The sequence below is a fragment of the Conger conger genome, chromosome 13 (assembly GCF_963514075.1).
Source record: "Conger conger chromosome 13, fConCon1.1, whole genome shotgun sequence".
Taxonomy (NCBI): domain Eukaryota; kingdom Metazoa; phylum Chordata; class Actinopteri; order Anguilliformes; family Congridae; genus Conger; species Conger conger.
In genome coordinates, this window is record NC_083772.1 from 246921 (window position 1) to 301920 (window position 55000).

General features: G+C 47.0%; 4 protein-coding genes across 5 annotated transcripts in view; 2 read left to right on the forward strand and 2 right to left on the reverse strand.

Moving 5' to 3' along the window:
• Positions 1 to 6934: 6934 nt before the first annotated feature.
• Positions 6935 to 9766, reverse strand: LOC133108079 (E3 ubiquitin-protein ligase RNF152). Its single transcript, XM_061217501.1, has one exon. It carries the CDS (start codon positions 9233 to 9235, stop codon positions 8489 to 8491), a length of 747 nt encoding a protein of 248 aa, XP_061073485.1. The 5' UTR covers positions 9236 to 9766; the 3' UTR covers positions 6935 to 8488.
• A 339-nt stretch (positions 9767 to 10105) lies between these two features.
• Positions 10106 to 27069, forward strand: sgpp2 (sphingosine-1-phosphate phosphatase 2). Of its 2 annotated transcripts, XM_061217499.1 has the most exons (6): positions 10106 to 10144; positions 13705 to 13866; positions 16040 to 16201; positions 19793 to 19972; positions 25128 to 25217; positions 26077 to 27069. In XM_061217499.1, exons 3-6 carry the CDS (start codon positions 16193 to 16195, stop codon positions 26620 to 26622), a joined length of 825 nt encoding a protein of 274 aa, XP_061073483.1. In that variant the 5' UTR covers positions 10106 to 10144; positions 13705 to 13866; positions 16040 to 16192; the 3' UTR covers positions 26623 to 27069. The 2 variants fall into 2 exon arrangements, with proteins under 2 accessions (XP_061073483.1, XP_061073482.1); XM_061217498.1 differs by lacking the exon at positions 10106 to 10144 and having other exon boundaries at positions 13404 to 13866.
• A 3479-nt stretch (positions 27070 to 30548) lies between these two features.
• On the reverse strand, positions 30549 to 47258 carry farsb (phenylalanyl-tRNA synthetase subunit beta). Its single transcript, XM_061217335.1, has 17 exons — positions 47125 to 47258; positions 45885 to 45940; positions 45188 to 45342; positions 44441 to 44513; positions 42251 to 42366; positions 41952 to 42102; positions 41506 to 41614; positions 40062 to 40132; positions 36888 to 36949; positions 36687 to 36738; positions 36058 to 36119; positions 35577 to 35781; positions 34826 to 34906; positions 33964 to 34056; positions 33344 to 33461; positions 31805 to 31957; positions 30549 to 31046 (listed from the first exon to the last, which is right to left on the reverse strand). Exons 1-17 carry the CDS (start codon positions 47180 to 47182, stop codon positions 30895 to 30897), a joined length of 1767 nt encoding a protein of 588 aa, XP_061073319.1. The 5' UTR covers positions 47183 to 47258; the 3' UTR covers positions 30549 to 30894.
• A 7112-nt stretch (positions 47259 to 54370) lies between these two features.
• acsl3a (acyl-CoA synthetase long chain family member 3a) overlaps positions 54371 to 55000 on the forward strand; it is a 16023-nt gene continuing 15393 nt past the window's right edge. Inside the window, exon 1 of the mRNA XM_061217518.1 lies at positions 54371 to 54718. Coding sequence (XP_061073502.1) covers positions 54371 to 54718 — 348 coding nt within the window. The remainder of the gene's footprint in view (positions 54719 to 55000) is intronic.

A 55000-nucleotide genomic window follows, 5' to 3' on the forward strand; every position in this document is an offset into this window, starting at 1 on the left:
AGGAATGTCCTGCTTGAGCTGCGCAGCTATTGGCTCGGAACGGAAACTTTATTTTCCTGTGTCTGGGTTTGAGCTCGAGAGTATGGAGGTGGGTTACGCGCTGCGAGTTATTGCAGTGCTGCTCGGATTCATCCCGGCCGTTTTCATTGATAACTGGCCTATAGTACAATTGTGTCACAGCCACAGATGTTACAGGTGGAATATTGGATTATTTTCACAACCAATAATTTAGATAGAATAGGCTAGAATTTAAGACTGATGTTTAGGCTCCTCTTAACTTAATATTCATAACCTATATGGCTTGATTGTGTGATATACTCACCAAGCACTTTATTAGCAACGTTTTACTTTATTACACCCACTTATTCATGTGATTATCTAATCAACCAATTGTGTGGCAGCAGTGCAATGCATACAATCATGTACATACGGGTCAGGAGCTTCAGTTAATGTTCACATCAACCACCAGAATGGGGAAGAAATGTGATCCAAGTCACCTTGACCGTGGAATGATTGTTGGTGGCAGACAGGGTGGTTTGAGTATCTCAGAAACTGCACACTAGTCTCCAGAGTTTGCGAAGAATGGTGAAAAAAACTAAAACAAACCTTTATGAGAGAGGTCAGAGGAGAATGGCCAGACTGGTCAAAGCTGACAGGAAGGTGACAGTAACGCAAATAACCACACAATAGTGGTATATAGAAGAGCATCTCTGCACACACAACGCATCACAACTCAAAGTGGATAGACTACAGCAGTAGAAGTCTAAAAAATATGTCTAATAAATACCTAATGAAGTGCTGAAATAGTATTGTCTTAATTTCATACTGATAACGTTATGACTTTATTTCATGCATTTTGATACCTGCATAAAACATGAGCGCGTTCCAACTATAACACCAAAAGTACGAAAACACCTCCTCCTAACCTGTGACTGTGCTCGGGAATTTATAGGAGCAGGGGTGAGCGAGTCGTAATTACAGTAAAATAAATGGTGTGTCTGATTAGGGGTGGTGGAGCCGCAGTGGGGAGTGACTCCGGGAATGGAGGGATGGAGCGGAGGATGGAATGGAGGGATGGAGCGGAGGGATGGAGTGGAGGAATGGAATGGAGGGATGGAGTGGAGGGATGGAATGGAGGGATGGAGTGGAGGGATGGAGTGGAGGGATGGAATGGAGGGATGGAGTGGAGGGATGGAGTGGAGGAAAGGGTTGTTACGTTACAGTGAGGTCTGCATTCTGCCGCAGTGTCCTGTCCCCATCTCCCTCCCAAGTTTGGTTGCACTTCCAGTGAAAAGTCTTCCTCAACACGACTCTCAGCACTCTCAATCAATCAAAGGAATTGGGATCTTTCTTCGAACGGCCTTTGAATTCAAGCAGAACAATTAGTTTCTTCCCTCCGAATTCTGGCTTGGTCAAATATAGTCCTATAGTCCCTATAGTCCAACTCTGCGATGTCAGTCCTTTTTGGATAGATTGTTTGTTTAAATAGGCTACCCTTTTCTCCAGAAACAGAAAAGACCGCCATCATACGGAAATACAAATACAAACCACTCTGTATTCAAATACTTACACGGTGGAGGATGATTAAACAGACTAGATATGCATCCACTAGGGCCCATGGGAACTCTTGCAGGGTTGATGTAAAACTGAACATTTAGTAGCAATGTAGTACAAAGTAGTGTAATCAAATGACCAAACTTGTTCTTTCTTCTATTTGGCTGATAAATAATTTCCCAAGAGCCCGATCCAAAGGAACTCCACTCTAATATCACGTCAAAAATAAGCTACAGGTCATTATGACAAACGGTTTTATCAATAGCTCAGCCTATCATTGTAAACCAACTCTTCGTCTCGTTCCCGCCGTCTGATACGCAGGTTTCAGCCCGTATCTCTGCTTGCCTGAGGGACATCCAGAGCTGGATGGACAACCACCATCTAAAGCTCAACCCAGGTAAAACTGAAATGATATTCATCCCTGCTAATACCTCTCCCCATCTGGATCTCTCCATTTCCCTCGGGGATACCACACTCACGCCGTCACCCAGTGCAAGGAACCTCGGCGTGGTGATGGACAGCAGACTGTCCCTTTCCGAGAACATTGCGGCGGTGACCCGGTCTTGCAGGTTCTTCCTATACAACATACGGAGAATCCGCCCCTTTCTCACCCCCTACTCGACCCAGCTCCTGGTCCAAGCGATGGTTCTGTCCCGCCTGGACTACTGCAATTCCCTCTTGGCTGGCCTCCCAGCGTCTGCCATCAGACCCCTCCAACTCATCCAGAATGCAGCAGCTCGTCTGGTCTTCAACCTTCCCAAATACTCACACGTCACCCCCCTGCTTACTTCCCTCCACTGGCTGCCTGTCATGGCTCGCATCAAATTCAAAACATTGGTGCTAGCCTTCCAAGCAGTTAAAGGGTCTTCCCCAGCTTATCTGCAAAAAATCATCAGACCCTACACCCCTGCCAGACCTCTTCGTTCAGCCTCCACAGGCCGCTTGGCACCTCCCCCTCTCAGAACCTCCACCTCACGCTCACGACTACTGTCTGTTCTGGCTCCACGGTGGTGGAACGAACTCCCCGTTGAGGTCAGAACTATAGAATCCCTCCCCACCTTCAAGCGCAAGCTGAAGACACACCTCTTCAAACAGCACCTCTCCCCATCCCTCCCTACCTCCCTGTGAACCTTAATTGTTGTCTCTGTGACTTGTGTATCAGTATTTTAGTTGGCTAGGTAAGCAGTGTTTGGATAGTTAACTTTGGTGACTTTTGCTCTGTTTGTTTGTTTGTTCCAAAAAAAAAAAAAAAAAAAAAAAAAAAAAATGGCCCTTGTCCTTATCTTTGTTGTACAGGTAGCAGTTGAAATTGTACTTACCTCTAGGGTCTTTCAGCGAACTTATCCCTGGTTATGGGTATGCACTTTGTTGTACGTCGCTCTGGATAAGAGCGTCTGCCAAATGCCAATAATGTAATGTAATGTAATGTAAACCCCTCCATTGAAAATTATAATCAGATACTTGAAACATAGGCCATACATGCCTTTCATTGGTGGGACCCTTGAAGAGTACAATCAACTTCCAAACTACGATACCACAGTTGGCAGCTAGAATACCCCAAGTACAACAATACAATAGCTAATACAAACAAAAAATGTAGATGTAGATTAAGTTAAATTCTGGATTAAAAGTTTTCTATGGATAATCTCCATTCAAAATTTAATTTAGTTTAGAGAGACTCGTAATCTGCATCTGTGAAACTGACCCAAAGTGTTTGTGGGTGATTGCCATCACACTCCACATGTGTCAGGCACAGTCTAACTGACCCAGGCGCAGTGTGACCCAGGCACAGTCTAACTGTCCCAGGCGCACTCTAACTGACCCAGGCACAGTGTGACCCAGGCACAGTCTAACTGACCCAGACGTAGTGTGACCCAGGCACAGTCTAACTGTCCCAGGCGCAGTCTAACTGACCCAGGTGCAGTGTGACCCAGGCACAGTGTGACTCAGGCACAGTCTAACTGACCCAGGCACAGTGTGACCCAGGCACAGTCTAACTGACCCAGGCGCAGTGTGACCCAGGCACAGTCTAACTGACCCTGGTGCAGTCTAACGGACCCAGGCACAGTGTGACTCAGGCACAGTCTAACTGAACCAGGCACAGTGTGACCCAGGCACAGTCTAACTGACCCTGGTGCAGTCTAACTGACCCAGGCACAGTGTGACTCAGGCACAGTCTAACTGAACCAGGCACAGTGTGACCCAGGCACAGTCTAACTGACCCTGGTGCAGTCTAACTGACCCAGGCACAGTGTGACTCAGGCACAGTCTAACTGACCCAGGCACAGTCTAACTGACCCAGGCATAGTGTGACCCAGGTGCAGTCTAACTGACCCAGGCTCAGAGTAATTTTAGCTAATCTGATGTGACCAAAAAACACATCACATCTGCTGCACTACAGTAAACAAATATTGCCTCCAACGTACCAGACGGCATTAATGTAAGGAAATGCTTTTACAAAAACTCTATCCCTGTGCAGGTCTAATCCCCAATCGTTAAATATTTTAATCTGAATGTAAATTTCACTTCGGCCGAATTGGACGGGCCGTCCACAGTTTGTGTCGGGACGTATGGAAATGAAATGTATCTGAGAATGACGCAATGTTTTAAGAATAAATTACTTGCTATGCCGTTAAAAATATATAGAAAAGTCTATATAACCTATATTTATCTAAGAAAACAAGTGTCCAAAAAAATAAAATTAAAAAAAACATGTGGCCAGAAAGTAGCCCATTGAAATGAACTTCACCGTGTCCATGCACATCCGCGTTATTTCACATTCCGGTTCGTTCCTGTTGCTCAGAGATGGTGTATAGGGTGGAAGCGGAGAGAAATTATCACACACAAATATTTTCTGCCTTAATAAACGAGGCAAATAAAGTGGGGCTAGTTGTTCTGTGGGATGCCTGACTATTTAGGTTTTAGCCTACATCACATTGTCGTATAGATAAGCAAAAATAAGCGGTTGTATTAGGTTGACAAACGTGTTGATCGAAGTAATCACTGAACCATCCGAAATTGTATATTTCCACAAAAAGAAAGATAGAAAATACGAAGTTTGCTTTCTGAAGGGACATTATATACCCGTGTCAAATCCATTAGCCTACTGAAGCTGGAATTCGGTCAGAAAGTTTCCCTGCTGTGGAAAATAATTAATGGCTGATTTTTTTTTAAATGTATAGGCTACGTGGCTCATATTTTGCTTGTGTCAACCTATGACCTATAAAGATATAAGATATCCAATTTGTTGGTATGTACGTACAGCATAACGTTCATTTCAACGTTCATTCGTTCATCGTCATATTATATTCCCTTTCTCTGAAGCAGCGCACGGTGAAAATGCGAAGTTATTTCATTATTGTCCTTGAAGCTACAATTTAGTTCTGAGAATATATATATCCATATTTAAACGTCAATGAAAGATAATTCCGTGCATGTTTTGTTCACGAGATGGAGTGACACTTTATATCACTGTAAAAGCAGTTTTTTAATGTTTTCTTTAAAAGGAGATGGTGGGCAATGCCCCTGTTTAAATGATTAACAGCTTTATAAAACACTGCGACGACGACCAGGCCTGTAAGAGGCCTACTGCAATGTGCGCAACCGAGGTACAAGATGGAGGTACAAGATGGAGGTACAATTTTTTACCCTCAAATTTCAAGTAACTTTTAAGAAAGCGTCGATGCTGTGTAGAATGGAAGTCTTTCAACCAGGTAAGGGGCGGTTTTCTATCTCGAAATGATATATTTTACAGTTGCATTATATATGTTCATATTCATCATACTGTTTATTAATTTCTTAGGAATTATTTACTGATCATACATTGAACATAATATATTACTCTGGTAGTATTACGCAGATGCATGAACATTTCTGACAGGGCGCTCGAGCTCAGATTCAGATTTCTTGTTTAAGTGCAGAACGATTAAAAGTTCACAATTTCCCACGTGTAATTATCACATTAAGTCATTTCACCTCTCTATGGCCAGATTATAATGACTTCGTTTCTAATTAATTTGCCATTCAATCCAATAGTGCAACTAACCAGCAATAGACACGTCTCTCTTTTTCTTTCTTTTTTGTTTTTAAACATGTCAGAGCTTAACATGTTGAATGCCCTTATGCAGTATTTTGAGAGAATATTTATATTATTCTGTGATAATGTCGACAGTAAAATGCTTAGAAGTAATCAATCCATCTCGGACATGACCTAGGCAGGTTACAGATTCAGCTAGTGGACAATGGTAACAACAGTGCCACATTTCTATATGTTATATTATATATATATTATTATTATATTAATATGAGAGAGAGAGAGAGAGAGAGAGAGAGAGAGAGGTGACCCTGGTAGTTCCTTTTCATCCGCATATTCCAGGCAGCTCAGATTATAGACATGGAACAAGAGCATTCATTCATTCATTATCCTAACCCGCTTATCCTGAACAGGATCGCAGGGGGGCTGGAGCCCATCCCAGCATACATTGGGCGAAAGGCAGGAATACACCCTGGACAGGTCGCCAGTCCATCGCAGGGCACACACACCATTCACTCACACACTCACACACTCATACCCATGGGCAATTTAGACTCTCCAATCAGCCTAACCTGCATGTCTTTGGACTGTGGGAGGAAACCGGAGTACCCGGAGGAAACCCACGCAGACACAGGGAGAACATGCATACATCGAGAGGCCCCGGCTGACGGGGATTCGAACCCAGCACCTCCTTGCTGTGAGGCAGCAGTGCTATCCACTGCACCATCCGTGCCGCCGGAACAAGAGCATCAATTGTTTAATAATTCTGGTAATTTTCCATTTTTTATCCAAAGAAACTTACAGTTGAGTTGATTAAACTAAGCAGGGGGCAATCCCCCTGGAGTAATGCAGGGTTCAGGGCGTTGCTCAAGGGCTCAAATCATGGTTACACCCAATAATTACGCTAAATAATTATTTAATGAAGTTTACAGAGGCGAATTCTGTTGCCGGACGTTTAAACGGTAAAATCGAGCTGCGCTGTGGCGTTCAGCGCAACGGAAACAGTGAAAGTAAAAAGCACGTGATCATATTTAACTTCACGTTGACCAACAAAGCATATGCATGTCAGAGCCACTAGAGGGCGATGACAAACGCATTCAATAGAGGGTTTAATGAGCATTCCTGACTATTTGCAGACAGACGCACATTATTGCCTAAAACATCAGAGATGATGTACTATTCATAACCCCATGTATAATGCATACCGCATTGTCCTACATACATCGACTTTCTTCATTTGAATTAACAGAAGAGATTCAATTCTCTACTGCAATACTGTAATATTTACATTAAATAGCATTATCAAATGCCTTGATTATGCACCACAGAAAAGTTGGGAAATTGGAACAATTTTCAGGTTTTCTTTATTACTCAAATGTGTTTATGTAAACATCACATAGAATTATTACAGCTTAGTGTGCATTTTACAGGTGCTACCCTCACAACAACTACATTTTCAAAACAGAAAAAGTAATATTCCCATTTGTAGAAGTGTCCAATCATAATTCCTGCGGGAGAAATGTTAAGCTTTGTGGAGCTTTGTGGAAAGATATAGGAGTTAATGTACGTATGTTATATTACTACAGTACGATATGCACTGTTTCACACGGCCTGACTGTCAGAAGTCATTCATGACTAGGTTTCGTGGCAATATTGTGGTAATACTGGGCACTCAATAGAGGGTATAAGTAGGTCTACTGCATTCATCTGTGAAAGATGAGACAAGCCTTTAGGCGATTAAATATATTGAATAAATTAACAGAAATGTGTTGCAGAACTATTGGCATACGTGTCATGTGAACACACTGTGCATTGGTCTTTCCCTTGACACTATGACAAGTGCCACTTTCTAAATTCTAAAATAAATGGCGTGTGTCTTCTGTGCATTCCTGTTTACATCAGGTCCTTAAATATCAGCCATTTAGATTATTACATCAGGTCCTTAAATATCAGCCGTTTAGATTATTACATCAGGTCCTTAAATATCAGCCGTTTTGATTATTACATCAGGTCCTTAAATATCAGCCGTTTAGATTATTTAAAGATGACCAAACGCAAGTCTGTTACATTTCCTGTGGCCGCACTCTCAGAAAAAAAGGTTCTGTGGCTGGTCTCCATAGAACCCTTTTCGGTTCTTTATGGAACCGCGTGACGTGTGAATCCTCCCAGACACAGTTCTTCTATGGAATCACAGGCTGCTTTTTGGAACCATTTTTTCTGAGTGTACTTTACCTTTCGGAAATATAGACGCAATAACATAACGCATCACCAGGGGGCGCAATAACATAACGCATCACCAGGGGGCGCAATAACCTAACGCATCACCAGGGGGCGCTGATTGCACACCTGCTCCTCCTCCTTCCTCAAGGGAGATGCAGATTGAGCACGTTTTTCACAAACTTATCTGAAGGCTGAATTAGTTGGGTTTGTTGAAACTAGTGAGAGGCATCAGTGGAAAACAAAATTTCACATTTTAGTGCAAATAACGAGACGAAGTGCTTCATAATCACAAATAAACCATCTCCCAACCACCCGAGATCCCGATCGCAGAAGCTCAATACCGCGCAGGCAGCAACATAACACGCAGAACACGGTTAGCCTATAGTCCGATATTGAATATGTGGAATTTTAAGTTTCAATACAATGACAAAGACAAATACTGATTTTATTTGCATGTATCTTGATTATTCAACGTGGGATAATATCCACATTCACGCCGTAAACCACAGTAGTACATACATCTATTGATTATAATTTAAACGTATAAAAGTACCTGTCACGCTTTAAAAGTCTATGTTACAACAAATGGCTTGTTTTGGCTTTCAAAACAATTTCTAATTCGTTCCATTAGACGTCTCGGCACGACTGGAAGATTAAACTGTCGGGGACGCGCTTTGCCCATTATGCGTTCCGTCTACTCGAGCTCGCGGTAGACGACCGGCCGGTCTCGTGCTCGGGTCTGTATTTCAACCAGCAAATTAGCCACGTGACCACCACGGAGAACATGGCGAGGATGCTCGCCACAGACAGGCAGACGGGCCCCGCCGGGGACGGCGGGGTGCTGTGGTTCTGCACGAAGACCAAGCCCATGAACAGCAGCACGAGCATGGACAGGAAGGAGACGATGACGCAGACGCAGCCCGTGGTCAGGGCGACGCGTTTGCAGTTGTGGCAGCTGTCGTAGTGTACGGAGTCCTGGGAGACCGTGGTGGCGGTGGACACGGTGGTGGAGGGGGTGGCCTGGCTGAGGGTCGCCCCCGTCGCCTCCTCACGCCGCAGGGCGATGAGAGCCGGGTGTAGGGGCGGCGGATAAGGTGGTAAGCTATCCTGGGGGAGAGGGTCCGAGTCCATGTAGAGAGGGAAAGCATCCGTCACTTTGGTGTTGTTGGGCAGGTTCTGTATCCGGTAGTCCGGCACCGGAGTCCTGTGGCGACAGACCGGGCAGCTGATGCGCCACGGCCGGTCATCGCGGAGGTGCAGTGTGTGCAGACACTCCTCGCAGAACGTGTGCAAGCACTCCAAAATCTTTGGCGCCCGGCGATCAAGGTCGAAGTAATTGTAGCATATCTTGCATTCGTACTCCTCGTAAGGGAAAAGCGCTGCGCCCTGCGCCTCGGATCCTCCGTGTGCTGATTGAGCTTCTGCCATGTCATCTTTCGCTGTTCACACGCGCACACAAAAGAGCTTCCAGACGAGCGGTGACGGCATACGCTCCGGTGCTGAATGCGCCATCCTCCCCGTGTTTACATTGTGTTTTAAAAAAATAAATCACCACAATGTCACTTGTTAAATGTACAGCCGGTCACCCCTTCGCGGCTTTGATCCTCCCGTTAAATATTTACGGGACTGTTGTGCTCCGGGGTGGAAAAGTGATGATGTAATGCTAGTGATTTCAGCGGGAGGGTTTGTCCGCCTGCGCGTGGATCAGAGACGAACAGAGACGCGAGTCTCTTCTGTGGCGCCGCTCCGACCTCCCGTGCTGCGCGGAAACCCAGCTCAGCGAGCTGTGGGTCCGGGGAGACAGACGAGACCGAAATATTGAAATAATAAGGCTCCTCGCGCGTCATCAAAAACATCGCAGACGAAGGGCTTCTCTTTCATTGCGTATTGAAGTTAAATTCCAGTTTCCGAGAAAGGGTAAAGTTCAAAGGATGCTCTTCCTTGCCTCAAAATGTTGCTGTACATACTGTGCTGAACACAGAGAAAGCGAAATATCTGCATTAGTGAGTCATGTAATGGCCATAACGCTGGACTGGACTAAAATAGCGGAGGTTTGATTTCCAGCACTTTTCCTGTAGCATTTAGCCGCAGCATTAACCCGAATAGCTGCATTAAATATACGCTACAGATTCATAAACCTGTGTGCAGCCAACTCTCGAAAAGTATGACAACGGTACAGAAATGTGTTGTTTCAGCTATATACTTAAGGCATTTGGATTTGAGATCAAAATATGAATATGAGACAAACTGCTTTTATGTCATGCAAATAATGTATGTTTTACCATTTTACAGAAACAGCTGTTTGTGTTGAGTCCCCCAATTGTCAGCTGTGCAAAAGTAAGTTAACAGATTAACCTTAAAGGTTAATCAAAGTCTAACATTTGGTTGCGTTGCCCTTAAATGCAGAAACTGCATCAAGTCTACGACCCGCTGACATCACCAAACCTCTGTTATCATCTTTGGAAAAGCCTTTCCAGGCCTTCACTGCAGTGTGTGTGTCGAACTGTTCTTGAGCAAGACACCTAAGCCCCAAATGGGTGAATGAGAGGCATCAATTGTACAGCGCTTTGGATAAAGGCGCTATATAAATGCCAACCATTTACCATTTACCTTCTGTTGATCTTTGGTTTGGGGGGTTTCTGTCTTCAGTCTTCTCTCCAGATCTGAAGCTTTAAACAAGCTGACTGAGAGCCAATACCTGATTGGGTAGACTGCGGTTCCTGTAAGAAAAAAAGAAAAATGTAGTTGCTGAATCTGGATACATATTTTATGTGCAACGCCAAGTTTGAAAGTTTGATCAGAGTCTCACAGGCCTTTCAAGGCTCTAGATTACACATGACCCGTAAATGTGGGCGCTTTGACATGAGGGGGTTAGGCTTTGACACATGTGAGGGGGTTAGGCTTTGACACATGTGAGGGGGTTAGGCTTTGACACATGTGAGGGGGTTAGGCTTTGACACATGTGAGGGGGTTAGGCTTTGACATGTGAGGGGGTTAGGCTTTAACACATGTGAGGGGGTTAGGCTTTGACACATGTGAGGGGGTTAGGCTTTGACACATGTGAGGGGGTTAGGCTTTAACACATGTGAGGGGGTTAGGCTTTGACATGTGAGGGGGTTAGGCTTTAACACATGTGAGGGGGTTAGGCTTTGACATGTGAGGGGGTTAGGCTTTGACACATGTGAGGGGGTTAGGCTTTAACACATGTGAGGGGGTTAGGCTTTAACACATGTGAGGGGGTTAGGCTTTGACATGTGAGGGGGTTAGGCTTTAACACATGTGAGGGGGTTAGGCTTTGACATGTGAGGGGGTTAGGCTTTAACACATGTGAGGGGGTTAGGCTTTAACACATGTGAGGGGGTTAGGCTTTGACATGTGAGGGGGTTAGGCTTTAACATGTGAGGGGGTTAGGCTTTAACACGTGAGGGGGTTAGGCTTTGACATATGTGAGGGGGTTAGGCTTTAACACATGTGAGGGGGTTAGGCTTTAACACATGTGAGGGGGTTAGGCTTTAACACATGTGAGGAGGTTAGGCTTTAACACATGTGTGGGGGTTAGGCTTTAACACATGTGAGGGGGTTAGGCTTTAACACATGTGAGGGGGTTAGGCTTTGACATGTGAGGGGGTTAGGCTTTAACACATGTGAGGGGGTTAGGCTTTAACACATGTGAGGGGGTTAGGCTTTAACACATGTGAGGGGGTTAGGCTTTAACACATGTGAGGGGGTTAGGCTTTAACACATGTGAGGGGGTTAGGCATTGCTTTGTATCGCATGCTCTTCTGGCTCATCATCCTGCTGTGATCAGAGGTTTGCACCTTGCAGGGTAGCGCCTATAATTCTGCTCTCAGAGTCGACTTTGTACGGCGATTTGAGATGTTTCCAGTCCTGCCCTCTGGAGCCTGCTGGTGATGTCACAGTGTTGTTTCAGGCATGTTACAGCAAGTAGCTGTACGGGGGGGTGACATGGCTCAGGCAGTAAGAGCAGTCGTCTGGCAGTCAGAGGGTTGCCGGTTCGATTCCCCGCCTGGGCTATGTTGAAGTGTCTGAGCAAGACACCTAACCCCCAAATGCTCCTGACGAGCTGGTCGGCGCCTTGCATGGGAGCCAATCGCCGTCGGTGTGTGTGTTTATGAATGGGTGAATGAATCACCATCGGTGTGTGTGTATGAATGTTTAAAAAAAAAAAAAAAAAACAGGTAGCTGTACGGTGTTTAGAGCACACCAGTGGTTTCTTTCTTGTTCATGAATAATATAATAATGCATAAACAAGGCGTTTTTGCCCACAGAACTGCTGCTCACAGGGATGTTTTTTTGCTTTTCACACTATTCTCTGCCAAGTCTGAGTCTGTGTGAAAGGAGATCAGCAGTTTCTGAGATACTGAACTTGATTACATTTAGAATTTGGCACCATTGCGTTCCAATAAAAAAAGTGGGAAATGTGTTTGCGTTAGGGTCCTATGAAAAAGCACAAATTGAGTGAAAGGTACAATCGGTCATTTCGGACTCCTAACGGTCAAGAGAGGAATTGCAACAACAACCAACCTCAAACCATAACACTGTTTAAGCTTCCCACAGTCTATGAATATAACGCGTAATATAAAGCGTTATCATACAGTTCAGTGCTCTGGTGCTCTGTCAGCTGTCAGTGACAAACGCAACAGAGCCTGCCATCTTTTCGTAGTGTTCTTGTAAGAACATGTTCGCCGAACTTTATAAAATATTGACTTTGGTGTGCTACACAACACAATTTATATTTTTTGTCTTTTTGAAGTTTTCACTTTAGCTAACCAACTAGATTGTGAGCAAGCAAGTTATTTGGCTACGTAACTAACTGGCTATGTAACTGAGATATGATAGTCCACCACAAACGATGCAACTGTAACTTACAGTTTGAGAGAAATAAAGGTTTAGCTATTGAACACGTAAAGAGATAAAAGGAACGTGTAGCTGCCAAAATTGCACACCAGACAAGCGATCACTGAAACTGTATACTATTGCTTATCTAGCAAAAACAATACCAGCTATTAGCTATTACTAGTTAGCTTCCCGAATTTACAAATATCCACCTGAAGCACAATGCTTGTGCAATTGCGAAGTTCGTATTGCCTGTATTTTAAGTGGATATTTGTAAATTCGTCAAGCTAACTACAGCTAATTTGCTTGTTGCTACCGATAACTGGTATGGTTTTAGAATTAGATATGTAGTCTTCGCTTGGATAATAAGCAACAGTATACAGCGTTTCAGTCATCTCTTGTGAGGAGGGCAATTTGGGCAGTTACACGACAATACGCCCCCACGCGATTGGCTGTGGCAGTTTTCAACAAATGAGCTTGAATACAGCTCTATATTGTTTTGATGGAGTTACGGACAGACAAATGTACACTTTGAAACCAATTTCAGGACTATAAACCCAGGACCTAAATGTAAGGACTATAAACCCAGGATTATAAACCCAGGACCTAAATGTAAGGACTATAAACCCAGGCAGAGGGTGAGTCAACATGTCAGTGAGCCTTTTTCAATGATAGGAAGGGATTTGGTCTTGTAACAATATTTTAACACTAAGATCTTACCTATTGTACCTTTAAGTGACGGTGTATCTGAAATAAAGGTATTATTTCCTGTGCTGTCTATCATAGTATGGGAACTAATGTAGGGATAAGACCATAATCTATCATGTATCTATCATTATCACCCTTACCTCCCAACCCGTCGGGCTCTATGGCAGCTCGGTAGCAAACACCTGTCCGAGAACCCACCTGAGCACACACCTCCACACCTGGGAAACCGCAGATTGTCGCTACAGTGGCGTACAGTACAACAGCGATACCGACGCATAGCCCACATGTTACACATGAATGGCGCAATGTTTAAATTAATTACGTACCTGCAGGATTCCGAGCTGGTCGCCAGGTTTCAGAGGACATGTGGCCTGTTTGCAGTGAAGAGCGAGCGGCGCCGCACCTGTGGGAATGGGCATCTACAGGTGGACGGCACAGAGGACCGGAGCTGCACTTCAGATTACACATATCAAGCGAATGGGTACAACGTGGATGTGAGTTAAACATTTTTTAATGATTGGTGACATAAAAGGTATATTCGTTTTGTAAAAGTTTTGCATTGCTGTTGATATTGCACACGACTCATTCCAGTCTAACCTGGAGCCAAGGTAAATACTTAATGACTGGATTTTCCCGTTTCTCGACCTGTGTTAAAATGCCAAGAAAACATGGTACAGATTGGTCTATTGATAGTATGTGATTAATTTTCCAAATTATTCTTAACAACGTTTTTACTTTGGATCATAAACGTGTGGACGGTTCAAGTTATTTGATAAACGTTTGGACACGACTTGCAGGTCTCCGGGACAACCGAGAATAATATTGACCGTCGCCACAAAATACACGTAGGCTATGATGAACATAAAGCGACGGCAGCTCCGTGATATAATCTCGTACAGACGGGAGCGCCGTGATAGGATCTGGTACAGACTGGAGTGCCCCTGTTCTGCACTCAGTAGGCATGTGGTTTTAGTCCCCGTGAGTATCTTGTGAACTACAACTTCCGGCAGCGACATCGCCTGGTTTCTATAATTAAGGCTTTAATTTCTTATTTTAAATTTCGGTTTAGTTTGAAAAGTCGCACACACTGGAATCAGATAACACCATACTTTCTCTGCTACTTTCAAACAAAATATTGTATGAGTATCTGTGGTCTACGTGTGCGTGTTCTACAGTAGTGATTAGTGTGCTACTCGGCAGCAGTGAGTCAGGTCTAGTGACGTCATGCTCAGAGATGGCAGGAGGGGCAGGAGACCAGCACACTCAAGCTGCATACTACATACTACATACTACTAACACTACATTTCAATTAACAACAGCCTGAAATTTAGTATGAGTAGTATGCAGTTTTGAACAGTGTGTGGATTAAGAAACCTCTGCCATTGGTCCTCACTCCTGGTCCTGGAGAGCCGCAGGGTGTGCTGGGGTCCTCACTCCTGGTCCTGGAGAGCCGCAGGGTGTGCTGGGGTCCTCACTCCTGGTCCTGGAGAGCCGCAGGGTGTGCTGGTTTTGTTTTCACATTAATATCAGCAACAAATTCAGACCCAAGAATCCACACAAGTTGAGTAAACTGTGAATTTTCTGCTTTAATGTATCAATTAAGTGCTGAGTATCAACAAAAGCCAGCACACCCTGCGGCTCTATATTCATACCCAGGCTGTGTATTCCTGCATCCTGTTGAGCTCCGATCCTGAACCCTGGTGACCCGCTGCGCCTTCAGCCCTCATCAGGACGACCCTGTTCTAACTCTCTCCTCCCCTTTAACAACCCTATATTATATGTATTTCCCACATTCAGAACCCTACATGTATTGGATGTAATTTGACAGGTTTTTACTGAGGTTTGTCCCTGGCTCATGAAAAGGAGCATTAGTGCAGAATCCCTCAGAAAGACAATCCACCACATGACCCATCAACATGGAGAGATATACATATATCCTATAGATATATACATCTCCTCCCTACCATCTATGAAGTGTTCATGAAATGTATTCTTGCTCATGTCCTTGCATGGTTGGTAGATGCAAACATTTTATCCCCAAAGCAGAAGGCCTATATTAACAGGCAAGGCATGAATGTGACTAGACTGAAATAGACTGTGTATCTATAGTGTCCATGTCATTAATCTGTACTGTGTGTCTGTAGTGTCCATGTCATTAATCTGTACTGTGTGTCTGTAGTGTCCATGTTATTATTATGTACTGTGTGTCTGTAGTGTCCATGTTATTATTATGTACTGTGTGTCTGTAGTGTCCATGTTATTATTCTGTACTGTGTGTCTGTAGTGTCCATGTCATTATTCTGTACTGTGTGTCTGTAGTGTCCATGTCATTATTCTGTACTGTGTGTCTGTAGTGTCCATGTCATTATTCTGTACTGTGTGTCTGTAGTGTCCATGTCATTATTCTGTACTGTGTGTCTGTAGTGTCCATGTCATTATTCTGTACTGTGTGTCTGTAGTGTCCATGTCATTATTCTGTACTGTGTGTCTGTAGTGTCCATGTCATTATTCTGTACTGTGTGTCTGTAGTGTCCATGTCATTATTCTGTACTGTGTGTCTGTAGTGTCCATGTCATTATTCTGTACCAGAGGCCTGGGTCTGTTGGCATTGCAGGTTTAACACTCCTGTATCAATCGTGTCTCACCTGTCGCACCCCTCACCTGTAGGCTGCCTCGGGCCCCCAGTACCAGGTGAGGAACGTGTTCCTGTACTACCTGTTCCTGGTGTCAGCCGCCTTGGGGCGGGAAGTGTTCTACATCTCCTTCCTGCCCTGCGTCCACTGGAACCTCGACCCCTTCCTGTGCCGGCGTCTGGTCAACATGTGGGCTGTGAGTTTCTCTGTCCATCTCCTGATAGAAACACTCCCTCTGTCTCTCTGAAGGAGAGAAGGTTACAACAACAACATTCTGGCAAGTGGGTCCCGAGGACTGGAGTTGGGAAACACTGGCATAGGGGATGTGGTATGGCTCTATACCATAACACACCCACATACTAACACACACACACACAAACACACACACACACACACACAGACTCACTCTGACACACACACACACACAGACTCACTCTGGCACACACACACACACACACACACACAAACACAGACTCACTCTGGCACACACACACACACAAACACACACACACACACACACACACACACAGACTCACTCTGGCACACACACACACACACACAGACTCACTCTGGCACACACACACACACACACACACACACACAGACTCACTCTGGCACACACACACACACACACACACAGACTCACTCTGGCACACACACACACACACACACACACACAGAAACACACACACACACACACAGACAGACTCACTCTGGCACACACACACACACACAGAAACACACACACACACACACACAGACTCACTCTGGCACACACACACACACACACACACACACACACAGACTCACTCTGGCACACACACACACACACACACACACACACACACACACACACACACACACACACACACACACACACACACACACACACACACACACACACACACACACACACACACACAGGCACTGCGCTGGGTTAGTGTTTGTGGGATCTGCGCTCCATGGCTGTGAGTGGGTCCCAGGGGTGAAGCACACAGCCTGTCCCGGTCCCTGAGTGACGACTGCACCAACACCTGTTCCACCTGAGCAGCCCCGCCTGCCTCCTGTCCCAGTCTTTTATTTCATAATGCAGCTGTAGGATTTCTTCTGTAACCCCAAACAGTGCAATATCAGTACTCCTCTCAGAGACACGTGAATAAATAGGTGAAATTATTTTGTCTTGCCTTTTGGGAACATTTGTGGAGGAGTCAGTATTGTCTTTGTGAGCCTGTCTACCAACATGCTGCCTTAAAACTAAGCATCTCACACTGCATATGGTCTCCTTCTACCACAGAGCCAGTGCCCCCTACAGGTCACAAGGGCCTAGGCACATTAGCACAGTTAGACGTAGTGTGTGTGCAAAGGTATGGTCTCTGGTTTAGTAATGTTCACATGGCTGTCCCTGGTTTAGTAATGTTCACATGGCTGTCCCTGGTTTAGTAATGTTCACATGGCTGTCTCTGGTTTAGTAATGTTCACATGGCTGTCTCTGGTTCAGTAATGGTAATGTTCACATGGCTGTCTCTGGTTCAGTAATGGTAATGTTCACATGGCTGTCTCTGGTTCAGTAATGGTAATGTTCACATGGCTGTCTCTGGTTTAGTAATGTTCACATGGCTGTCTCTGGTTCAGTAATGTTCACACGGCTGTCTCTGGTTCAGTAACGTACACACACTGATGCAAATTGCTTATTTCTCTCCACTCCTGACCTGGAAATTGAGGTCCACTTGAAGGACATTCCAACCTCTTAAATGTTCCTTCTAGGAGCTTGAAGTATAAGATTGGGAGAAGAACATGTGTACATTACTGAACACTTCCTTTGAGCAAGAAAACATCAGTGCATCCTTGGTGGAAATATTTTTCCGGAAAGCCTGATGTATAAACGATCGTGGGTGGGTGCACCTCTTCCCATCTGTAACCGACGTTGCTGTGAACTGAACAAACATTTTTACATTTATTTTACTTCCCACTTTTCTAAGCCTCTCCCGGTGGGTGGAGCTCAGAGTAGAGCAAGAAGGAGAAAGAAAAAAAAAAGAAGAGAAAACCAAGCGAGTCTCCGGACTGAGGCCACTGACGGCAGCTCTTTCTCGTAGTTTTTCTGGTTCCGTTTGCTACTGGTGCATGCTGGGTAATTGCATATGCCAGAAAAGTCAGATTGTGCAGCGAGAGACAAACCCATGTCCCGTGTTCCCAGTTTCTTTCTGTTTCAGCTCCGTAACACTTAAATGATTTTTGTTCGTGATTGAGAGGCACATGAGAGCATGTTGGTAAGGATTCATGTTTTATTGCTATGGTTTCGCTGACACTTGATGAATTGGTCTCGTGCCAGAGTAAGGGCTACATGAGGGTTCCTCCTCCTGCTCCTCCTCGCCTCTGTTTCTGAGTAAGAGCCAGACAGCGACTCAAGCCACAGAGAAACCGTGAGAAATGTTAATGATGCAGTCTCCTAATTAACGTCAAGTACTCCACCCAGGGCTTATTCTTCTACTGCCAGTATTTTCCACTGATGCCATTCTCTCTCTCTCTCGCTCTCTCTCTCTCTCTCACTCTCTCCCTCTCCTTCACTCATTAATTAAACATAACTGTTGTGCTTAAAATACCTCTAAAAGCTCAAGACCACAAGTTTGTCACCGGACCAAACTACAGACAGCAATCACTTATTTATACTGCATTAGTGATGATGCACTTGTCTTCAGTGCAGAGACAGTCAGCTGGGATTGGCTGTGTCTCATGAGCAGCTCAGGAATCTGAGTGATCCAGCAGTCCTAACAGCTCTGAATGAGCGCCTGAATCAGGAAGTGTTTAACAGGAAGTAGTGGCTCCATCCTGCTGTGTTTGTTGTAACTTTATTCAGTACTGATGTGATATGAATCTAGAGCAGGGGTCGGCAACCCTGGTCCTGGAGAGCCGCAGGGTGTGCTGGCTTTTGTCGTTACTCAGCACTTAATTGATCGATTAAAGCAGTGGATTACACAGTTAACTCGCCTCACCTGGTTTCTTGGGTATGAAGGCGAAAACAAAAACCAGCACACCCTGCGGCTCTCCAGGACCAGGGTTGCCGACCCCTGACCTAGAGGTTCAAGTTTAGTGATGAAAATGAAAATGGCAGCAAAAGAACTGTTACATTATATTATTGGCATTTGGCAGACGCTCTTATCCAGAGCGACATACAGTTGATTAGACTTAGCAGGAGACAATCCTCCCCTGAAGCAATGCAGGGTTAAGGGCCTTGCTCAAGGGCCCAATGGCTGTGCGGATCTTATTGTGGCTACACAGGGGATTCAAACCACCGACCTTGCGTGTCCCAGTCATTTACCTTAACCACTATGCTACAGGCTGCCTGTGTGATTAACTTTGTATGTATTTGTTTGTGTTCTAAATGTTAAGGGAGAACTGCTATCCAATAAAGAAACATTTTTATTTCAGACATTGACATCCGGTCAATTATTTGAAAGTTTTGGGGGGGGGGGGCATTTTGTGAGCTCATACCTGCCCTACTGTGCTGATGTATGTTGGCCATGTTGTGAGCTCATACCTGCCCGACTGTGCTGATGTATGTCAGCCATGTTGTGAGCTCATACCTGCCCTACTGTGCTGATGTATGTCGGCCATGTTGTGAGCTCATACCTGCCCGACTGTGCGGATGTATGTCAGCCATGTTGTGAGCTCATACCTGCCCTACTGTGCTGATGTATGTCAGCCATGTTGTGAGCTCATACCTGCCCTACTGTGCTGATGTATGTCAGCCATGTTGTGAGCTCATACCTGCCCTACTGTGCTCCCTCAGGTCGTGATGTACATCGGGCAGGTGCTGAAGGACACGCTGAAGATGCCACGTCCTCTGGCGCCCCCTGTGGTGAGGCTGGAGACACGCGTGTCAGCGGAATACGGAATGCCCTCCACACATGCCATGGCTGCCACCACCATCTTCTTCACCTTCCTCTTTAGCGCCACCCACAGGTTCCAGGTGGGTCACCTTCAGGGTCCAGGTGGGCTTAGTGTTGGGGCCCCGGGCTCAGCGTTGTGGCCCCGGGCTCAGTGATGGATGGATGGATGGATGGATGGATGGATAGGTCGACAAGGTATGTGGCTCTACCTGTTCTCAGAATCAGAACTGAACCACTCACAACCATCGTAGATGGATGGATGGATATAGATGTCACATGGGTATTTCTATAGAGTTGAACGAAGGACAGAAACAGGGAGGAGGAGAAAAAAGAAAAGATGGATGGTTTAGTTTTCTCTGTCAGGAAGAATGTGTGGAATTCAAAGAGATTAAATCATTGTTCCTGCAGGTTTCACAATATATGTGTGATAACATTATGTGATGTGGTGTTTGTTTTTCCTGTAGTTCCAGTTTGAGGCCAGTGTTTCCCGCAGTGGTTTATAGTTAAGGAAGGCCACCTGAACAAAAAACGGCCCTGTCTTAACTAATGGTGGATTAAAAAATGAAAATGGATGAATCATTTTTTTTTAAAAATCTGACTGTGTTGCAAGGTGACGTCGAACAGCATAATCTGCTGGTTGAAAATAACATTGCGCAGTTTGTCATTCAATCGTTATTCATTGGGACCAACTTTGAAGTGAGTGAATTATTAATCTTAACTCCATAAAATACCAGCATAGCCTATCCACTATTTATCATGCCATTGCGAAACCATGAGCTTTGCACATCGGTTTCTCAAAATTTTTTGGTGGACTAGCAGCTAGTTAGAGTAGGCAAATTTAACTTTTCAAATGAGTCAATTTTGCTCGCATGGCAGACAGATGAAAAATCAGCCCAAAATATCAGGCTTCTCCCAGCCACAAACAAGCCATCGAATCCAGTGGTATACAGACAAAACATACTTTGGCTGGCTTTACAAAACGGAACATATCGAGTAGAACGTTAATTTATTTTCACATGATATGATCGTGAATGAGAATGAATAGGCTATATTATAAATCATCCACAAAGACCAATTCAAATAACCGCACGTGTATGTACTGTGGGAGCAATAATTATTTGATCCCTTGCTGATTTTACATTCTACATTTACATTTTAGTCATTTGGCAGATGCTTTTAATCCAAAGCGATTTACAAGTGCATAGGTTCTACCATAAGTCAGAGCATCACATCCATAACGAGGAAAATACATAGGAGGTGCTGTTAAACATATAGTCATCATGAGTGCAATATCTTTTTTTTTTTTTTGGACAAGAGGGATAGGGATATCAGAAAGGGGGGCGGGGGGAATCAGGAGGGAGGACTAAGGTAGAGTTTGAAAAGGTGTGTTTTTAGTCTGCGTCGAAATAGGGGGAGGGATTCTGCTGTCCTGACAGTGGTAGGCAAGTCATTCCACCACTGAGGAACCAGAACGGAAAACAGGCGTGAACGTGCAGCTCGACCGCCAGGTGCACGTAGTGAGGGAATCGTAAGGTGACCAGAGCTGGCAGACCAGAGCGGTCTAGCTGGGGAGTAGGGAGTCATCAGGGATTGTATGTAAGGTGGGGCAGACCCCTTAGCAGCCTGAAATACCAACACTAGGGCCTTGAATCGGATGCGTGCGGCAATAGGAAGCCAGTGGAGGCCAATGAGAAGCGGGGTGACATGAGCCGACCTGGGCTGACTGGTGATCAGGCGGGCTGCAGCATTCTGGACCAGCTGGAGGGGCTTGATGGCACACGCTGGGAGACCGGCTAGGAGGGAGTTGCAGTAATCCAGGCGGGAAATGACAAGCGCCTGGACTAGGAGCAGGGTGGCTTTCTCCGTCAGGAGATGACGGATACGGCGTATATTGTACAGAAAAACCTGCAGGTTCTGGCAGTGGAGGATACTTGTGGAGCCAGGGTAAGGCAGTTATCAAGAGTTACCCCAAGATCCTTTGCCGTACGGGAGGAGGAAACTACAAAGTCCTCAATAGTCAGTGAGTAGGTTTGCCCACTTACAAAGAATGGAACTGTGTAGAATTTTAATCATAGGTACATTTTAACATTGAAAATAAACCACAATAACAACATCATATAAATTTTATAAATGAATTATCGTATTTTAAGCATGAAATAAGTATTTGATCCCCTACCAATCAGCAATAATTCTGGCTCCCACAGACCAGTTAATTTGCCATTAAGAAGCACTCCTAATCTCAACTCATTACCCAAAACACCTGTGTCAACTCGTTACATCATTATGTAGCTGTATAATAGACACCTGTCCACACAATCAATCAGATTCCAACGTTTCCACCATGGGCAAGACAAAGGAGCGGTCTAAGGACATCAGGGACAAAATTGTAGACCTGCACAAGGCTGAGATGGGCTACAAGAAAATAAGCAAGCAGCTTGGTGAGAAGTTAACAACTGTTGGAGCAATTATTAGAAAATGGAAGAAACAGAAAGTCACCGCCAATCTCCCTCGGTCTGGGGCTCCACTCAAGATCTCGCCTCGTGGGATATCAATGATCATGAGAAAGGTCAGGGGTCAGCCCAGTACTACACAGGAGGAGCTTGTTAATGACCTGAAGGCAGTTGGGACCACAGTCACGAAGAGAACCATCAGTAACACACTACACTGTGAAGGATTAAAATCCTGCTGCGCATGCAAGGATCCTCTGCTGAAGAAGGCACATGTACAGGCCCGTCTGAAGTTTGCCAAAGAACACCTGGATGATCCAGAGGAGGTCTGGGAGAAGGTGATGTGGTCAGATGAGACCAAAATAGAGCTATTTGGCATCAACTCGACTCGCTGTGTTTGGAGGAAGAGAAATGCTGAGTACAACCCCAAGAACACCATCCCCACTGTGAAGCATGGAGGTGGAAACCTTGTGCTTTGGGGGTGTTTCTCAGCTAAGGGGACAGGACGACTTCACCGTATCGAGGGGAGGATGAATGGGGCCATGTACCAGGAAATTTTGGACGACAACCTCCTTCCCTCAGTGAGAGCACTGAAAATGGGTCGTGGATGGGTCTTCCAACATGACAATGACCCAAAACATACGGCCAAGGCAACAAAGGAGTGGCTCAAAAAGAAGCATATTAAGGTCCTGGGGTGGTCTAGCCAGTCTCCAGACCTAAATCCCATCAAAAATCTGTGGAGGGAGCTGAAGCTCCGAGTTGCCAAGCGACCTTAAGGATTTGGAGAGGATCTGCAAAGAGGAGTGGACCAAAATCCCTCCCAAGATCTGTGCAAACCTGGTGAAAAACTACAACAAACGTCTGACATCTGTGCTTGCCAACAAAGGTTTCTCCACCAAGTATTAAGTCCTATTGTTCTATGGATCAAATACTTATTTCATGTGAAAATATGATATAAAATTTATAAAATTTATATGATGTTGTTATTGTGGATTATTTTGTGATATTGTCTCTCAATGTTAAAATGTACTTATGATTACAAAGAATGGAACTGTGTAGAATTGTAAGTGGGCAAACCTACAAAATCAGCAAGGGATCAAATAATTATTGCTCCCACTGTATACTGTACACGTGTTTATTGATATACATTTTATATGAAACAATGTGAATTGCTGCTATTTTATATACAATTGTTGTAATGTAGCCTATAGGCTATATTAAACGTTATTCCTGGGGATGTTTGCAGAATATGCAGAGCAGAAGGATAAACGTGGCTCATCAAATACATGGCCCATCTCAAAGGCCATTCGCAGAGATCCTCCGGTACAAACTACAGGCCTCATGCGTTGGACTCGCAACATGAGTTCATGCAGTTGTTTTGCCTAAACACAGTTATGCATGTCAAGTCAAATTATTATTATTTTAGTGAACATGTTTATGTTCTGTACAGAGTATAAAAATAAAGACATCACTTGGGCCTTCCTGCGTGCCTGCCTACCCCCCTCCCCTTTCAGTTTGAGTCTGTGCTGTGTGTCTGTAGATTCAGTTTGAGTCTGTGCTGTGTGTCTGTAGATTCAGTTTGAGTCTGTGCTGTGTGTCTGTAGATTCAGTTTGAGTCTGTGCTGTGTGTCTGTAGATTCAGTTTGAGTCTGTGCTGTGTGTCTGTAGATTCAGTTTGAGTCTGTGCTGTGTGTCTGTAGATTCAGTTTGAGTCTGTGCTGTGTGTCTGTAGATTCAGTTTGAGTCTGTGCTGTGTGTCTGTAGATTCAGTTTGAGTCTGGGCTGTGTGTCTGTAGATTCAGTTTGAGTCTGTGCTGTGTGTCTGTAGATTCAGTTTGAGTCTGTGCTGTGTGTCTGTAGATTCAGTTTGAGTCTGTGCTGTGTGTCTGTAGATTCAGTTTGAGTCTGGGCTGTGTGTCTGTAGATTCAGTTTGAGTCTGTGCTGCGTGTCTGTAGATTCAGTTTGAGTCTGTGCTGCGTGTCTGTAGATTCAGTTTCAGTCTGTGCTGTGTGTCTGTAGATTCAGTTTGAGTCTGTGCTGTGTGTCTGTAGATTCAGTTTGAGTCTGTGCTGCGTGTCTGTAGATTCAGTTTGAGTCTGTGCTGTGTGTCTGTAGATTCAGTTTGAGTCTGGGCTGTGTGTCTGTAGATTCAGTTTGAGTCTGTGCTGTGTGTCTGTAGATTCAGTTTGAGTCTGTGCTGTGTGTCTGTAGATTCAGTTTGAGTCTGGGCTGTGTGTCTGTAGATTCAGTTTGAGTCTGTGCTGTGTGTCTGTAGATTCAGTTTGAGTCTGTGCTGCATGCCTGTAGATTCAGTTTGAGTCTGTGCTGCGTGTCTGTAGATTCAGTTTGAGTCTGTGCTGTGTGCCTGTAGATTCAGTTTGAGTCTGTGCTGTGTGTCTGTAGATTCAGTTTGAGTCTGTGCTGTGTGTCTGTAGATTCAGTTTGAGTCTGTGCTGTGTGTCTGTAGATTCAGTTTGAGTCTGTGCTGTGTGTCTGTAGATTCAGTTTGAGTCTGGGCTGTGTGTCTGTAGATTCAGTTTGAGTCTGGGCTGCGTGTCTGTAGATTCAGTTTGAGTCTGGGCTGCGTGTCTGTAGATTCAGTTTGAGTCTGTGCTGCGTGCCTGTATATTCAGTTTGAGTCTGGGCTGTGTGTCTGTAGATTCAGTTTGAGTCTGTGCTGCGTGTCTGTAGATTCAGTTTGAGTCTGTGCTGTGTGTCTGTAGATTCAGTTTGAGTCTGTGCTGTGTGTCTGTAGATTCAGTTTGAGTCTGTGCTGTGTGTCTGTAGATTCAGTTTGAGTCTGGGCTGCTGTTGGCTGTACTGCTGTCCATCCTGGTGTGTCTCAGCCGACTGTACACAGGCATGCACTCTGTTCTGGTGAGTAACACGCGCTCTCACGCGCTCTCACGCGCTCTCACGCGCTCTCACGCGCTCTCACGCGCTCTCACGCGCTCTCACGCACTCTCACGCACTCTCACGCACTCTCACGCACTCTCACGCACTCTCACGCACTCTCACGCACTCTCACACTCACTTACGCACTCTCACGCACTCTCACACACTCTCACACACACTCACACACACTCACACACACTCACACACACTCACACACACTCACACGCACTCACGCGCTCTCACGCGCTCTCACGCGCACTCACGCGCACTCACGCGCACTCACGCGCACTCACGCGCTCTCACGCGCTCTCACGCGCACTCACGCACACTCACGCACACTCACGCACACTCACGCACTCTCACGCACTCTCACGCACTCTCACGCACTCTCACACACTCTCACACACACTCACACACACTCACACACTCACACACACTCACACACACTCACACACACTCACACACTCTCACACACTCTCACACACTCTCACACACTCTCACACACACTCACACACACTCACACACACTCACACACACTCTCACACACTCTCACACACTCTCACACACTCTCACACACTCTCACACTCTCTCACACACTCTCTCACACACTCTCTCACACACACTCACACACACTCACACACACTCACACACACTCACACACACTCTCACACACTCTCACACACTCTCACACACACTCTCTCACACACTCTCTCACACACTCTCTCACACACTCTCTCACACACACTCACACACACTCACACACACTCTCACACACTCTCACACACTCTCACACACACACTCTCACACACTCTCACACACTCTCACGGTCTCACTTCTCCAGGACGTTATCGGTGGCGTCCTGATCTCGGCTGTGCTGATGCTCCTGACGTACCCAGCATGGGACGCCTTCGAGCGGGTGCAGCTGACCAGCCCACTCACCCCCGTGGTGTCAGTGGTACTGCCCTTCCTGCTGAGCTACTGCTACCCCAAGCTGGACCACTACAGCACAACGCGGGGGGACACCACCATCATCCTGGGCGTGGGGGCGGGGTGCTCTGCGGGGTACTGGCTGAACCAGCAGCTGGGGCAGACCTCTGAGCTCAAGGGGCCCTTCCCCTTGCCCCTCCCCCCGCTGACCCCCCGCACGCTGGCTTTGGGCTGCGCACGCTCAACGCTGGGTGTGGCTGTGCTGCTGGGGACCAGGCAGTTGGCGAAGAGCACCAGCCTCTGGGCGCTGTGCACCTGGCACCAGGTCAGCCCCAGCGACCCCCTGACACGCCGGCGCAGGGAGATCGAGGTGCCCTACAAGTTCAGCACCTACACCGCCATGGGCCTGGTGCACACCATCCTGCTCGACAGGGCCTTCCGCCAGCTCGGCCTGCTCTGAGAAGGGCCTGGGGCACAAAACCACTCACAGCACCCCAACACCACACGCACCACCCCAACACCACACCACACACAGCACCCCAACATCACACCACACACAGCACCCCAATACCACAGCACCCCAACATCACACCACTCACAGCACCCCAACACCACACCACACGCACCACCCCAACACCACACCACACACAGCACCCCAACATCACACCACACACAGCACCCCAACACCACAGCACCCCAACATCACACCACTCACAGCACCCCAACACCACACCACACGCACCACCCCAACACCACACCACACACAGCACCCCAACATCACACCACACGCACCACCCCAACACCACAGCACCCCAACATCACACCACTCACAGCACCCCAACACCACACCACACGCACCACCCCAACACCACACCACACACAGCACCCCAACATCACACCACACGCACCACCCCACTCACAGCACCCCAACACCACACCACTCACAGCACCCCAACACCACACACACCACACCACACACAGCACCCCAACACCACAGCACCCCAACACCACACCACTCACAGCACCCCAACACCACACCACACACAGCACCCCAACATCACACCACTCACAGCACCCCAACACCACACCACACACAGCACCCCAACATCACATCACACACAGCACCCCAACACCACACCACCCCAACACCACACCACTCACAGCACCCCAACATCACACACACCACACACAGCACCCCAACACCACACCACACACAGCACCCCAACATCACACCACACGCACCACCCCAACACCACACCACTCACAGCACCCCAACATCACACCACACGCACCACCCCAACACCACACCACTCACAGCACCCCAACATCACACCACACGCATCACCCCAACACCACACCACTCACAGCACCCCAACACCACACCACTCACAGCACCCCAACACCACACACACACCACACCACACACAGCACCTCAACACCACACCACCCCAACACTACACCACACACAGCACCTCAACACCACACCACACACAGCACCTCAACACCACACCACCCCAACACTACACCACACACAGCACCTCAACACCACACCACACACAGCACCTCAACACCACACCACACACAGCACCTCAACTCCACACCACACCACCCCAACACTACACCACAAACAGCACCCCAACTCCACACCACAAACAGCACCTCAACACCACACCACCCCAACACTACACCACAAACAGCACCCCAACTCCACACCACAAACAGGACCCCAACACCACAACACATACAGGACCCAAACACCACAAACAGCATCCCAACAACACAAACAGGACCCCAACACTACCAACATAACCCCAACACCACAAACAGGACCCCAACACCACAAACGGCACCCCAACACCACACTACAAACAGGACCCCAACACCGCAAACACAACCCCAAAACCACAAACAGGACCCCAACACCACAAACAGCACCCCAACACCACAAACACAACCCCAAAACCACAAACAGGACCCCAACACCATACCAGAAACAGTACCCCAACACTACACCAAAAACACGACCCAAACACAACATCACAAACAAGACCCCAAAACCACAAACAGGAACCCAACACACCACAAACACAGCCCCAGAACCACAAACAGGACCCACAGCCCCCGCCACACTAAACAGAACCACAGACAGGACCCACAGCCCCCGCCACACTAAACAGAACCACAGACAGGACTGCACAAAATCAGTCCCTTCCTCTCAGCCAAAGCTATTTATGCTTGTCATAGGTTTATTGAGCACTATTTACGATTGTCTCTGTATGATGAAACCGAATATAAATTAAATGCTATAAATAAAATTGTTATACATTTGTGCGTGTGCACAGTTGTGTGTTGTGCACGTATGTGTGTGTGTGTGTGTGTGTGTGTGAAAGGAAGCAATTAAGCAGCTGAGAAATAAGAAAAAGATGCCAGAGACAGGCCAACATAATGCATGATATACACTCACCGATGATCTTTTCAGCCAATCGTGTGGCAGCAGTGCAATGCATACAATCATGTAGATACAGGTCAGGAGCTTCAGTTAATGTTCACATCAACCATCAGAATCTAAGTGACTTTGACCGTGGAATGATTGTTGGTGGTTTGAGTATCTCAGAAACTGCTCATGTAAAATGCATTGATAGGTTGGTGCGTTTAATTGCGTAAAGGTAAAATATGTCATTTCCTAACAATCAAGAGAGGAAGAGAGGAATAGCAGCAACAAAGCAACACTGTTTATCCCTTCTTCTCTGAGGACACACTGATGTTGAATTAGTCAATTTGTCAAGCTAACTAGCCTGTAGCTAACTAGCCTATAGCTAATTTACTTGTTGCTACCAATAGCGAACTGGTATTGTTTTCACCCTAGATATGTATTCTTTGCTTGGATAATAAGCAATAGTATACACTTTCAGTGACTGCATGCTTGGAGTGCAATTTGGGCAGCTACACGCAAACAATCAGAATAAGACGTCAGTGAGCCTTATTCAATGATAGGAAGGGATTTACAATGGTCTTAATATTTTAACACAAACATCTTACCTATTGTTCCTTCACAGAAAGTGAATGCAGTTTTGCCTTTAACCATTCATTCCCAAGCCCAATATTAAACGGCTCCACCCAAATCCCACGTCATTTTGGCTTGGGTCGAGAAAAACATTTAGGGTTTTAATATGGGCTCAAAACAATGGAGGACTAAGGTAGAGTTTGAAAAGGTGTGTTTTTAGTCTGCGTCAAAATAGGGGGAGGGATTCTGCTGTCCTGACAGTGGTAGGCAAGTCATTCCACCACTGAGGAACCAGAACGGAAAACAGGCGTGAACGTGCAGCTTGACCGCCAGGTGCCCGTAGAGAGGGAACCATAAGGCGACCAGAGCTGGCAGACCGGAGTGGTCTAGCTGGGGAGTAGGGAGTGATCAGGGATTGTATGTAATGTGGGGCAGTCCCCTTAGCAGCCTGAAATGCCAATACTAGGGCCTTGAATCGGATGCGTGCGGCAATAGGAAAGCCAGTGGAGGCCAATGAGGAGGGGGGTGACATGAGCCGACCTGGGCTGACTGGTGATCAGGCGGCTGCAGCATTCTGGACCAGCTGGAGGGGCTTGATGGGCACACGCTGGGAGACCGGCTAGGAGGGAGTTGCAGTAATCCAGGCGGGAAATGATGAGCGCCTGGACTAGGAGCTGGGTGGCTTTCTCAGTCAGGAGACTGATGGATACGGCGTATATTGTACAGAAAGAACCTGCAGGTTCTGGCAGTGGAGGATACTTGTAGAGCCAGGGTGAGGCGGTTGTCAAGGGTCACCCCACAAGATTCTTGGCCGTTTGGGAGGAGGATACTACCTCAACAGTGATGTGACCTGACCGTGCATTCCAGAGTCAGGATACATTGTCACACTTTGTTTCTCTGAGCATTTGGCAATATTGTTAAAATGTGTATGTATATGAAGGCACTACGGAGGAAATCATGGAAATTACAAAGAAGTCATAAAACTGCCAATAAATAAATAAATAAAAGGAATCTCGGTGGCGCAGCACTGACCGCATGCTCATTGCGAGCCGCGACGTTGGCGGTTCGAATCCGACCGTCTGACTATTTGTCGCATGTCTTCCCCTCTCTCTCGCCCCCATTCTTCCTGTCTCTATATACTGTCCAATAAAGCTGAAAAAGGCCTAAAAAATATCTTAAAAAAAAAAAATAAAAAAAAAAGGAATCTGTGACCTCTTGAGTCTCAACCGTTCGCAAGGCGGACAGAGGCTCCCTCCCAGGGTGCCTCTGGGCTGGTTGCCATGACAATGCCTGTTGAGGGTGCAGGGGGGAGGGGTAGAATGTGGGAAGGACAGCCAGCCAATCAAAGCGAGAGGAAAAAGTGTAGAAGAAAGGAGGAAATATCAGGTCCAGGAGCAGATTTTATTAATGTTTTCAAACTGCCGTACATACAGAGGTTATTATTCATATTCACTTAAAGAGCGTCATGTTTATAAAAGTGAGTGTAACAGTGTAACATCAACTACACGGCACCGAGTGCCTGATCCTGACCACACCCACTGCATGATGACTGATTATACTGCTGCACTGTACTCTATCCCTAAGCCTAACTGCGAACCCTAACCCTAACCCTATCCCTAAGCCTAACTGTGAACCCTAACCCTAACCCAAGCTCTTCAGTACATCTCTCCGTCAGGGCGGGGCTAGTGGGGCTAGTGGGGCTAGTGGGTGTGTCTACCCGGGGGAGGGTCACAGGAACAGCTCCATGTCGATGTCGAGGGCGGAGCAGGGCATGGTCAGCTCGAAGCGGGTGATGACATCAGGATGTAGGACCCCAAGGTGGCCGATGCTCTGCCCGCGAGCAAATACCTCCGCACAACGTCCTGGGAAGAAGGTGGGGTCTGCCCAGGAGAGAGAGAGAGGGAGGGTAGAGGTAGAGAGAGAGAGAGAGAGAGGGAGAGGGAGAGAGGGAGAGGGAGAGAGAGAGAGGGAGAGAGAGAGGGGGGGGAGAGAGAGGGAGAGAGTAGAGGGTGGAGAGAGAGTAGAGAGGGTAGACAGAGAAAGGACAGGAAGCGAGAGAGGGTAGATAGGGGTAGGATATAAGTTTAATAACTTAAAGGAAAACACCAACATTTCAGGAAATAAGCCTTTTTTCATTTTCATTTTTGTGCATAACACGGCACAATTTACATGTTAGCAAAACATGTTAACCTAGCCTAAAGACGAAGTCTATCGGAGTCAGTCGCCTACGTCCTTCAAAGTGAAGAAATACACCTTACAGCAACTCCGAAGTGGTCTTATTTACACAAGGTATCGTGTTTGTTTGTAATACACATGCAGGAAAAAAAATAGTAAAAACAAGACGTTTTCAGAGAAGTTAGACGGTTGGATCTATGACCGCTGAACACACGTGTATCCTCTTCTGTCTTCCGCTGGTTGAGCATAGAGACCCGCACACCTTCTTTAGGTAGTTTTAAAGGGTAGAACTCCGAAAACAACGTCTCTCATTTTTACAATTGTTTTTCCCTGTGCAGCCCTATGCTGATTGGATGTGGTAGCAGCTTACCCTGTGCTGATTGGATGTGGTAGCAGCTTACCCTGTGCTGATTGGATGTGGTAGCAGCTTACCCTGTGCTGATTGGATGAGGTAGCAGCTTACCCTGTGCTGATTGGATGTGGTAGCCCTCTGTCTGCCCTGGTTGGACCTCCAGCAGCTGCATGACCCGGTCCAGCAGGCCGTGGATCACCTCGAACCCAGGACTCTTACTGTAGTACAGCGCACACAGACGCCGGCTGTTCCTCGCGCCCACGTCTGAGGAGAGGAGACAAAAGACAGCTCCTTATACACACAAATATACACACCTACACCTGTACTGTAAATATACACACCTACACCTGTACTGTAAATATACACACCTACACCTGTACTGTAAATATACATACCTACACCTGTACTGTAAATATACATACCTACACCTGTACTGTAAATATACACACATATACCTGTACTCTAAATATACACACATATACCTGTACTCTAAATATACACACATACACCTATATTTTAAATATATTCACAGACACCTATACACATAAATATACACATACACCTATACTGTAAATAAATAAATTGTGCAAGCACTGAAAAACTGTGGGATCATTTACATTACATTTTAGTCATTTGGCAGACGCTTTTAATCCAAAGCGACTTACAAGTGCACAGGTTCTTCCACAAGTCAAAGCATCACATCCATAACTAGGAAAATACACATGAAATGCTGTTCTAAACATAGTCATCATAAGTGCAATTTTCTTTTTGCACTCATGATGATCAGGTTGCAGAGGTCAACTCCTTTTATTATTTGGAGAAGCACTGCTCCACAGTCACCCGAGAAAACATCTGCCTGCGTACGACACATCTCTCTCTCTCGATAAAGACCCGCATCGGACACATCTCTCTCTCGATAAAGACCCGCATCGGACACATCTCTCTCTCGATAAAGACCCGCATTGGACACATCTCTCTCTCTCTCTCGATAAAGACCCGCATCGGACACATCTCTCTCTCGATAAAGACCCGCATCGGACACATCTCTCTCTCTCTCTCGATAAAGACCCGCATCGGACACATCTCTCTCTCTCTCGATAAAGACCCGCATCGGACACATCTCTCTCTCTCTCGATAAAGACCCGCATCGGACAGTTTCTCAATCATGTTGCAAGGTGATTGATGTGCATTGACTTGCATTTAAAGGTTATTCACGAGCATGCACACACACACGCACTCACAATCACATGCACACCCTCACACACCCTCACACACCCTCACACACACACACACACACACACACACACACACACACACACACACACACACCCTCACACCCTCACACACCCTCACTCACACACACACACACACACACCCCCTCACTCACACCCCCTCACTCACACACACACACACACACACACACACACACACACACACACACACACACACACACACACACACACACACACACACACACCTCACACACACACACACACCCTCACACACGCACACCCTCTCACACACACACACACACACACACACACACACACACACACACACACACACACCCACACACACACACACACACATACACACCCTCACTCACACACACACACACACACACACACACACACACACCCTCACACAAACCTCTCGTATCGTCCTTCAGCACTACATCAGAGATCTCGAAGAGCTTCAGGGGGAGGGGCATCTTCCTGTTAGCCGCAGCGGTCTTCAACAGCCCGGGGATCAGGGAGGTACGCGCCACCTGCAGGCAGAGAGAGTTACTGCAGCAACAGCGCCACCTGCAGGCAGAGAGAGTTACTGCAGCTACAGCGCCACCTGCAGGCAGAGAGAGTTACTGCAGCTACAGCGCCACCTGCAGGCAGAGAGATTTACTGCAGCTACAGCGCCACCTGCAGGCAGAGAGAGTTACTGCAGCTACAGCGCCACCTGCAGGCAGAGAGAGTTACTGCAGCTACAGCGCCACCTGCAGGCAGAGAGAGTTACTGCAGCTACAGCGCCACCTGCAGGCAGAGAGTTACTTCAGCTACAGCAACCTCTGCTGGAAAACATTGTGTATGACACACTTAAGCAATAAAAAATAAAAAAATTATTAAATAATTTAAAAACATACCCTCACGTCTTCATTTTGTATATGCGCATTATGACAAAAAAATGAAGTAAAATCTGTTGGCAACTGGAAGTAGAGACTGAAAAGCACAAAGTGTATTTATTATTGTTTGTTGAAAAAGTGGACATTTTAGTACCTGGAACTCTGCAGTTTTTGGGTTGGCGATGTGCACGGCTTTCGTCTCTGCGATGTTCCTCCCCAGCTTATCAGCAATGTCCTCCTGAGAGCACTACAGAGAGAGCACGGTTTATCCCTCACACACACACACACACACACACACACACACACACACACACACACACACACACCTATCCCCCTCACACGCCTGTCTGATCATCACTGATCCACACACACTCTGGCCAGTAACATTTGCCTGCCCTGAACTAAAGAACCAACTCAGCCACCAAATGTGAGAGCAAAAGAGAGACAGAGAGAGAGAGAGGCAGAGACGGAGAGAGAGGGAGAGAGAGCCGGAGAGAGAGAGAGAGAGACGGAGAGAGAGAGAGAGAGAGAGAGAGACGGAGAGAGAGAGAGGGAGAGAGACGGAGAGAGAGAGAGAGGGAGAGAGAGACGGAGAGAGAGAGAGAGACGGAGAGAGAGAGAGACGGAGAGAGAGAGAGAGAGAGAGAGAGAGGGAGAGAGAGAGAGAGAGAGAGAGAGAGAGGGAGAGACAGAGAGAGAGAGGCAGAGACGGAGAGAGAGGGAGAGAGAGCCGGAGAGAGAGAGAGAGAGAGAGAGAGAGACGGAGAGAGAGAGAGGGAGAGAGAGACGGAGAGAGAGAGAGGGAGAGACGGAGAGACAGAGAGAGAGAGAGGCAGAGACGGAGAGAGACGGAGAGAGGGAGAGAGAGCCGGAGAGAGAGAGAGAGAGAGAGAGAGACGGAGAGAGAGAGAGGGAGAGAGAGACGGAGAGAGAGAGAGAGAGGGAGAGAGAGATGGATGGAGAGAGAGAGAGAGAGAGAGAGAGAGAGAGAGAGAGAGAGAGAGAGAGGTCTGTACCAGAGCGAAGGTCAGTGCTTCAGTGAATCCAGCTGCAGCGAGATCCTGCCTCAGGAGCTCCGTCAGCTTGTTCAGAGGGAGCTGCACACACACACACACACACACACACACACACACACACACACACACACACACACACACACACAGACACGCACGCACACACACACACACACACACACACGCACGCACACACACACACACACACACACACACACACACAGACACGCACGCACACACACACACAGACACACACACACACACACACACAGACACGCACGCACACACACACACAGACACGCACGCACGCACACGCACACACACGCGCACACGCGCGCACACACACGCACACGCATGCACACGCATGCACACACATGCACACACACACAGACACGCACGCACGCACGCACGCACGCACGCACGCACGCACACACACACACACACACACACACACGCGCGCACACGCACGCACGCACACGCACACGCACGCAGACACAGACACACACACACGTAGTTAAGGCAGAGCATAATTCTACATTACATTACAGGCATTTTGCAGACACTCTTATCCAGAGCGACGTACACGCAAACACCATTACATATTATGATGAATCTTTATGATACACTTTCAGAGCAGTGTAAAGTTTCTGTTAGGACAGCCACAGAGAGGATTGGTCAACCTGGGTCTGTCACTAGAGGAACTTACAGGGGCTCTAACTCCTCATTAAAGCACAGGAGAGGGGTGTGGTTTCACCTGGTTAGCCACGGTGTAGGTGCGCGGCGTTGTGCGGACGATGTTGTTAAAGCCATACGCAATGGCGGCATCCTCCATGATGTCACAGGCATGGATGACATCAGAGCGGGTGGGTGGGATCTCCACCCGGATCTGCCCGTCCTCCGCGACCTCCGAGCGCAAGCACATCCGGGTCAGGAGCTTCGCAATGTCCTCCGCCGACTCACTGAAGCGCACGTCATTAGCGTATTACATTCGCACATTACATTTATTTAGCAGGCATGTTAGCGCATTAAATACTATTAATTTAGCAGGCTTCTTAGCACATCATATTAGCACATTATATTCATTTAGACATGGTAGCATGTTACTTTAGTGCATAACATTACATTAATTTAGCTAGCATGCTGCATTTATTCAGCAGAAACTCAGATCTGGAGTTACAGATGCAAGAGCTCAGTGTACTAAGCTGAAGAGTAAAGGGCACAGCCACAGGCCTCACCTGATGCCCACTCTCTGGTTGATGAAATCTCCCGTCAGAGTCTCCGTCCTGTAAGCCAGCTCCTGTGGGAGGGGGGGCGGTTAGACTGTGCTCCTACACACCAGGGGGGCGGTTAGACTGTGCTCCTCCACACCAGGGGAACGGTTAGACTGTGCTCCTACACACCAGGGGAACGGTTAGACTGTGCTCCTACACACCAGGGGGGCGGTTAGACTGTGCTCCTACACACCAGGGGGGCGGTTAGACTGTGCTCCTACACACCAGGGGGGCGGTTAGAATGTGCTCCTACACACCAGGGGAACGGTTAGACTGTGCTCCTACACACCAGGGGGGCGGTTAGACTGTGCTCCTACACACCAGGGGGGTGGTTAGACTGTGCTCCTACACACCAGGGGGGCGGTTAGACTGTGCTCCTACACACCAGGGGGGCGGTTAGACTGTGCTCCTACACACCAGGGGGGCGGTTAGACTGTGCTCCTACACACCAGGGGGGCGGTTAGACTGTGCTCCTAGCATTCAGGGGGACGGTTAGACTGTGCTCCTACACACCAGGGGAACGGTTAGACAGCTCTCGCTCCTAAAAACAACTCAGGCAACAAGAGCTTTACTGTAGGCCGGGAGGCACGTACTGGGTAAATGCAGGTTCTGCCATCAGGGTATACCACTTCAGCCGCCTCCACTCTGAAAAAAGAAACGGGTTTCACTTCACAAACAGAACAGGGCTTCACTTAACAAACAGAACAGGGTTTCACTTAACAAACAGAACACAGAAATACAGAAACACAGGAAAATGTATCCAGTAAGTACATTTTTAGAATGTTATAACTTACGTGAAAGGCTGTTCACAGTATTCACTGAACATTGTGACCATCATGTCCAGAACAATCTGCGCCTGATTGAAACAAAAACACCCCAAATTTTTTATTAATTTCTCAAGCGACAAGAGGGCATGATAAAATAAAGGTTATGGACGTTGTAAAGTTATATAAGGTCATCCCAATGCACAGCTGTGCATATGTGTCGCTGTATGAAACAGTCCCACGGTTTGTATACTGTAAGTATAACAGGCTGTAATGTAGAGTATAACAGGCTGTAATGTAGAGTATAACAGGCTGGTAATGTAGAGTATAGCAGGCTGTAATGTAGAGTATAACAGGCTGCTGTAATGTAGAGTATAACAGGCTGTAATGTAGAGTATAACAGGCTGTAATGTAGAGTATAACAGGCTGGTAATGTAGAGTATAACAGGCTGGTAATGTAGAGTATAACAGGCTGGTAATGTAGAGTATAACAGGCTGTAATGTAGAGTATAACAGGCTGGTAATGTAGAGTATAACAGGCTGGTAATGTAGAGAATAACAGGCTGGTAATGTAGAGTATAACAGGCTGTAATGTAGAGTATAACAGGCTCTAATGTAGAGTATAACAGGCTGCTGTAATGTAGAGTATAACAGGCTGTAATGTAGAGTATAACAGGCTGTAATGTAGAGTATAACAGGCTGTAATGTAGAGTATAACAGGCTGTAATGTAGAGTATAACAGGCTGGTAATGTAGAGTATAACAGGCTGGTAATGTAGAGTATAACAGGCTGTAATGTAGAGTATAACAGGCTGTAATGTAGAGTATAACAGGCTGTAATGTAGAGTATAACAGGCTGCTGTAATGTAGAGTATAACAGGCTGTAATGTAGAGTATAACAGGCTGTAATGTAGAGTATAACAGGCTGGTAATGTAGAGTATAACAGGCTGGTAATGTAGAGTATAACAGGCTGGTAACGTAGAGTATAACAGGCTGTAATGTAGAGTATAACAGGCTGTAATGTAGAGTATAACAGGCTGTAATGTAGAGTATAACAGGCTGCTGTAATGTAGAGTATAACAGGCTGTAATGTAGAGTATAACAGGCTGTAATGTAGAGTATAACAGGTTGTAATGTAGAGTATAACAGGCTGCTGTAATGTAGAGTATAACAGGCTGCTGTAATGTAGAGTATAACAGGCTGTAATGTAGAGTATAACAGGCTGTAATGTAGAGTATAACAGGCTGCTGTAATGTAGAGTATAACAGGCTGTAATGTAGAGTATAACAGGCTGTAATGTAGAGTATAACAGGTTGTAATGTAGAGTATAACAGACTGCTGTAATGTAGAGTATAACAGGCTGTAATGTAGAGTATAACAGGCTGTAATGTAGAGTATAACAGGCTGCTGTAATGTAGAGTATAACAGGCTGTAATGTAGAGTATAACAGGCTGTAATGTAGAGTATAACAGGCTGTAATGTAGAGTATAACAGGCTGGTAATGTAGAGTATAACAGGCTGTAATGTAGAGTATAACAGGCTGGTAATGTAGAGTATAACAGGCTGGTAATGTAGAGTATAACAGGCTGGTAATGTAGAGTATAACAGGCTGTAATGTAGAGTATAACAGGCTGTAATGTAGAGTATAACAGGCTGTAATGTAGAGTATAACAGGCTGCTGTAATGTAGAGTATAACAGGCTGTAATGTAGAGTATAACAGGCTGTAATGTAGAGTATAACAGGTTGTAATGTAGAGTATAACAGGCTGCTGTAATGTAGAGTATAACAGGCTGCTGTAATGTAGAGTATAACAGGCTGTAATGTAGAGTATAACAGGCTGCTGTAATGTAGAGTATAACAGGCTGTAATGTAGAGTATAACAGGCTGTAATGTAGAGTATAACAGGTTGTAATGTAGAGTATAACAGACTGCTGTAATGTAGAGTATAACAGGCTGTAATGTAGAGTATAACAGGCTGTAATGTAGAGTATAACAGGCTGCTGTAATGTAGAGTATAACAGGCTGTAATGTAGAGTATAACAGGCTGGTAATGTAGAGTATAACAGGCTGTAATGTAGAGTATAACAGGCTGTAATGTAGAGTATAACAGGCTGTAATGTAGAGTATAACAGGCTGCTGTAATGTAGAGTATAACAGGCTGTAATGTAGAGTATAACAGGCTGTAATGTAGAGTATAACAGGCTGCTGTAATGTAGAGTATAACAGGCTGTAATGTAGAGTATAACAGGCTGTAATGTAGAGTATAACAGGTTGTAATGTAGAGTATAACAGGCTGCTGTAATGTAGAGTATAACAGGCTGCTGTAATGTAGAGTATAACAGGCTGTAATGTAGAGTATAACAGGCTGCTGTAATGTAGAGTATAACAGGCTGTAATGTAGAGTATAACAGGCTGCTGTAATGTAGAGTATAACAGGCTGTAATGTAGAGTATAACAGGCTGTAATGTAGAGTATAACAGGCTGCTGTAATGTAGAGTATAACAGGCTGTAATGTAGAGTATAACAGGCTGTAATGTAGAGTATAACAGGTTGTAATGTAGAGTATAACAGGCTGCTGTAATGTAGAGTATAACAGGCTGCTGTAATGTAGAGTATAACAGGCTGTAATGTAGAGTATAACAGGCTGCTGTAATGTAGAGTATAACAGGCTGTAATGTAGAGTATAACAGGCTGTAATGTAGAGTATAACAGACTGCTGTAATGTAGAGTATAACAGGCTGTAATGTAGAGTATAACAGGCTGCTGTAATGTAGAGTATAACAGGCTGCTGTAATGTAGAGTATAACAGGCTGTAATGTAGAGTATAACAGGCTGTAATGTAGAGTATAACAGGCTGGTAATGTAGAGTATAACAGGCTGTAATGTAGAGTATAACAGGCTGTAATGTAGAGTATAACAGGCTGTAATGTAGAGTATAACAGGCTGGTAATGTAGAGTATAACAGGCTGTAATGTAGAGTATAACAGGCTGTAATGTAGAGTATAACAGGCTGTAATATAGAGTATAACAGGCTGTAATGTAGAGTATAACAGGCTGCTGTAATGTAGAGTATAACAGGCTGTAATGTAGAGTATAACAGGCTGTAATGTAGAGTATAACAGGCTGTAATGTAGAGTATAACAGGCTGTAATGTAAAGCATGTTTTAACAGAATGTCGCTTGACGCAGGAATCGCTAGCGTACCTTTGTGAGGTCGGTGGCTGTGCATTCGATGAACACATTTTTGGTGTTGAGGGAGATTTTCGAGTGGTCCCCTGTCACACGGCAGCACAACAGTGAGCATTTCACACAACAGAAACATTTCACACAGCCCATTAGATGCCTGTTCCACAGGATAACTGAGTTCGCTGAATAACTGTAGAAAGTTAAAAACCAGAACAGCTCTTTCCACGTCTGCCCATGTTCCAGATTTGGGAGGGTTCCGTGTATAACTCAGTTCAGTTACCCGGCTAACTCCTGTAAACAAGGCCCTGGGAGCCCTAGAATCCACACCTCCTCCCAGTGTCAATATGCACGGGCATGACTTCCGGATCCAGTAAACTCTAAACCAGTGGTCTCCAACTTTGGTCCCGGAGAACTACAGGGTCTGCTGTTTTTCGTTGTTACTCCGCACTTAATCGATTAGAGCAGTTGATTGCACAGTTAACTCACCTCACCTGTTCACCTGGGTCTCAGCAGGGTGCTAATTAATGTGAAAACAAAAACCAGGAGACCCAGTAGCTCTCCAGGACCAGGGTTGGAGACCACAGCTCCACATACAGCCTGAAGACCTTTATTATTATCATTAATGCATTCATTTCTTATTTAGCCGATGCTTTCATCATAGCTTTTCAGCTATTAACAGTTGATTAGTCTACGCAGGGGACAATCTCCCCTGGAGCAATGTGGGGTTAAGGGCCTTGCTCAAAGGGCCCAACAGCTGCACTGATATTATTGTGGCTACACCGGGGCTTGAACCACCAACCTTCCGGCTCCCAGTCAAACACCTAAGTCACTAGGCTACAGACTGCGCCAGCAGATCTGTTTGTATGAAGCTGTAACTGAAGTGTTGGATTGGAGCAGGGCTGAGTGTTGGGTTGGGGCAGGGCTGAGTGTGGAGTGTTGGGTTGGGGCAGGGCTGAGTGTTGGGTTGGGGCAGGGCTGAGTGTTGGGTTGGGGTAGGGCTGAGTGTGGAGTGTTGGGTTGGGGCAGGGCTGAGTGCTGGGTTGGGGCAGGGTTGAATGTTGGGTTGGGGCAGGGCTGAGTGTTGGGTTGGGGTAGGGCTGAGTGTGGAGTGTTGGGTTGGGCAGGGCTGAGCGTTGGGTTGGGGCAGGGCTGAGTGTTGGGTTGGGGTAGGGCTGAGTGTGGAGTGTTGGGTTGGGCAGGGCTGAGCGTTGGGTTGGGGCAGGACTAAGTGCTGGGTTGGGGCAAGGCTGAGTGTTGGGTTGGGGCAGGGCTGAGTGTTGGGTTGGGGCAGGGCTGAATGTTGGGTTGGGGCAGGGCTGAGTGTTGAGTGTTGGGTTGGGGCAGGGCTGAGTGTTGAGTGTTGAGTGTTGAGTGTTGGGTTGGGGCAGGGCTGAGTGTTGGGTTGGGGCAGGGCTGAGTGTTGGGTTGGGGCAGGGCTGAGTGTTGGGTTGGGGAAACTCACCGTTAATGATGGGGGGCATGGACAGGACGATGCCATTGCTGTCGTAGATGACGGGGTACACAGGCTTGTCCTCGATGATGTGCAGGTAGTGCCGCAGATGACTGTCGCTCTGAAACGCATCACATCCAGTGAACCCAACATTCACCCATGTTTCATATTACATGTCATCCAACAGTTTTACTGACTTCAAATTCTGCCAGCAAATTCTTACAATGCACCGCATGACACACATCAACATAAAGAATCAATAAACAAAAGTGCAGGCGTGCCCACTCTAGTGGACTGGACCCATTACCAGCAGTGACTGTTACATCAGCATTGGAATGTGCTAATCGAGTGTTTACAACCTCACACCTTAAAGGTGTGCTAACACCCCGTCAGGGGTGCTAACAGGGAGTGTTTTCACAGCCCAGTGCACTGTAGCACTGGAGCTAGAGCAGGCTCACCTTGTACAGGCTCATGAGCTCCACGGCGCTGAACTCCCGGGCCTGGTTGAGGGGTGTAAAGCGGATGTCTGACGGGGGTTTGGCCGTGTAAGTGAAGGGTCCGGAGATGGAGTCCAGGTCGTGAGTCCCAATGGCCACCAGGGTCCTTTTCCTGCAGAAACCTCAAAGACCTCATTTCCTGTTTCTGTATGAAGCTCTATGCAACCAAAACTGAATTTAAACGGTGCAGTTTGAATCTGAAGCTTTATTGACTGGCTGAGATCAGACACGGAGCGCAGACGGCTCGGGAGTGTGCAAACCTGCAGACGTTCTGGTGCAGCTTCTCCTGAAGCTCGATGAAGCTGTCGTAGCGCTGCGGCGTGAAGCTGATGTTCCGCAGGACCGCCGCCACAGCATGAGGGCGCACTGCAGCCGTCTGGAGAGAGAGAACGACCCAGCGTCAGCCACAACTACCCAGCGTCAGCCACAACTACCCAGCGTCAGCCACAGCGACCCAGCGTCAGCCACAACGACCCAGCGTCAGCCACAACTACCCAGCGTCAGCCACAACTACCCAGCGTTAGCCACAACTACCCAGCGTCAGCCACAACTACCCAGCGTCAGGCACAACTCTTTATTTCCTTCCCCCCTGACACCCAAGTCACCACACAGATCTCTGCCTGCTTGGCTGATATCTCTGCGTGGATGACTTCCCATCACCTGAAGCTCAACCTTGCCAAAACTGAGCTTCTCTACATCCCTGCTAAGTTCTCTCCGTCAATCGACCTCTCACTGACTGTTGAGGACTTTGTAGTTTCCTCCTCCTGTGCAGCAAAGAATCTTGGGGTGAGTCTAGATAACTGCCTCACCCTGGCTCCACAAGTATCCTCCACTGCCAGAACCTGCAGGTTTTTCTGTATAATATACGCCGTATCCGTCATCTCCTAACGGAGAAAGCCACCCAGCTCCTAGTCCAGGCGCTCGTCATTTCCCGCCTGGATTACTGCAACTCCCTCCTAGCCGGTCTCCCAGCGTGTGCCATCAAGCCCCTCCAGCTGGTCCAGAATGCTGCAGCCCGCCTGATCACCAGTCAGCCTAGGTCGGCTCATGTCACCCCGCTTCTCATTGGCCTCCACTGGCTTCCTATTGCCGCACGCATCCGATTCAAGGCCCTAGTGTTGGCATTTCAGGCTGCTAAGGGGACTGCCCCACCTTACATACAATCCTTGATCACTCCCTGCTCCCCAGCTAGACCACTCCGGTCTGCCAGCTCTGGTCGCCTTATGGTTCCCTCTCTGCGTGCACCTGGCGGTCGAGCTGCACGTTCACGCCTGTTTTCCGTTCTGGTTCCTCAGTGGTGGAATGACTTACCACTGTCAGGACAGCAGAATCCCTCCCCCTATTTCGACGCAGACTCAAAACCCACCTTCTCAAACTCTACCTTAGTCCTCCCTCCTGATTTCCCCCGCCCCTCCTTTCTGATATCCCTATCCTTGTCTAACCCCCCAAAAAAATAAAAAAAATAAAAATAAATGTTGCACTTATGATGACGACTATGTTTAGAACAGCATTCCATGTGCGTTTTCCTAGCTCTGGATGTGATGCTTTGACTTATGGTAGAACCTATGCACTTGTAAATCGCTTTGGATTAAAAGCATCTGCCAAATGACAAAAATGTAAAAATGTAAATGTAACTACCCAGCATCAGCCACAATGAGCCAGTGTCAGCCACAACTACCCAGCGTTAGCCACAACGACCCAACGTCAGCCACAACGACCCAACGTCAGCCACAGCGACCCAGCGTTAGCCACAATGACCCAGCGTCAGCCACAACGAGCCAGCGTCAGCCACAACGACCCAGCGTTAGCCACAACGACCCAGCGTCAGCCACAACTACCCAGCGTCAGCCACAACTACCCAGCGTCAGCCACAACGACCCAGCGTCAGCCACAACGACCCAGCGTTAGCCACAACGACCCAGCGTTAGCCACAACGACCCAGCGTTAGCCACAATGACCCAGCGCCAGCCACAATGACCCAGTGTCAGCCACAACGAGCAAACGTTAGCCACAACGAGCCAGCGTCAGCCACAACGAACAAACGTTAGCCACAACAACCCAGCGTTAGCCACAACGACCCAGCATTAGCCACAACGACCCAACGTTAGACACAACGACCCAACGTTAGACACAACGACCCAACGTTAGACACAACGATCCAGCGTTAGACACAACGACCCAGCGTTAGACACAACGACCCAGTGCAACGACCCAGCGTTAGCCACAACGACCCAGAGTTAGCCACAACGACCCAGCGTTAGACACAACGACCCAGCGTTAGACACAACGACCCAGCATTAGCCACAACGACCCAGCGTTAGACACAACGACCCAGCGTTAGACACAACGACCCAGCGTTAGACACAACGACCCAGAATTAGCCACAACGACCCAGCGTTAGACACAACGACCCAGCGTTAGCCGGGTGAGGACGGATTGGGACACTGTACCTCCTCTGTGATGACCAGTCTCTGGGGCTCCCCGTCAGTTGGACACACTCGCCTGTACCTGGGGGCCTCCGCCCTGCTCAGCACACACACGCGCACACACGCACACACACACACACACACACACACACACACACACAAGCGCGAACATACATATACACACACACACACACACACACACACACACACACACAAGCGCAAACATAAACACACACACGCCCACACACACAAACAAACATAAACACACACACACACACACACACACACACAAACGCAAACATACACATACACATACACATGCCCAGATACACAAACATAAACACACACACACACACAGGAGAGAAACAGCCTGGGTCAGAAAGTATGTTTGCAGGCTTTAACAAAACAAGGCCAAGAACTTCTATTCAGTGACAAAATGGTGGGGGCTAAACAACACTAGGGGTCAGGGTGGATTGTGGGATAGCGGTCAGGGTGGATTGTGGGATAGGGGTCAGGGTGGATTGTGGGATAGGGGTCAGGGTGTATTGTGGGATAGCGGTCAGGGTGTATTGTGGGATAGCGGTCAGGGTGGATTGTGGGATAGCGGTCAGGGTGGATTGTGGGATAGGGGTCAGGGTGGATTGTGGGATAGCGGTCAGGGTGGATTGTGGGATAGCGGTCAGGGTGGATTGAGGGATAGGGGTCAGGGTGGATTGTGGGATAGGGATCAGGGTGGATTGTGGGATGGGGTCAGGGCGTGGCAGTAGGTACCTCTCCTTGAAGACCTGCAGGCCCCGGACCAGCCCCTCCAAGCAGAGCAGGTCATAGCGATTGGCCGGTACGTCAATCTTATACAGAATCACATCAGAGGCCCCCTCCGCCCTGCCGTCACCCTGCTCCCGGCTGATGATGTCTCTCTCCGAGGTCTGGAGGGGAAGACCTGCCCTGTCACTCACCCGCCCTGTCACTCACCCGCCCTGTCACTCACGCGCCCTGTCACTCACCCACCCTGTCACTCACCCACCCTGTCACTCACCGCCCTGTCACTCACCGCCCTGTCACTCACCCACCCTGTCACTCACCCGCCCTGTCACTCACCCGCCCTGTCACTCACCCGCCCTGTCACTCACCGCCCTGTCACTCACCCGCCCTGTCACTCACCGCCCTGTCACTCACCCACCCTGTCACCCTGTCACTCACTCACCCTGTCACTCACCCGCCCTGTCACTCACCCACCCTGTCACTCACGCGCCCTGTCACTCACCCTGTCACTCACCCGCCCTGTCACTCACCCACCCTGTCACTCACCGCCCTGTCACTCACCGCCCTGTCACTCACCCACCCTGTCACCCTGTCACTCACCCACCCTGTCACCCTGTCACTCACCACCCTGTCACAGACAGGATCCATCTTTCCCGCCCCAGTTCCACAACCAACCAGGTCTATTTTCAATTTAAACATGACTTACAATCTCATCCAGCTCCAGCCCAAACTCAAAACAGAGCTCGTCAAATTCTTCATCCGCTGAGAGAGAGACAGAGAGAGAGAGAGAGAGAGAGAGAGAGATAAGGATCAGGTCAGAGAGGTACACCTGAAATGGCTGTGCACACTCAACACACTCACTCACTCACTCACACACTCACACACTCACACACTACTGTAAAGTGTGATAACTTTCTGTCTGGATCCTTCACTAACCCCCCAGCACTCCAGCGTACAGTCAGCACTGGTACACTCAGTGTTTGATACTGCCACAGATGTGTAGACAGTATCAGTCCACATCACCAGTAATCGCGTTTAATCAACACCCACCACGAATTGATTGTAGTATTTAAGTTGCGCTGGTTGTTCTTTAGGGGGGTGCGTTTTCATCTTAGTTGATATGGTTTAGACTCGTCTGTGTTTTGAGATCTTTTAGTTTCCGGGCACCCCTTTACATCACTGACTACTGATTTCCTCGCACCGTGATTTATGTCTGTATGTTTTATGCATTATGTATTGGGCCTATTTCATTAAATGCTTTTGTTGCGCCTATTCCTGCGTTTGTCTTCCCAATTATTTGTCGTGGCCTGAGCCGGTTGTGACAGTTTTAACTCAAACGTATTCTGTAGTTGTGGAGGAACAGTTCGGACAAAACTGATCATAACCATAAGCGTCTGAAAAAAACAAAACATTCTTAATCTTAAAATAGCAGGCATGACAGATTGCGGTTAGAAACGTCATCAGCCCACTGGAATGCTCGCGAGAATGAAACCTGATGATATCGCCACGATTCTGAGCTCACGGGAAGTCACACAACCAAGACAGACCATTACAATAACGCTCGCTAAAATATAAAACATTTAACTACATGCAGAAATGATGCAATCGCTGAGAAACTCCATGCACCACCCAGCGGTAATGAAGCAGTACTAGGTCGCTAGCAAGATAGCCATTTCGCTGGCTTGTCTTTTGTGCTGGCAGATATCCATAGATTTCACAGTTAAAATACACTTATTTCAGGTTAATAAATGTAGTGTGATCTTGTTGCACACTGCTTAATTTTCTAACGAGCTGACGTTATGTGTTGGCTCAGGCGACAGGCTAGCAATCGATGTTCGACTGCCATTCATTCATGACAAGAAACAACCCAAGACGCATTTTCATATTACGATTTTTCTTACAAACATTTCTTCCATTTCAAATATTATTAAAACGAAGTGTCTTACTGTATGTTCTGCCCAGGGCTTGGAAAATGAGATCCCGTTTGACGCTGACAGTCGGCATGGTCACTGGCGTTCCCCGTCTAGCTTCCTCTGTCTGCGAAGGACCCCAGTAAACCGGTGATGCTGGCCAATAAACTGCCTGATTTAATTAAAAATAGTTTGTTTTCTGCATCAACTTTCAATCAGATGTTCTTTGCACAAATAATGACAATAACAACAGTTCAATAAAAATAAGATGTTATTATTATTATTATTATTATTATTATTATTACTATTATTATTATTATTATAATTATTATTATTAGGAGTAATTGACCAACTCGGCATTATTGGTTGGTAAGTAATAAGACATCAGTGAAGTGATGTGTGTGTTTCTGCGATACTTATCATCACGTGGACAAGAAAAGCATCATTCAGGTCACAAGATAAAGAAAGATTAAGCTTTCCTGAAACATTCCTTTAATGTTTTGGCTTTACTGACTATTCATTTTATGTCTGAGTGAATCCATGTCTGTTTATGACTGAATGTGCCATGACCCGTGGAGATGAGTTTGACACTTTCAGATGTATAGTACATGTAGATAGATACAATAGATTATGTCCAAAACAGCAACGAAATGTGAACCAGGCAGGTGGAGGTAGTCACATGGGGGATTTCTGTGTATTGAGCGTTCTACAGTTCTGTGGTGTTCTGTGACTGGTGAGGTTCTAACTCCGTGTACAGCAGTGGTTCAAAAGTCCGGTCCAGTCCTCTGTGTATGCCGGGTTATATATATATGCTGTAAAATAAAAAATAGAAATGTTAATAGTTTATTTGTTCCTTTACGCAGATGACTCAGCCATTTTGGCTTCCGATAAGAATGTGTCCAATCTTCAGGCCACTTTATCTGCAGAATTTGATAATATCAAGTCATGGCTCACTGATAACAAGCTGTCCCTCCACATGGCCAAAACTGAGTATATTTTATTTGGCTCTAAACCCAGGTTGAGCCGTTTATCATCACCTGATATTGTCCTTGGAGGCCAGATCTTCCCTGCTAAAAACTCAGTGAGCTATCTGGGTTGTATCTTGGACAGCAGCCTGGGTGGTGAAACCATGGCTCTCAAGACCATTAGTAAGGTCAATGGTAGAACCAAATTTTTAGCCAGAAAAGCTCCTTTCCTAGATGCAGCTAGCCTGTATTTGTTGGCTAGCTCTCTAGTTTTATGCTGTTTTGACTATGCCATCAGCTCGTGGTATGGAGGCCTGTCAAAAGCCCTCAAAGACAAACTTCAAGTTTCACAAAACAAACTAATTAGGCTAGTCCTGGGTCTATCTCCTAGAGACCATATAGGGAAAGAGCACTTTAAGCAGCTTGGCTGGCTCCCCATAGATGCCAGGGCAGTCCAGTTGCAGCTTAGCATGGTCCACAACATATGTAACAACAGGGCCCCCATGTATCTTAAGGATTATCTTAAGAGATGTGGTGACACTCATGATCACCATACAAGAGCCAGTGTTGCTGATCTTTGCCTGCCCAGGTTTAAAACCAACATGGGCAAAAACTTGTTCAGGTTTAGTGGAACTGTCAACTGGAACATGCTGCCCCTCGAGATCAAAAGTGTATCCAGTGTGCACTCCTTTAAGACCAAAGTAAAGTCCTGGCTCAGAGAAAATGTCTCTTAGTAACATGGTGTTTTAGGTACTTTTTTTACTATTTAAAAAAAAAAAAAAAATTTAACTATAGTCTTATGCATCACTTTTAGTAATTAGTATTGTTTTAGTATTTTAGTATTTTACCTTTGTATTTATCATTGTCTTAATATTTTAGATTGTAACGTACTTACAGCTTTCATAGTCTTATCTTCCTTTGTGCCTATTGTGCCTGTTCCTTGTTGTTTTGTTTGTCTGTCCTCGACCAAGGACCACAATGGAAACAAGTCTGTGACTTTATTGTGTTTTTATCCTTGATGAAGTTTGAGATGCATGTCCTCTGTTCCATGTATTCTTGGAACTATACATTGAATAAAATCAATCAATCAATCAATCACTTAGCATTTTGTTAATAGTTTATTTTTACTGATAAAGATAAACTATTAAAATAGTTTAGAACAGCTTCAGGAGTGAACACAGCTTCAGGAGTGACCATGTGGCACACGGCTGAGCCGTGTAGAACAGCTTCAGGAGTGAACACAGCTTCAGGAGTGACCGTGTGGCACACGGCTGAGCCGTGTAGAACAGCTTCAGGAGTGAACACAGCTTCAGGAGTGACCGTGTGGCACACGGCAGAGCCGTGTAGAACAGCTTCAGGAGTGAACACAGCTTCAGGAGTGAACACAGCTTCAGGAGTGACCGTGTGGCACACGGCAGAGCCGTGTAGAACAGCTTCAGGAGTGAACACAGCTTCAGGAGTGAACACAGCTTCAGGAGTGACCGTGTGGCACACGGCAGAGCCGTGTAGAACAGCTTCAGGAGTGAACACAGCTTCAGGAGTGACCGCGTGGCACACGGCTGAGCCATGTAGAACAGCTTCAGGAGTGAACACAGCTTCAGGAGTGACCGTGTGGCACACGGCTGAGCCGTGTAGAACAGCTTCAGGAGTGAACACAGCTTCAGGAGTGACCGTGTGGCACACGGCAGAGCCGTGTAGAACAGCTTCAGGAGTGAACACAGCTTCAGGAGTGAACACAGCTTCAGGAGTGACCGTGTGGCACACGGCAGAGCCGTGTAGAACAGCTTCAGGAGTGAACACAGCTTCAGGAGTGAACACAGCTTCAGGAGTGACCGTGTGGCACACGGCAGAGCCGTGTAGAACAGCTTCAGGAGTGAACACAGCTTCAGGAGTGAACACAGCTTCAGGAGTGACCGTGTGGCACACGGCAGAGCCGTGACCTGGACGCTGGCAGCAGCTGCAGCATGGAGGGTTCAGCAGGTCTTCACCAGGGGGCCCGGAATCAGACGCCTGCAAACAGCAGATATTGCAGCTTATTTAGCCTAACCCTGCACATTTCCTCATTGAGTCCATTCAGGACTATGACCCTGATTAAACTATTTTGGTACTTTTTTGTATTTTTAAATTCTAAAGTTTCTTCACACTAAACATTTCTTCATTACTCTCCAGGGATCAATTTCTTTTCTGAGCTGCACAGAAGAAGAAATGATTGTTTTCATTCCTCTTCATTCCTTCTCATTTAGGCAGTGAGCATGATCTGGAGCAAACATGGCAGCCTCCTGGGCAGGGTGGACACCAACCATCCTGCTTATATGTGGTATCTGCTATCTACTGACAGTCTCCATAATGGAGTTTACACATGTGTGCCAATTCCACTTGAGCAGACCATATGACCTTCAGCCTTGGAAAGAGGTAAGAACAGCCCCCCCTCCACAGACCAGATGGGTCAGCTGACTCAGTGGCCATATTAGGAAAGGTGCATGACAGGGACCCAGAAGGTTGTTGGTTCAAGCCCCGGTGTAGACACGATAAGATCCACACAGCTGTTGGGCAGCCGTGTAGCATGCAGGGGTTCAGTTCTCAGCTTTGGCTCCAGATGTGAGTGTGACAGACCTAAATGCTTTCTCAACTGTTTCAGATGTTTTTTCTTGTTTCAACCTGTCATTCATTCCTGTTAAAAATGTTCTGCTCAATCTTACACTGTCTGCCATTTGAAGAAATTATTCAATTTGAAGTCCCATCCGACCTGTTCGATCGTACCTGATGCTTTTCCAACTGGCGGCTGTTAGCAGGGTGTTGCGGAAGAACACCCGTCGCGTCGCAGGGTTCCTGACTCTCCTCTCTCCACTGACCGCCAGTAACCCCACATCTCAACTCGCAGATGTCAAGGACCGGCCCCCAGCACGCGCCACCTCCAGGAGCCCAATCGCAGACAGTGACAGAGCTGCCTCGGCGTTCTAATACCTTGACGACGGCCCAGTTACTTCCGGGAGGAGAGCACGGGTCTTTTACGGGAATTAAATTACTGGCATGGTGTACTGGCGCTAAAGTTATTTGAATCCATCTGCGAAATACGGACCAAAACGCCATGGTATTGTGTGCATTATTCCATCTCGGCGCAGGTATAGATGATATAGAGTAAGGTGAGTGCGTAAATTATTTGGCGTGTTGGGTATGGTTAGCTAGCGCGCAGAGCAGAGCTGTGGTATTGCAGATGTGCCGCGATGCTGTAACTGAACACACCGAGCTGCATGGAGGAAGCATGTTGCCTTGGGTCCTCCAATTGTCAATAGACCGTCAGCAATATTTTTTATTTACCGCAACCAAACATGTATTGTGAGGAGTTTGGCAACGAAAGTGCTTCAGTTTAACAGATAACGGTACAGCGCACTTCTGTGGTGTCCGCTTGCTAGCAGCACGCTAGACAACCAACCAAACATAAAGAGATCATATGGGCTGTTTAACACTGCTAGCCGTTTATATGCCCTTATAATAGCATTGCTAAGAATTTAGGTAGGGTCTACCGTAACTCGCTACACTGTGCCGCTTGTTTGGCGAGACCGCTAGCGAACAAACTACGACATTCTTTATGTTTCCTATGTTTATTTTCTAGCTAGTTAGAAATGTACTTCGTTATCAGTTGCTAGCTGGTATCCATGTAAAGTTTAATATTACGAAAATTGTATTGTAGGTTATGAGTTATGTGATTGGATTTTACCCGACTGGTGCGCCATTACGCGTTACCCGCGGGAGTGGCGCTCGTGGATCGCAGCGGGGATTAGTGGACGTCAGTATCTGCAGTGTAGCCCGTACAGCCCCTACACTAAAGCGCCCTCCTGTGTTAAATTTTGCCAACATGTACTGTACTGCAGATGCTCTATTTTTCATTTTATAGTAAATCCCGTTCAGTTTTAAAGGCAGACGCGGTGTTGGGACAGTAGATGGGTGTAGTTAAACATTAAGTCATTCTACACCCGCATATATGATTCATTAAGTCCTTATACCAATATATATAATAATTTATCATTATAGATCCACATGCAGATAATTGCAATCTCTCACTTAAGGTATTCAGCAGTGATTATTTATCGTTTTTTTCAGCATAGAAATGCACATGGCAGAGCTGTGTGTCTGCTCAGATTGGCCTGGCACAAGGAAAGACTGTTTGCAGATTGTGATCTCACCCAATTAACACATACACATACACACACACGCACGCACACGCACACGGACACACACACGCACATGAATGCATGCGGTCATAAAGGTTGTCCATTGAGAGCAGCAGAGTGTGGAGTTGTGGGGGTGGCGCGGTCACAATGCCCGTGTTGCTGCAGGGCAGTGGAATTCTGCTGCTAGACAGACGCGGTATTGACTGAAGAGACGCGTGTTTCCCTCTCACCGCCAAGCAGACGTTTACTGCACCATGTGCTCCAAACAGAGATTAGCCACTTATTTAACAGTGTGGATAAAGATGTACTTTACATACTTTACAGCTGAAAGCTTTCAGTATCCCAGCCGGACACAAATACACTCACACAAACAGATCAGGCTGTAGGGTAGAGATGGCAGAACTGCAGCGTGGAAGGGTGGCTGATTCCTCAGCTGTCTGACACAGTGAGCAGGATATCCACTGTCACTGTTGCAGAATGAATGTGAAAAATCCTAATTTAATGATGTTTCTGCCACAAAGAGAAACTGTTATATCTTAAGCTCTGAGTAAAGGATACCACACACACAAACACACTCACACACACACACACACACACCCTCACAAACACTCTTCCATTGTGAAATTACCTTTCACCCAGTTGAGGATTGTGAGTTGTGTGGAAATCCGCCCAGTGACATCAGCAGTGTGTGTGTGTGTGTGTGTGAGAGAGAGAGAGAGAGAGAGAGAGAGAGTGTGTGTGTGTGTGTGTGTGTGTGTGAGAGAGAGTGAGAGAGTTTGTGTGTGAGAGAGCGAGAGAGAGTGTGTGTGTGAGAGAGAGTGTTAGTGTGTGTGTGTGTGAGAGAGAGAGAGAGTGAGTGTGTGTGTGTGTTTGTGTGTGAGAGAGAGTGAGTGTGTTTGTGTTTGTGTGTGAGAGAGAGTGTGTGTGTGAGAGAGAGAGAGTGTGTATGTGTGTGGGTGTGGGTTTGTGTGTGTGAGAGAGTGTGTATGTGTGTGTGTGTGTGTGTGTGTGTGGGTTTGTGTGTGTGAGAGAGAGTGTGTGTGTGTGTGTGGGTGTGGGTTTGTGTGTGTGAGAGAGAGTGTGTGTGTGTGAGAGAGAGAGAGAGAGAGAGAGTGTGTGTGTGGGTGTGGGTTTGTGTGTGTGAGAGAGAGAGTGTGTGTGTGAGAGAGAGAGAGAGAGAGAGAGAGAGAGAGTGTGTGTGTGTGTGTGTGTGTGTGTGTGGAAATCCGCTCTGTGGCGTCAGCAGTGTTATGTCACTGCAGTGTAAAACAGTCGCGAAACTGCCTCATATTCTCACTCTGCGTACACACTCTGCATGCACGAACACACTGAGCTCCCTCTCTCACACTGAGCTCCCTCTCACACTGCACACTGCACTCACTGCCTCATTCACTCACTGTCTGTTTGTGTGTAACTGCCAGTGAAAATCAAAGAAGATTCAGGGATCACAAGCAAAATAAACAAAGGCGATTCAGAGTACAGGTGAGTGAGTCAAAGGGGATTCAGAGTACAGGTGAGTGAGTCAAAGGGGATTCAGAGTACAGGTGAGTGAGTCAAAGGGGATTCAGAGTACAGGTGAGTGAGTCAAAGGCGATTCAGAGTACAGGTGAGTCAGTCAAAGGCGATTCAGAGTACAGGTGAGTGAGTCAAAGGGCATTCAGAGTACAGGTGAGAGACTGCTGAGGATAGCAGTACAGGATGTGTCCTTATTCCTGAGTTTCCTGTTATCAATGGCTGTGTTTACTTTGACCAATGCTGGTATCTCTTTATCTGGATAATCTAATTAAATTTGTGCCATTTTCATTACGAAAATAGAGTGAATTCCACATGTTGATTTGTACAAGAGGAGAATGAAGACATAATATTGTGTGCGTGTATGTTAATTCTGTGAGTTTGTTTCAGAACTATGTGTGTGTTTGTTTGTGTGCATGTCAGAGCTGTGATCGTATGTTTCATAGCTCTGTGTTGGTGTATTTGTGCATTTCATAGCTGTGTGTTTCTGTGTTTTCTCTCTGCAGGAGTCCAGAGCAGTACCCCACAGTGGGAAACCCCTCATCCTGACCTGTGTTGCTGGGGGGGGACTATAAACACTGCCAGACCAGCCGGGTGCAGTGCGGACGGGGCTGCCGTGGCGACGGCGTGGGAATGAGGCTGAAGGAGGAAGTGAGCCCTCTGCTGCTGCTGGTGATCCGCTCAGTGGTGTGGGTGTACGGCTTCCTCAGCTACCTGCCCTGGTACCTGCTCTCCCGCCCGGAGCGTGGCGCTCCGTCCCCGCGCCGCCAGGCCCTGTCCACCGGCGGACATCCCGCCGGGCCTTACCGCGCGGTCGCAAGCCTGCAGGGGCTGGCCTGCGTGCTCTACCCAGAGTGCACCACGCTGGACCGCGTGTTCAGCCATGCCCGCGAGCGTTTCCCCCAGCGAGACTGCCTGGGCACCCGCCAGGTCCTGAGAGAAGAGGACGAGAGCCAGCCCAACGGCAAGGTCTTCAAGAAGGTGAGCTTCAGCACCAGGGCTACAGCTTCAGTACCAAGGCTAGCTTCAGCACCTGGGCTAGCTTCAGTACCAGGGCTAGCTTCAGTATCAGGGCTAGCTTCAGTACCTGGGCTAGCTTCAGTACCAGGGCTAGCTTCAGTATCAGGGCTAGCTTCAGTACCAAGGCTAGCTTCAGTACCAGGGCTAGCTTCAGTATCAGGGCTAGCTTCAGTACCTGGGCTAGCTTCAGTAACAAGGCTAGCTTCAGCACCTGGGCTAGCTTCAGTATCAGGGTTAGCTTCA

Coding starts and splice junctions, on each gene's coding strand:
- sgpp2 (XM_061217498.1), top strand. CDS start 13,657: ATGTTACACATGAATGGCGCAATGTTTAAATTAATTACGTACCTGCAG. Junction 13,867..16,039: donor CGAATGGGTACAACGTGGAT/GTGAGTTAAACA, acceptor CCTCACCTGTAG/GCTGCCTCGGGCCCCCAGTA. Junction 19,973..25,127: donor GCGCCACCCACAGGTTCCAG/GTGGGTCACCTT, acceptor GTGTGTCTGTAG/ATTCAGTTTGAGTCTGGGCT.
- farsb (XM_061217335.1), bottom strand. CDS start 47,182: ATGCCGACTGTCAGCGTCAAACGGGATCTCATTTTCCAAGCCCTGGGC. Junction 42,367..44,440: donor GACTGGTCATCACAGAGGAG/GTACAGTGTCCC, acceptor CTCTCTCTCCAG/ACGGCTGCAGTGCGCCCTCA. Junction 36,739..36,887: donor TACTGTGAACAGCCTTTCAC/GTAAGTTATAAC, acceptor TTCTTTTTTCAG/AGTGGAGGCGGCTGAAGTGG.
- LOC133108079 (XM_061217501.1), bottom strand. CDS start 9,235: ATGGCAGAAGCTCAATCAGCACACGGAGGATCCGAGGCGCAGGGCGCA.